Here is a 72,089-nt window from a genome sequence, read left to right as displayed (position 1 = left end):
GATCTGATTCAATCATACACTTTCGGGAATCTGGGTTTTGGTTCAGTTAGCTGGACGGTTGGTTTGCAAAGCAGTGTGATGCCAACAGTGTGGGTTCAATCCCCACATTGTCTCAGGTGACCATGAAGGACCCTCCTTCTCAACTCTCCCCTCACTGAGGTGTGGTGGCCCTCAGGTTAAACCACCACCAGTTGTCTCTCTCTCTCTCTCTCTCTCTCTCTCTCTCTCTCTCTCAAGAGAAAGCAGCCCATGGTCTGGTAATAATATAGCAACTTGATTTAGGGAATGAAATCTGCCATACACACTCAGTGTCATGTGTTGCCATATGCACAATCTTGAGCCCTCTCTCTCCATCAGCACCACCTCACACAGACTCAGGGCTGCTCATAATCCACCAACTCTGCACAGTCCACTTCTAACTCTGTATTGGGAAAACAAAACACTGACTGGGTGATTACTTTGCAGAACAGAAATGTTCTGCCCACAAAAATGATTATCAGCATCCAGTTGCCTGCCATTTCCACACACCACGTTTTGGGGACCCAGTGACCTTCTGGACTTAATATTGAGGTGAATAATTTTACGGCCTCAGCACCTTTTCCTACCTCCTTCCCCCAACCCCCACACACCAGGCCTTGTCATCACATGGGCTACTACCAAAACAATCCATTGTCAGTGACGAATGGTCTCCATCAGCAGCTGTTCATTCTCCCAGGCTGACCTTTCCCCTTTTGTTTGTCTGTCCAATTGCTTTTCTCTCTGTCTGGGGTCTGTTTCCACTGAGTGTTTACTCCTGCCCCCTCACCCCCCTCCCCATCTTCAGCCTCTATACCAACCTTTTCCCAGCTATAATCAGTTATAGAATCATACAGCACAGTAGCAGACCCTTCAGTTCAACGAGTCCATGCTGACCATAATCCCAAACTAAAGTAGTCCCACCTGCCTGCGCTTTGTACATATCCCTCCAAACATTTCTTTTTCATGAAATTATCTAAATGTCTTTTAAACGTTGTAACTGTCCCCACATCCACCATTTCCTCGGGAAGTTCATTCCACATAAACTACTCTCTGTGTAAAATAAAACTGCCCCTTAGAGGCATAGAGTCATAGAGATGTGCAGCATGGAAACAGACCCTTCGGTCCAACCCGTCCATGTCGACCAGATATCCCAACCCAATCTAGTTCCCCCTGTCAGCACCTGGCCCATATCCCTCCAAACCCTTCCTATTCATATACCCATCCAAATGCCGCTTAAATGTTGAAATTGTACCAGCCTCCACCACTTCGTCTGGCAGCCCATTCCATACACATACCACCCTCTGCGTGAAAAGGTTGCCCCTTAGGTCTGTTTTATATCTTTCCCCTCTCATCCTAAACCTATGCCCTCTAGTTCTGGACTCTCCGACCCCAGGGAAAAGATTTTGCCTATTTATCCGATCCATGCCTCTAGTAATATTGTAAACCTCTATAAGGTCACCCCTCAGCATCCTTCCTTATGTCTTTTTAAAATCTTTCTTCTGTCACCTTAAAGATATGTCTGACTCTTGAAATCTCCCACCTGAGCAAAAAGACACCTGCCGTTCACCTTATCTATATTCCTCATGCTTTTATCGATCTTGATAAGGTCACCTCTCAACCTTGTACGCTCCAGTGAGAAATGTCCTTGTCGCTCCGTACTCTTCCGATAACTCAAGGCCTGCTTTATTTGCAACATCCTGGTAAATCTCTTCTCCAGCTCAATGATATCCTTGCAATGACAGGGTGACCAGAACTGGACACAATAGAGGCCTCACCAGCATCCTGTCCAACCTGAACATAACATCCCAACTCCTGTCACACTTCAGCCCATTGACCCATTTGACTAAGATCTTTTTGTATTCTAAGATAACCTTCTTCACTGTTCAATATTCTATCAATTTTGGTATCAACCACAAACTTGCAAAACATGCTTTTTGTAGTCTCTTCGAAATTGTTCATATAAATGACTGAACAAAGTGGGCCCAGCACTGATCCCCGTGGAACACTGCTGGTCACAGGCCTCCAGAACAAAACCCTCCCTCCACTGTCACTCTCTGTCTTCTGCCTTTCAGCCAATTGTGCATCCACTTGCCAAGCTCACCCTGAATCCCATGGGATCTAACTTCACTAATTAGTCTACCATGCGGAGCCTTGTCAAAGGATTTACCAAAGTCTAAGTAAACAATGTTAACCCCTCTGCTCTCATCAATTTTCTTGTTTACTTTTTCAAAAAACTCCATCAAGTTTGTGAGACACGATATCCCTTGCACAAAACCATGCTGACTGTCCCGAATCATTCCTTGCCTCTCCAAATGCATATAAATCCAAACTTTCAGAACAACTTCCTCACCACCGAAGTCAGACTCCCAGGTCTGAAGTTCCCAGGCTTCTCCTGACATTCCTTCTTGAACATGAGCCACTCTCCAGTCATTCAGCACCTGACTGTTATTTATGGATGATACAAATGTTCCTGCAGGGGGCCCAGCAATTTCCTCTTCACTTCTGACAAAGTCCTGGGATTGAGTAGATTACGTCTCAGAGATTTATATTTATATTTTCGAACACCTCTAACAATTCCTCTTCTGTAATACAAGCTGTTTTCAAAATGTCAATATTTATTTCTCAGAGTTCTCTAGCCTCCACTTCTTTCTACACAGTAAAAACTGACACAAAATATTCATTTGATGTCTCTCCCATCTCCTGAGGGGTGGCATGATGGCTCAGTGGTTAGCAGTGGCACCAGGGACCTGAGTTCAATTCCAGCCTCAGGCAGCTGGAGTTTGCATGTTCTCCCTGTGTGGTGAGGGTTTCCTCCCACAGTCCAAAGATGTGCAGGTTCGGTGAATTGGCCATGCTACGTTGCCCATAGTGTTAGGTGCATTAGTCAGTGGAAATGGGTCTGGGTGGGTTACTCTTTCGAGGGTCGATGACGGTTTGTTGGGCTGAAGGGCCTGTTTCCACATTAGATTAGATTAGATTTGTTACAGTGTGGAAACAGGCCCTTTGACCCAACAACTCCACACTGACCCGCCGATGCGCAACCCACCCAGACCCATTCACGTACATTTACCCCTTCACCTAGCACTACGGTCAATTTTAGCTTAGCCAATTCACCAAACCTGAACATTTTGTGGACTGTGGGAGGAAACCGGAGCACCCGGAGGAGACCCACGCAGACACGGGGAGAATGTGCAAACTCCACACAAACAGTCGCCTGAGGCGTAGAATTGAACCCGAGTCTCTGGCGCTGTGAGGCAGCAGTGCTAACCACTGTGCCACCGTGCCGCCCACATTGTAGGGAATCTAAAACACAAAGGCAATCTCTTTGTTTTTTAAGGAGACTTACACTCTATCTCTTGTTGCTGTCTTGGTCTTAATGTACTTATAGAATCCCTTTGGATTATCCTTAACCTTATTTGCTGAGGCTATCCCATATCTTTTCTTTGACTTCCTGATCTCCCTCTTATGAATGTTCTGACACTCATTATACAGTGCAAGAGATACATTTGCACCCAGTTGTTTATATTTAGTATATGATTCTTTTTTATCCCTGACTGGAACCTCAATCTCTTTATTTACCTGTTGTTCTCCAAAGCATTACAGTTAAAACCATCCTTTGTGAACGGTCTTTTCTGACTCAGAAGAGATCGCAGTGATCCAAGAATCTGAATCCCTGAACATTACTCCACCTCTTCAGCCATTGATTTGTCTCCTTTATCCTTTTGTTCCCTCATCTGAGCTTGGCCCTGGGAGTAAACCAGAGATTATTACTTTTGAGGGTCTGTTTTTTAAATCTTCTCCCTAACCACTGATATTCACTTTGTAAAGCCTTTATTCTTTCCCTAACTATGTCATTCCCATCAACGTGTACAAAAACTTCCAGTATCTCACTCTTCCCTTTAACAGTATGTGTCAAACATTTTGTAATGTCCTTAATCCTAGAACCAAGAAAACAGTATAATATCCTAGATTCATGCTCACTGCTGCAGAACCTCCTGTCTGTGTCCTTGACATTAGAATCACCGACAACAATTATTCTTTTAAATTTTGTCAAACTCCTTCAAACATAAGATACATTCTTACAGCCCAAGATTTGACTGTCCCTTCTAATTTCCTCTGAGAGATTATCCTTTCAACAGGATGAGAGATTTCTGAACTACCTTCTTACCTTTCATGACAGTCATCCTTCTATCTGACTGATCCTGCTGTGTTATCACCTCTCGAAATCTACTGGCCATCTAACTCTGTGTCTCTTGTATGCCCTCAATGTCATTAAGTCTAAAAAGAAGCAACTCACACTCACATCTTAACTCTCAAATAAACTACATTTCTTTATCTGAAGAGTTAATATTAAGCACAAGTGGTCCAGCAGACAGCTATCAATGTTCTGATTAAAAGTAAAATCCCACGTGTCAGCCTGTCCAAGAGGTGTGTAAACTACAACTTGGTTTGAAACAAAACATTCCTCAGCAATTTAAAAAAAAATTGCTTCAGTGAGTTTAAAACATCTCTCTCATAATTTCATAGTAGAAAAAGACTGAACAGTCCACATGTGGGCCTGTCCAAAACTTCCATTGAGAAAACTCCATTTCATAAAAAATTGTGTCAGTTTGTTTTGCTTCTTTGGCATTTTTGACGAGAAAAGAGCTAAAAATGAATCAAATGAAAAGCTTTTCTGACTGAAATTTAATAAACGTAAGAAATCTGAAAGTAAATCTGGAAATAAATCTGAATCTCAGGAGCAGCTGCAAGATCCACACTCCTCTCGGTCCACTGTTTTTGATCATTTTATTTCTGAAGAAGTGTCACTGGACCCAAAACATTAACTCTACTTTCTCTGCAGAGATGCCACTGTACCTGCTGAGTTTTTCCTGCAATTTCTGTTTTTGTCTCTGCCATCCTTACTTGGTCAGTTCTCCAGGACAGGGGTGGACAGTACATCAGTATTGAAGAAGGGTGTTCACTGTATCAGGTCAGTGGAAGCGAGTGTGGGTCCTGGAGGTTGGGTCAGGGGCTGTGTGAGGAACAGCACTAGGTCCCATGATTTCTGTCCCTAGCCCTATCTACATGTGAATGCTGACCCACTGAATTATATTTGGCGGCTGGGTAAGGAATCATCTGTGATGCTGGGGACATCTTCTGGGTCAAGTGATTTGGGAATCCTTCAGCCCTAACATTTGCACTAATGAGCAGGGCTCCCCCTCATTGAGGATGGGGATATTTGTGGAGACTCATATTCCTGTTAGTTGCTTAATTGTCCTCAACCATTCATAACTGCATGTGACAGGTCTGCTGAGCTTATATCTGATGCACTGACAGTGGAATCACTTACCCCAGAGCATCAATTGCTGCTCATGCTGTTTGACACGGAAGTAACCCTGTTTTATAGCTGACATCTCATTTTCAGGTTTGATGGTGCTGTTCCTGGCATCCCCTCCTGCATTGTTCATTGAACCAGGATTGATGTCCTGACTTGATGTTAATGGCTGAGTGGGGGAATATTACAGTCCATGGGTTTACAGATTGTGTTACAGCCCAATTCTGCTGTACCGATGGCCCACAGTGTCTCAGGGATCCCAGAATTGATTTGCTCGATCTGTTCAAAGTCTGTCCTATTTAACACAGGGCTAGTGCCATACATGATGGGGATGGACCTCAATGTGATGATGGGACTTTGTCTCCATGGGACTGTGTGGTAGTTACTCCTCCCAATCCTATAATAGGCAGATAGACGGCTGAGGACAAGGTCAAGCTTTTCTCTCTTGTTGGTTCCCTCACCACCCGCCACAGACCCAGTCCAAGAGCTATGTCATTTCAGATTCCACCAGCTCAGGCAGTAGGAAAGCTGCTGAGTCTGTCTTGGTGTTGGACAGTGACGTCTCCCACCCAGAGTACATTCTGTGCCAGTGTTGACCAAAGTGCTTCCTCCAAATGATGATAAACATGATCGGAAGCCTGGGAGTGGGGGGATTGTGGCAGTGGGTAGTCATCCGGAGATTCCCTTGCTCATGTTTGACCTGATGCCATTGGACTTCATCATAATGTTTCGAGTTAAGAAAATTCTGCTTAGCAACTGCTGTCTGATTGGTTGAACTGTGCTGTTACAAAGCTATACGTTCCTGGAGTGTCTGAAAGTGTAAAGTATCTAGAGCCTACAGAGTGAAAGCAGCCAGCTCTGCCTCTCCCCCATCACTGTAGAGAAAAGCAGAGAAACCACAAGTAATCTGGAAAGAAAAGTCCTGAGTTCACCTGATTGGCCGTTGGATTTGAAGTATGCCCATCACTGTCCAGAACACAGCATCTCATTGCTGTGAAACAACACAAGGACTGTGAGAGAGAGCAATCCTTCCATCTTGTGGTCAGGACTTTTATTTTCAGCATTTTGTTTAGCCTGTTACCCTGTCTATGTTCTTTTTGCACTCATGGTCAAAATAGAAATGATTTATCTTTTCTCTGTCTTAATTGTGGTTGTCTGTGTGTGTGTGTGTGTGTGTGTGTGTGTGTGTGGTTTTGAAGGGGCGCAGTTCAGGAGCATTAATTAAAAATCCTTTTCTTTCACTGTTCTTATTACTGGAATTATTAATTAATGGAATTATTTTAACTGTTACTGAAGAATCCTGGTGTGGCTCACTTCTGTCCTGAGGAGCAGTCTGTCAGGCACTTTGGGTGTTAGGGTGATCCTACTGGGATTCTTGTACATTTGTGTAGCTCCTGATAATGTGTCGAGCAGTAAGACATGTTCAGACAGAGCATGACTCATTGAGTTTTATGAAGGAGTGATGAAGATGATTGATGAATGGAGAGTGGTGGACATGGCCTCAATGGGCTTCAGCAAGGTCTTTGACAAGGTTCTGCATGATAGACTGGTTAACAAGGTGAGATCACATGGAATACAGGGGGAACTAGCCATTTAGATACATAACTGGCTTGAAGATAGGACACAGAGTGTGGTGGCGCAGGATTGCTTTTTAGACTGGAGGCCTGTTCCCAGCGGTGTGCTGCAAGGATCGGTGCTGGATCCACTGCTTATTGTCATTTATATAAATGGCTTGGATGGGAATATCAGAGAAATGGTCAGTAAGTTTCCAGATGACACCAAAATTGGAGGTGGAGTTGACAGCAAAGAGGGTTATCTCAGTGTCGAATGGGACTTTGATCAGGTGGGCCAATGGGCTGAGGAGTGGCAGATGGAGTTTAACTTAGATAAATTTGAGGTGTTGCATTTTGTTAAGGCAAATCAGGGCAGGACATATACACTGACTGGTAAAGTACTGGGGAGTGTTGCCAAACAAAGAGACCTTGGAGTGCAGGTTCACAGTTCTTTGAAAGTGGAGTCAAAGGTTAGACTGGTTAATGACGGAAGCATTTGGTAAACTCACCTTTATTGTTGAATGCACCGAGTATAGGAATGAGGAGGTCTTGTCATGGCTGTACAGGATGCTGGTTAGACACTTTTGGAATACTGCATTCATCTCTGGCCTCCCTGTTGTAGGACAGATGCAGAGAAACTCAAAAGAGTTCAGAAAAGATATTCAGGATATCTGATGGGCATGGACAAGTTGGACTGAAGGGTCTGATTCTATGCTGCACATACCTATAACTTTCCTTTCACATTTTGTACTGGTTTTGTCCAACTCAGTGTCTCCCTTTGCCATTGATGTGGGAGTTTCGGAGTCTAATCTGTTGTTGTGGGACTGGAGTCACATGCAGGTCAGACTGGGTAAGGACGGTATTTCCCTTCTCTAAAGAACGTCAGTGAACCAGATGATCTTTTTCCAAAATTGATCATGGTTTCATGGTTCCCATTAGACTGGTGTTTAATTCCTGATGTAATAACTGAATTGAATTTCCAGCAGCTGCCATGGTGGGAACTGAAACTCTGTCCCCAGTGTATTGCATTGCTCATGAATTTACATTACTATTTGTTCACTACCTCTCATTATAGCTGCGAACCCTATTCTTACTATATAACATACTCAGAATAGAGTCTCCAAGTTTCAGTCCCACACACTGATATCTGTCCCAGTGCTGTGTTCATATCCTCTCTCTCCCTGTCTTTCTCCTCACAGCGGTGTCTGCTAAGGGTTAGAACTTAGAACATAGAACATTACAGCGCAGTACAGGCCCTTCGGCCCTCGATATTGCGCCGACCAGTCATACCAATCTGAAGCCCACCTAACCTACACTATTCCATGTACGTCCATATGTTTGTCCAATGACGACTTAAATGCACTTCAAGCTGGCGAATCGACTACCGTTGCAGGCAAAGCATTCCATACCCTTACTCCTCTCTGAGTGAAGAAACTACCTCTGCTATCTGTCCTATATCTATCACCCCTGAATTTAAAGCTATGCCCCCTCGTGCTCGCCATCACCATACTTGGAAAAAGGTTCTCCCTGTCCACCCTGTCTAACCCTCTGATTACCTTATGTCTCTCTATTAAGTCAGCTCTCAACCTTCTTCTCTCTAACGAAAACAGCCTCAAGTCCCTCAGCCTTTCCTCATAAGACCTTCCCTCCATACCAGGCAACATCCTAGTAAATCGCCTCTGCACCCTTTCCAAAGTCTCCACATCCGTCTTATAATGTGGTGAACAGAATTGTACACAATATTCCAAGTGCGGCCGCACCAGAGTTTTGTACATAACCTCATGGTTCCAGAACTCGACCCCTCTATTAATAAAAGCTAAAACACTGTATAACTTCTTAACAACCCTGTCAACCTGTGTGGCAACTTTCAAGGATCTGTGTACATGGACACTGAGATCTCTCTGCTCGTCTACACTACCAAGAATCTTACCATTAGCCCAGTACTTTGCATTCCGGTTACTCCGACCAAAGTGAATCACCTCACACTTGTCCGTATTAAACTCCATTTGTCACCTCTCAGCCCATCTGTGCAGCTTATCTATGTCTTTCTGTAATCTACAACATCCTTTGTCACTATCCACAACTCCACCTTAGTGTCATCTGCAAATTTACTAACGCACCCTTCTACGCCCTCATCCAGGTCATTTGTAAAAATGATGAACAGCACCGACCCTTGCAGTACACCACTAATAACTGGACTCCAGGATGAACATTTCCCGTCAATCACCACACTCTGTCTTCTTTCAGCAAGCCAATTACTGATCCAAACTGCTTTATCTCCCACAATCCCATTCCTCTGCATTTTGTGCAATAGCCTACTGTGGGGAATCTTAATGAACGCTTTGCTGAAATCCATATACACCACATCAACCGGTTTACTCTCATCTACCTGTTTGGTCACCTTCTCAAAGAACTCAATTAGGTTTGTGCGGCATGACCTACCCTTCACAAAACCGTGCTGACTATCCCTAATCTAATTATTCTCTTCTTGATGATTATAAATCCTAACTCTTATGACCTTTTCCAACACTTTACCAACAACTGAAGTAAGGCACACTGGTCTATAATTACCAGGGTTGTCTCTACTCCCCTCCTTGAACAGGGGAACCATATTTGCTATCCTCCAGTCTTCTGGCACTATTCCTGTAGACAATGACGATTTAAAGATCAATGTCAAAGGCTCGGCAATCTCCTTCCTGGCTTCTCAGAGGATCCCAGGATAAATCCCATCCGGACCAGGGGACTTATCTATTTTCACACCTCTTCCTTGTGAACCTCAATCCCACCTAGTCTCGTGGCCTGGATGTCAGTACTCTCCTCGACAACATTGTCGTTTTCTAGAGTGAATACTGTTGAAAAATATTCATTTAGTGCTTCCCCTGTCTCCTCTGACTCCACACACAACTTCCCACTACTGTCCTTGATTGGCCCTTGATTGGTCAATGACAGTTGTGGATGCAGTGAGGGCTGAGGAAGGAGGCTCTGCTGTCTTACCCTGCAGCTTCACCCACCCTGACACTCACCTCACACTCACCGGATCCATCATACGGATTAAATCTGGCACAGGAGCTATCTTTACCTGTACATATCCTGGTCCAGACCATTCCCAGGGTGAGCTGTGTGAGAATGTGAGACAGCGGGACTGTGGGAATTGATTCAGATTTGTGGGGAGTCTCACCAACAAAGTTGTCTCAGTAATGATGGAGGGACTGAGCCAGGAGGATGCTGGTCCCTATCAGTGTCGTGTGGAGCGCAATATTGATAGTTTTCAAACAAAGCCTCCAACAACGTAGGAAGTTGAAGGGAAGGAACAATGTTTGGATGGTGTCACTGTCCCGATAGCTCAATGGGAACAGTGTCCACCTGGACCGGGAGCACTCGGGTTGGCTCCTTTTCTTGGGCTCTTTCAGTTGGTCTCAGGCAGGAGTCAGTGAGAAGGAGAGAGAGAGAAATGAGGCTGGGATTTATGGACCATTCCACCACTGTGTCTTAAACTTCCCAGAGTCTCCCATCAACTCCCTAATTTGTTGTGTTCAAACTGGCTTCAGTGTTCTGAGGTCAGGACCAGAGAAAATATCACCAAGGATGCAAGCTCCAAGATCCACCTGGTTCCATGTTCCCTATGGGCAATATGGAGTCAATGACAGGGATCTCAAGGATGGATCTGGATAAAGGAAGTCGGTGGTCAGAGTGCATCGGTTTTTGAAGATGTCAGGACATATTGAGAATGTGGTTGGAAAAGCAAATGGGATTTACAGGTTTCAGAAATGGAGGTGTTGAGAACTGAGGCAGGTAGCCCATAAGACATAGGAACAGTAGAAGGCCATTCAGCCCATTGAGTCTGTTCCACATTCAATGAGATCGTGACTGAGATGACAAACGTCAATTCCCCATACTTGCTTTATCTTCACAATTCTCGATTCCATGAATGATTAAAAATTTGTCTATCTCAGCCTTGGCTATACTTAATGACCCAACATTAACTGCTGTCTGTGGTAAAGTAGCCCAGAGATTCACTACCCACTCAGAGAAAACATTCCTCTCATCTGAAATGTGTAACCCCTCATTGTGAGCTGATGCTCTCTGTTCCTGACAAGGGGGACAACCACGCTGCATCCACCTTATCAAGCACCCGAAGCATCTTTAATGTCTCAGTTTGGTCACTCTTCATTCTTCTGTGATCCATCAAGTACAGGCTCAATCTTGTCAAACGCTGCCCATAAGACAGCCCCTCCCGACCTGGCATCAACTAATTGAATCTTCTCTGGACTGCCTCCAATGCCAGTTTCACTTTCCTTTGATAAGGGACCAAAACTATCCACAATATTCCAGCTGTGAGCTAACTAGTGTCTGGTAAAACCTCCCCACTTTAAACTTCGATTCCATTTGAAATAAAGGTCAGCATTCCATTGACCTTCCCTACTCTCTGCTGAATGTTTTTGAAAAACCTCCATATTCTTCTGTTCTGTAACTTTCTGCAGGCTTTCTCTGTTTCACTATATTCAGCCTCTCTTTTCTTTGTGCCAAATGAATAACCTTACTTTTTCCACATTATATTCCAACTGCCAAGTTTTTCCCACTTATTTAACTGTCAACATTTCTTTGCAGCTTCTTTGTTTCATCATCATCACTTGCCTTCTCACCTACATTTTTGTCATCAGCAAACTTGGCTACACTGACCTCATTCACTGACCTCATCCAAATCATTAATGTATATTATAGTAAATGTGGCCCCATCTCAGATCCTGTGATACACCACTAATTACAGTTTGCAGGCTGGATATCACTCCTGCCTTATCCCAACTCTCTGTTTTCTATCAGTCAGTCAATTCTCTATCCATGTTCGTATAGTACCACCAGCACCATAGAATCTAATCGCATTAAGGAGTTTAATCTGTTACACCTTCTGAAATATCTTCTAAAAACATATGAAACATCCCCGGGTGCTCCGGTTTCCTCCCACAGTCCAAAGATGTGCAGGTTAGGTGAATTGGCCATGCTAAATTGCCCGTAGTGTTAGGTAAGGGGTAGATGTAGGGGTATGGGTGGGTTGCGCTTTGGCGGGGCGGTGTGGACTTGTTGGGCCGAAGGGCCTGTTTCCACACTGTAAGTAATCTAATCTAAAAAAAATCTAATCTAATCCACCAATTCCTTTTTATCTATCCAACTTGTAACCACCTCAAAGATTTCAAGATAATTTCCTCTTTATGAAGTCATGTTGACTCTGCTTGATCATATTATACATTTCTAAATGTTCTGCCAAGACATCTCAATTTTGATCTCACATTTTCCCAATAACAGACATTCACTAATTGGTCTACAGAATCATAGAGATGTACAGCACGAAAACAGACCCTTCGGTCCAACCCATCCATGCTGACCAGATTTCCTAAATTAATCTCGTCCCTTTTGCCAGTGCTTGGGCCATGTCTCTCTGAACCCTTCCTATTCATATACCTATCCAGATGCCTTTTTAATTTTTGTAATTGTACCTGACTCCACCACTTCCTCTGGCATCTCATTCCATACATGCACCACCTTCAGTGTGAAAAAGTTGCCCCTTATGTCCCTTTTAAATGTTTCCCCTCTCACCCTAAACTTATACCCTCTAGTTCTACACTTTCCCACACCAGGAAAAAGGCCTTGTCTATTTTCTAGTTTTGGACTCCCATACCCTGGGGAAAAGACCTTGACGAATCACCCTCTCCATGCCCCTTCTAAAAGCTCAGCCCTCAGCCTCTGATGCACCAGGGAAAATAGCCCAAACCTATTCAGCTTCTCCTTATATTCAAATACTCCAACCCTGGCAACATCCTCCCATATATTTCCCGGACCCTTTCTGATTTCACAAAACCTTTCCGATCGCAGGGAAACCAGAGGTGAATGCAATATTCCAAAAGTGGCCTTACCAGTGACCTGTTGAGTAACAACATGACCCCCCAACTGTTATACTCAATGCACTGATGAAGAAAAGCAAGCGTACCAAACACCCTCTTCAGTACCCTGTCTACCTGTGACTCGACTTTCAAAGAACAATGAATTTTCACTCCAAGACCTCTTTGTTCGTCAACACTCCCCAGGACCTGACCATTAAGTGTGTAAGCCCTGCACTAAGTTTCACCTACTAAAATGTAACATCTCACATTTATCTAAATTAAACTCCATCTGCCATTCCTCAGCCCATCATCTCATCTGATCAAAGTCCTGTTGTCCTCTGAGATAACCTTCTTCGCTGTTCACGACATCATCGATTTTGCTGTCATCTGCAAACTTACTAAACATAGCTCCTGTCTTCAAATCAAAATTCGTTCCTCTAATGATTGAGTCTCCTACCACTAGCACTTTTCTATTCTCCCCCTTCCCTTCTGAGCCACAGATCCAGGCTCAGTGCCAGAGGCCTGGCCACTATGGCTTTCCCCTGGTAGGAATGTTATGATGGTTCAACTGCTCATCCAGATACTTTTTAAATGTTGCCAGGTTTTCCACCTCTATTACCCTCCCAAGGGAGTGCATTCCAAACTCCCATCACCGTTTCTGCAAAGCCCCTCTCATCACACTCGCCTTCACATGAAAATTATGCCCCATCATTCCTGACTTTGCAGTCCAGGGGCCGAACAACTGTGGACATTGTTAACTCTCCAACTATGCCTCAATGAGGGTATTGTGTCCAGATCTGTCACCACCTATTAAGAGGAATGTGAATGTCCTTGAGAGAGTGCAGAGTGACCCAAATTATTCCAGGGATGGGCTTGGGGTGTTTCAGGGAGGGGATCAGAGACTGGTTTTCGTTGTAAGTTTTGAGAAGCAAGGGTCATTCTCCTCGGAGCTAAGGAGATTGAGGGGAGATTTGATTGAGACAGTGACAAGTGAAGAGAAAGTAAACAAGTAAAAGGTCTATCCATTTGCTGTTGGCACAAGGATGCAGGCCTTAGATTTTGGGGCAGAGGTACAGAGAGAATGTGAGAGTGAAATGTTTACACAGTGAGTACTGATGACTGACAGTCACCAGCAGCAACGAAGGGGCATGTGGAAACAGTCATTGATCTCAGAATTAAACCTGATAGGTCCTTGAAGGAAGTGAACCGGCAGAACTTGGGGGTCTCGAACAGATGGGTGGGTCTCACCTGGATTGTTCCATGTGGAGCTCACCAGGACCCAATGGGTAAAATGACCTCCTTCTTGTCGTCAATCCAATGATTGGCATTGACTGAGGACAAGATAGGGCAAGTATCTTCCAATCCCTCACTAAGTGAGCACATGGTGGAACTTCAGGTCTCATTGGCCGAGAATATGTGAAGAGCCACCTCTCTACCTCCCATTGGCTGAGAATGTCAGAGTGTTGTTACCTGCCCATCCTGATTGGTTTAGAGTCAGATGGGGGCTGCTCGTTGCTGAAGATTGAGAAGTGACTTTATTGAAACTTGCAAGATCTTGAGGGGTCTTGAGGGAGTAGATGCTGAGAGGATGTGGGTGAATCTGAAACCTATTTCAAATTAGGATGGAGATGGGGGAGATTACCTCTTTCATGGGATTTTTAATGTATAAAGGTGGTACAGGGTGGGTCTAACTCCTAACCACTGCCCCACCGCACCACCCCCCCATCCCCCCCTTCCACAGAGTGAAGGAGCACAGACTGAAGTATAGGGCTGTGGAATGAAAAACAAAAGGTTTTAGTGAAGGTGGGAGGGATGTTGGGCCCAGAATGAATGAAGTCATGTAGGTTCAGTCCATTTACTAATCTGTAACTATCCCACGAATGAGAAACTCAAAATGAGGGGGTGGAGCGTAAGTGATTTTCAACACGGTGCATCCTTCAGGAAACTATAATTGCCTGGTCCAGACACATGAGAAATATGCGTGAGGTATTTAATTACTCATTTCATTGTGAAGTTGAAAGAAATGTAAAAAATTGAATCTGGAACTTCTGGGCACTGACCTCATCCATTCTGATGTTTGTCCTTTCCTCAGCTGCTCAGGGAAATGTCTCAGTGGTGACTGGGACAGAGGGAGATTTAGTCTCTTTACCCTGTATCTTCAGGATCTGGGACTCCCACACCCTGACCACTGTTACCTGGATGAGGAAGGAGCCCTATCAACACGTCATTACATTTAGAGCCCAATCACAGGGAACTTGGACAACTGTACACGGTGGAAATCGGTACGAGCTCAGAGGAGGGAAACGCCTTGACTGGGATAAACCAGCTGAGAGGGAGGGACAATCACACTTACCTGTGTCTGGTGGAATACAGGTCAGAACCTGATTCTCAGTATCTGATCCTGAAGGAAACCCGGCTACTGGTACATGTTCGAAATCATTCTGCAATAAAGGCAACAGCTGATGGTATTATTGCTGGACTGTTAATCCAGAGTCCCAGGTAATGTTCTGGGGACCAGGGTTCAAATCCCACCTTGGCAGATGGTACAATGTGAAATCAAATAAATTGTCAAAGTAAGAATCTAAAGATGGCTGTGTGACCACTGTTGATTGTTGTAAATCCCCATCTGGATCATTGATGTCCTTTAGGGAAGGAAACTGCCATTCTAACCTGGCCTGGCCTACATGTGACTCCATACCCCACAGTAATGTGGCTGATTCTTAACTATGAGGCATGGGCAATAAAGGCTGACTGAGCCAGTCACACCCTCATAACTTAATGACCATGATGAAAGCTTTAGTCTGTAAAGGGTCGATAGTGTGGGTGGAACAGATTGTGTGAACTTTTTACAATTTGATTTTCGAGTGAAAGGTCATTGAACTAAAATGTTAACCTGTTTCTCTCCACAGGTATGAGCTGGCCTGCTAACTATTTGATTTTTATTTCAAATTCCCAGCATCTGCAATATTTTGCTTTTGTGTTTGAAATGTGATTTTTTCAATGTTTAGTGTAATTTGATGTGCTGATTCTTTTAGGTTCATTCTGATGTCAGTATTGAAAGACATTGACACACTCAGAACATTCAGTTCAATCTCCAAATGCACCAAAGTTATACTGACACTGAGATCATCTCCTCGAGCAGGAAGGTGCAACAGCCTAATGTGTCCCTCTTGGTTACAATGAAAGTGTTCACACCTTCATCAGGAATAGTTCCATCAATGCTAGTATGTTCCCCCAGTGTCCATCTGACTGTGTGAGGAAACACAACAATGTGGAACCAAACCTCGTCCTGCGTTCACACATGGGGTATAAAGGAAGGTGGTGGTTTTCTGCTACTGTCACTGGGTGACCAATCCAGAAACCCCGATCATGGGTTCAAATCCCACTACAGCACATCTCTGGCCTGGTAATGACATGAGCTGCTTTCACCTATTTCCTGGTCCCCATTATCACATTGTCTTTCTCCCTGGAGGGCCATTCAGTGTCCCTTTGTCTATGTGACTGTCTTTCTCACCTTCTGGGCTCAGTCTCCACCCAGCCTCTCACTCATTTCCCCCCCACTCCCACCCCGGTCCCACAATCCCCTGTCAACAGTTTCCATACCACCTTTCCTTAGCAGCTGTCAGTTCTGATGAAGGATCACTGGACTCAAAACTTTCATTCTGAGTTCTGTCCACAGATGGCTGCCAGACCTGCAGAGTTTCTCCAGCAATATTTGTTATTGATTCCTTCATGACAACATCTGGTGTGCCGAAATCCCGAGGACAGTCACTATTACCAATTCTTCTCTCCCTCAGTCCGGGGGTAGCTGGAGCTAAGTCTGTCCTTCCCATTATCCAGCTGAGACCGGGCAAGTCATCACCGGATCCAACAACTGCCCTGTGGAATGATGTGAAATATCCATCTAAACTTCTATTCTGTGTCACAGAATTAAGCAGCTGCCTCCTTCAAGAATTGTCCTGATCTGGAAAGCACTGCCTGACAGGGCGATGGAAACAGATTCAACGGGGGCATCTTTCAGAAACAAGGGATAAGTATTCGGAAAGGAGCAAGTTACAGGGTTATAGGGAAGGACAGGGGGAGGGGGATGAACTGGATTGCTCTGTCAAAGAATGCCCAATGTGTACATTTAATCTCACACTCTATCACCCTGCTACAGGTTTCACTGCAGCAACATTGAGATATTCCTAACCAATGTTGTTCTTGCTGTTTTCCAGTGAAGACTCAGCCTGCTCAGTATGTCTCAGTATATTCACTGGTCATTCCACTGCTCATCCTCCTCCTCCTCCTCATCGTCATTGTCATCATCTTCATCACCTTCAGGAAGAAAGGAGGTGGGTTCTGGAGAGAACGAGGTTCATAAAACAATATGGTTCTGTTTTTGAAACAGCAATAAACAATGACACTGGATTAATTTTCCCTCACCGACTCTCTCCTCTTCAGTACATTCTCTGAAAACGCTGGCTTTGTCTTTGGTGGGTGGTGGAGGGTGGGTGAAGGTGGCCTGTTCAATAGTATCACCCACTGTCTGATGTCTGACTCATGGGTGATTGAAGATTGAGGCTGTTTCACAAGCAAGGCCATTCCACTCCATTCTATTAAACTCTGATGGATTAATCCCCATTCTTCTCCCCATTACTGTCAACTCTCAATGCACCAAAATGTCTTCTCATTCACTTCCATTTGACAGAATCCCAACAGACCACACCTTTTCCATTCATTCCCACTCAGTACAGAATCTCGATGGAACATAAAGGAAGCTGCAATTTGAAACAATTCCTTTTCGTGTTTTTATTGTTAAAATTAATTTGCTGCAAAAAGACAACCTGGTGCCTCAGATAGTCTGAGTAACAGACATTTCGGGGTGGAATGGTAACAATGGCTCCTGTTCGGGCCTGTGCAGTGGGGGCTATGTTCAGGCACTGATCTGTTTTGGGGCTGACCTCGTGACCTCCCTTTGCACTGGTTGATCAAATTAAAAACATAGTCTCTTTTTGAACACAGGAGTTACATTTGCTATTGTTGAAGGCAGTGGGACCAGCCCAGAACCTTGGGAATCGTGGCAAATGTAAAGCAATTGTTCAATTTTCCCAGCAGCTCCTCTTTAAAGACCCTGGGATGAAGTCCATCAGGGACTCAGGGAACTGTCAGTCCACAGCATCAATGATTTACTCAGGACCACTTCTCTGGTGTTTGGAATTTTCTGGGTTGCTCCTTCCTTTTCATTTCTGGATTTATAATGTTTTGGAATGTTATTTTTATCCCTTATCCTGAAGACTGATGCAAAATACCCATTTAATGCAATTGCCATTTCCATGACTAATTCTACAAACTCCTGTTGTTTTTAAACCATCTTCATGTAATGTTGCCATATTCCCAGAGGACCACAGTGGTGTTCTCTGATCAGAGAGAGAGAGAGAGATAGATGACTGGTGGTGTGTTTAACCTGATAATCATCTTATCTCAAGTAAGAGTTGAAGGTTTAAAAGTGGGACCTTTTTAGTAAGATCAGCTAATGTGGTAATTGAATCCATGCTTTATATCACAATCCAGCTGTCTCACCAACATACCTGCAAAATGTCTCAAGAAACTCTAACTATCCACTCTTACATTACTGCCTAACTTTCTCTGGACATTAAGATTTCCCTCCTTTTGAATTTTGTTGCCTTTGATTGATGATTTTTATATCCTGTCCAATCTTCTCACCTGTTCCTTTATTTTGTGTAAATATTTGTGTTTTCTTTCAGTTTGACAATGTCATTAATTTTTTTACAGTTAACTATTACTCCTCGTCAGATATCTGTAACTGTATCTCTTGACCATTCCCTTCACATAATTTATAAGTGAACTTTAGCTCATTGACTGCTTATGATCAAAATTAAATCTCCCAGTGTGTTCGAAACAGGGACCCTGGGGTTAGTCTTGCCCAAGTAGTCTTTCTGGGTATAAAACAAGATGTATTTTTGAGTACTGTACTGGGGATGAGTGCTGGGGTTGACACAGAGCTTTTATTATTTTTAATTTATAAAGAAGTATTTTGGCATTAATACGATAAAGTTTAACTCTATTTTTAAACTTTTTTGAACTTATGTCTTCAGTAGACACATGTTTTATCTTCATTTCTTTTGGGAATGAGCTTCTGCTATAGTATGACAGCAAACTCTGCAGCATCGTGCGCTTATCTTTCAGAGAGAGACCATTTCATCAGAAACAAAAACAACTCAAAATATGCTCGAGCAAACCTGTTTCAGTCTGGGACCTGACTTGTCCAGGAATAACATCAACTGGGATCAGAACAATATTAATACCTTTCTCTCCGTAGCTGTGTGGGTTTCCTCCGGGTGCTCCGGTTTCCTCCCACAATCCAAAAATATGCAGATCAGGTGAATTGGCCATGCTAAATTGCCCGTATTGTGAGGTGAAGGGGTAATTGTAGGAGAATGGGTCTGGGTGGGTTGCGGGTCGGTGTGGACTTGTTGGGCCGAAGTGCCTGTTTCCACACTGTAGGTAATTTAATTAACTCTGATTTCTCCTCAGAGATGCTGCCAGACCTGCTGAGCTTTTCCAGCAACATCTGTTTTTGTTGTTGGTCCATTATTGATATTGGACTGGGCTAAGGAGGACACTCCTGAGTAAAGCTTTAGCAATCAGATAAGATTCGAGAGATCACTGTATCTAACCGTGCAAAATATATATATTGTTGGTCAGGGATGGTTTTGCTTGAGACTCATCCAACTGTGGAGACAATGTGGCAAATTTGTTCATAATTTAACAAAATATTTACGAATTATTTTTATCTCTTTAGGGGGTTCACAGCAAATGGATCCGACCACAGCTTTGAAAAGGTAAGGTCATCAGTGACTGATATAAACGTGGTTGTAGAAATGCGCTGGGCCATAGAGTCATACAGATGTACAGTATGGAAACAGACCCTTCGGTCTAACCCATCCATGCCGACCAGATATCCCAACCCAATCTAGTCCCACCTGCCAGCACCTGGCCCATATCCCTCCAAACCCTTCCTATTCATATACCCATCCAAATGCCTCTTAAATGTTGCAATTGTACCAGCCTCCACCACATCCTCTGGCAGCTCATTCCATACATGTAACACCTCTGTGTGAAAACGTTGTCTCTTTTATACCTTTCCCCTCTCACCCTAAACCTATGTCCTCTAGTTCTGGACTACCCGACCCCAGGGAAAATACTTTGTCTATTTATCCTATCTATGCCCCTCATAATTTTGTAAACCTGTATAATTCTCCGACGCTCCAGGGAAAACAGTCCCAGCCTGTTCAGCCTCTCCCTATAGCTCAAATCCTCCAACCCTGGCAACGCCCTTGTATATCTTTTCTGAATCCTTTCAAGTTTCACAACATCTTTCCGATAGGAAGGAGACCAGAGTTGCACGCAATATTCCAACAGTGCCTAGCCAATGTCCTGTACAGCCGCAACATGACCTCCCAACTCCTGTACTCAATACTCTGACCAATAAAGGAAAGCATACCAAACGCCTTCTTCACTATCCTATCTACCTGTGACTCCACTTTCAAGGAGCAATGAACCTGCAATCCAAGGTCTCTTTGTTCAGCAACACTCCTTAGGACCTTACCATTTAGTGTATAAGTCCTGCTAAGATTTGCTTTCTCAAAATACAGCACCTTGCATTTATCTGAATTAAATTCCATCTGCCACTTCTCAGCTCATTGGCCCATCTGGTCCAGATCCTGTTGTAATCTGAGGTAACCCTCTTCGCTGTCCACTACACCTCCAATTTTGATCTCATCTGCAAACTCACTAACTGTACCTCTTGTGCTCGCATCCAAATCATTTATGTAAATGACAAAAACTAGAGGACCCAGCAAATATTCCTTTGGCACTCCACTGGTCACAGGCCTCCAGTCTGAAAAACAACCCTCCTCCAGCACCCTCTGTCTTCTACCTTTGAGCCAGTTTTGTATCCAAATGGCAAGTTCTCCCTGTATTCCATGAGATCTAACCTTGCTAATCAGTCTCACATTGGGAACCTTGTCGATTGCCATACTGAAGTCCATATAGATCACATCTACTACTCTGCCCTCATCAATCTTCTTTGTTACTTCTTCAAAAAACTCAGTCAAGTTTGTGAGACATTATTTCCCACGCATAAAGCCATGTCGACTATCCCTAATCAGTCTTGCCTTTCCAAATACATGTACATCCTGTCCCTCAGGATTCCCTCCAACAACTTGCCCACCACCGACGTCAGGCTCACCGGTCTATCGTTCTCTGGCTTGTCCTTACTGCCTTTCTTAAACAGTGGCACCACGTTTGCCAACCTCCAGTCTTCCGGTACCTCACCTGTGACTATCGATGATACAAATATCTCAGCAAGAGGCCCAGCAATCACTTCTCTAGCTTCCCACAGAGTTCTCGCGTACACCTGATCAGGTCCTGGGGATTTATCATTTCAAGACATCCAGCACTTCCTCCTCTGTAATCTGGACATTTTGCAAGATGTCACCATTTATTTCCCTACAGTCTATAACTTCCTTATCCTTTTCCCCAGTAAATATTCATTTAGTATCTCCCCTATTTTCTGTGACTCCACACAAAGGCCACCTTGCTGATCTTTGAGGTGCCTGATTCTCTCCCTAGTTACCCTTTTTTCCTTAATATATTTGTAAAAGCCCTTTGGATTCTCCTTAATTCTATTTGCCAAAGCTATCTCATGTCCCCTTTTTGCCCTCCTGATTTCATCTGAAGTATACTCCTACTTCCTTTATAGTCTTCTAAGGATTCACTCGATCTAGCCTGTCTATCCCTGACATATGCTTCCTTCTTTTTCTTAACCAAACCCTCAATTCCTTGAGTCATCCAGCATTCTCTATACCTACCAGCCTTCCCTTTCACCCTGACAGAAATATACATTCCCTGGATTCTTGTTATCTCATTTCTGAAGGCTTCCCATTTTCCAGCCGTCCCTTTACTTGCGAACATCTGTCCACCCAATCAGCTTTCGAAAGTTCTTGCCTGATACTGTCAAAATTGGCCTTCCTCCAATTTAGAACTTCAACTTTTAGATCTGGTCTAACCTTTTCCATCACGATTTTAAAATAAATAGAATTATGGTCGCTGGCCACAAAGTGCTCCCTCACTGACACCTCACACACCTGCCCTTCCGAAAAAGAACCTTTTATCTCAACTCTCTGCCTTCTGTCAGATAGCCAATCCTCAATCCATACCAGTAGCTCACCTCGAACACCATGGGCCCTCACCTTGCTCAGCAGCCTCCCGTGTGGCACCTTATCAAAGGCCTTTTGGAAGTCTAGATTGACCACATCCACTGGGTTTCCCTGGTCTAACCTACTTGTCACGTCTTCAAAGAATTCCAACAGGTTTGTCAGGCACGACCTCCCCTTACTAAATCCATGTTGACTTGTTTGAATCTGACCCTGCTCTTCCAAGAATTTAGAAACCTCATCCTTAATGATGGATTCTAGAATTTTACCAGCAACCGAGGTTAGGCTAATTGGCCTATAATTTTCCATCTTTTGTCTTGATCCTTTCTTGAACAGTGGGGTTACAACAGCGATCTTCCAATCATCCGGGACGTTCCCTGACTCCAGTGACTTTTGAAAGATCTCAACCAACGCCTCCGCTATTTCCGCAGCCACCTTCCGGAGAACTCTAGGATGTAGCCCATCGGGGCCAGGAGATTTATCAATTTTAAGACCTTTTAGCTTTTCTAGCACTTTCTCTTTTGTAACGGCAACCATACTCATCTCAGCCCCCTGACTCCCTTTAATTGTTGGGATATTCCTCATGTCTTCCACTGTGAAGACTGACGCAAAGTACTTATTAAGTTCTCCAGCTGTTTCCTTCTCTCCCATCACTCGGCTTCCAGCATCAGTTTGAAGTGGCCCAATGTCTACTTTTGCCTGTCGTTTGTTTCTTATGTATTGAAAGAAACTTTTACTATCATTTATAATTTTGAGAAGCTGCTAGAGCACTCAGAGTTGGAAAGTAATCAATAGACTGAGGTAAATGACAGGTTAATGATTTCTGAGCAGGATTTGTCACTTTCCAGCTGTTTGTAAATCTCAAGCTCCAGATTCACCGTCTCCAAATTAACCTGCAATTTATCCTTATGCAAAACTGAAATGTTGCTTATTTTTATCACAGTGGATACTTTGAGTTGTAATGAATGTTTTATGGAGGGAAAGGTTAAACTGTTATCACTTGCAGTGAGTGCTGAGGATAAAAAGGATGTTTTTGTGAATCCTACTATTTTCTCCCTTGCTCTCCGAGCAGCTGAATTTCCATTGGGTGGGAATGTGATTTCCTAATCATTCCCCACTTTCCAAGATTTCCATGCCCTGTAACACCCTCCAAAGTTACAGCAGATGGGAAGCCCCTGCAAGCACTTTCCCCTCATCTCCAACACCCTCCCTCCCTGCCCTGTGACTAGTTGCTCCAAGCTGAGCCCGAGCTGCCTGGAATGATCTGTCACTGTGATTCCTGACAGTGTCTGCACAGCCCTCCCTGTGTTACAGCTGCTGACTACACCTTGGGTTCCCTGGGTGCCAGCCATATTCTGATGCCAAGGCAAAACTGTTTCTCATGACAATTTATTCAACGGTGGCTTTTCTGATTGTGTCTACATCTGAGTATCTGTGAATTCTAGCAAAGTTCATTCTATTAACTGTGTTTATCAATCTTTGGAATCTGTTCTCTGTGTAACCAAAGAAAGAGATTGATGTACAGTTAGAATGTTCCTTTCTGTGACCTGACAGAATGCATTTAGATTCCTTGGAATATTCATCTTCCTTGTGTATTTTTCAGGAATGATCCAGGTTCATCCAGCATTCCCAGGACTGATCAAGCCCCGCAGCTCACTGCTCCAGGTACTGTCTGTACTCTAACTGACCGATCATTGTCCATTTCAGAGACTCTAATGGAGAGAGTGTGAATCCTGGAGAGATATTCAGGGACAGACTGTTACATTGAGTTAAACCGTTCTCCAGCACAGAATAAAGCCCTTCGGCCCATTGAGTCTGCATCAGTTGAAAACTATCCCCACCCCCATCCTTAACCCTTCACACTTATTGCATAGATTGACGTCTTTGATAGATGAACCTTTTAACTTTCAGACCATTCAATGTAAATGAATGAAAAGCTATGGGTTTCCATTAAGGGAGCTGACCAGACTCTGGATTATTGTCCGGGCAATGAAGATGGAAATCTTCTCCTCCGTCACTGACCCTGGATGGATTATTGGACAATAACCATTTCCGATTCCCTGAATCATCTGGCTGAGTAACTGGCTCGGCCCGGTCCTTGCTGCCTCGAGCTGTTCACGGCCAGTCTATCTGCTGCTTCGGTATGGGTCAAGGAAAACAGTCCAGTTGGGTGTCACACGTCTCAAATGACTCCCAGTCGCTGGGCTGCTGTGGGGAACCTGAGGATCAGGTTCATGGTCTGGGGAGAGGGGTTCAATTTTCACCATGGCAACTTGTAAAATTTACATTTAATTATTAAATCTGGAAGCATAAACTCAACTCTGTGATGGGAGCCATCTGAATTAACATTAGTTTGTTATCTTCAAAAAAGTTTCTGTTTGGCAGTCTCCTTCAGGGAAGCAAACTTACCATCTTTACCCAATCTGCCTGACAGGTGACTTCAGATCCCCATTTCAAACCTCAGTGTGTCTATTTAGGACCGATTGAATGCAATGTGTCTGACTCTGACCTGCTCCCCTCTGAAATGGCCAAGCAAGCCTCCTAGTTCAAGGGTGTTCAGGGATGGGCAACAAACGCTGGCCTTGCCTGTGAGTCCAACGTGCCTTGCAAGGATATGAAAACTACTGAATTTGTTCTCATTCTCTTCTCAATCCCTGCATCCTCCAATGTTCCCCCCCACCTCACCTCAACTCTCCACCAGCGTCCAACATTGAACAAAGAACATTACAGTGCAGCACAGCCCTTTGGCCCTCGATGTTGTGCCGACCTGTGAAACCAATCTGAAGCCCATCAAACACTATTACATTTTCATCCATATGTTTATCCAATGACCATTAAATGCTCTTCAAGTTGGCGAGTCTACTGCTGCTGCAGGCAGCGTGTACCACTCTTATACGACTCTCTAAGTAAATAAGCTGCCTCTGACATCTGTCCGATATCGTTCCCCCCTCAATTTAAAGCTATGCCCCTTCGTGCTAGCCATCACCATCTGAGGAATAAGGCTCTCACTGTCCACTCTATCTAACCCTCTGATTATTTTATGTTTCAATTCAGTCAACTCTCAGCCTTCTTCTCTCTTATGGAAACAGCCTCAAGTCCCTCAGCCTTTCCTTGTAAGACCTTCCCTCCATACCAGGCAACATCCTCAAAATGTCCTCTGCACTCTTTCCAAAGCTTCCACATCCTTCCTGTAATACGGTGACCAGATCTGCATTCAATACTCCAAGTGCAGCCACACCAGAGTTTTGTATAGCTGCAGCATGACCTCATGGTTCCAAAACTCAATCCCTTTACTAATGAAAGCTAGCACATCATATGCCTTCTTCGCAACTCTATCAACCTGGGGAGCAACTTTCAGAGAGCTATGTGCATGGACACGGAGAACTCTCTGCTCAGCTACACTACCAAGAATCTTACAATTAGCCCAGTACTCTGTACTCCTGTTACTCCTTCCAAAGTGAATCGCCTCACACTTTTCCACATTAAACTCCATTTGCCACCTCTCAGCCCAGCTCTGCAGTTTATCTATGTCTCTCTTTAACCTACAACATCCTTCAACATGATCCACAACTCCACCAACCTGAGTGTCATCTGCAAATTTACTAACCCATGCATCAAAGCCCTCACCCGGGTCATCCACAAACATGACCCAAAACAGATCCTTGCGTACGCAACTAGTAATTGAACTCCCGGACAAACATCTCCCAGCAACTACCACTCTCTGTCTCCTTTCAGATCGCCAATTTCTGATCCAAACAACGAAATCACCCTCAATCCCATGCCTTTGTATTTTGTGCAGTAGCATACCATGGCAACCTTATCAAATGCCTTATTGAAATCCATATACACCAAATATGTATATTTGGTGGGGCTTTCCCCCCCATCCACCTGTTTGTTCACCTTCTCAAAGAACTCAATAAGGTTTGTGAGGCACGACCCTCACAAAACCATGTTGACAATCCCTAATTAACTTATTCCTTTCCAGATGATTATAAATCTTATCTCTTATAACCTTTTGCAACACGTTACCCTCGTTACTCACTGGTCTATGATTAGCAGGGTTGTCTCTACACCCCTTATTGAACAAAGGAAAAACATTTTCCCTCCTCCAGTCTTCTTGTACCATTCCTGTCGACAATGACAACATAAAGATCAAAGCGAAAGGCTCATCAATCTCGTCCCTGGCTTTCCAGAGAACCCATGGTAAATCTCATCTGACTTATCTATTTTCACACTTTCCCGAATTGCTAACACCTCCTCCTTGTGACCATCAATCCCATCTCGTCTAGTGGCCTGTATCTCAGTATTTTCCTCGACAACATTATCTTTATCTTGTGTGAATACTGAGGAAAAATATTCATTTACCGCTTCCCCTATCGCCTCTGACTCGATGTACAACTTCCCACTACTATCCTTGATTGGCCCTAGTCTTACTCTTGTCATTCTTTTATTCCTGATATCCCTATGGAAAGCCTGAGGGTTTTCCTTGATCCTATCTGACAATGGTGTCTTATGTCCCCTCCTGGCTCCTCTTAAGTCTCTTTTTAGGTTTTTCCTGGCTAACTTGTCACCCTCAAGCACCCTAACTGAGCCTTCACATCTCATCCTAACATAAGCCTTCTTCTTCCTCTTGACAAGAGATTCAACTTCCTGAGTAAACCATGGCTCCCGCGCTCAGCAACTTCCTCCCTGCCTGACAGATACATATGTATCAAGGACCCACAGTAACTGTTCCTTGTATAAACTGCACATTTCAATTGTGCCCATCCCCTCCAGTTTCCTTGCCCATCCCATGCATCCTAAATCTTGCCTAATCACATCGTAGTTGCCTTTCCTCCAGCGCACAACTCTTGTCCTGCAATATATACCCATCCCTTTCCATTGCTAAAATAAACTTAACCAATTTGTGGTCACTATCACGAAAGTGCTCACCTACCTCCAAATTGAACACCTGGCCAAGTTCACTACCCAGTACCAAATCTGACGTGGCCTCGTCCCTTGTTGGCCTGTCTGTGTACTGTGTCAGGAAATCCTCCTGCACACATTGGACAACAACTGACCCATCTAAAGTACTTGAACTATAGTATTCCTAGTCAATATTTGGAAAGTTAAAGACCCCCATAACAACTACTGTGTCACTCTTGCTCCTGTCCAGAATCATCTTTGCTATCCTTTCCTCTACATCTCTGGAACTATTTGGAGGCCTATAGAAAACTCCTGACAGGGTGACCTCACCTTTCCTGTTTTTAACCTCAGCCCATACTACCTCAGTAGAGAGTCCTCAAATGTCCTTTCAGCAACCATAATACTGTCCTTGACTAACAATGCCACTGCACACCCCCTCCCCCCAACTTACCGTCTTCCCTGTTCTTACTGAAACATCTAAATCCTGGAACTGCAACAACCATTCCTGTCCCTACTCTACCTATATCTCCAAAATGGCCACAACATCGAAGTGGGAGAAAGTGAGGACTGCAGATGCTGGAGATCAGAGCTTAAAAATGTGTTGCTGGAAAAGCACAGCAGGTCAGGCAGTATCAAAGGAGCAGGAGAATCGACGTGTCGGGCATAAGCCCGTCTTCAGGATGTTTGATTCCTGAAGAAGGGCTTATGCCCGAAACATCGATTCTCCTGTTCCTTTGATGCTGCCTGACCTGCTGCGCTTTTCCAGCAACACATTTTTAAGCACAACATCGAAGTCCCAGGTACCAACCTATGCTGCAAGTCCAATATTTCACCTGCTCCGATCACATCTCTAACTCAGAGAATGATGTGGTGTCCACTGAGCCATTGCTGATATTTAAGGACAAGCCTGTCGATGCATGGTCCCTTATCATTCCTGTTTGTGTTACAGATCAGGACAGTTCCATCCTCTATGCTGAGATTGACAGCAACAGAACAGGTAAATGGCTGCACCTTAAAGGTTTTGAGCAATTGTCTAATTGATAATCAGATTCTATAATCAAACTAAGAGAACATTTTGTCTTTGTTAAAGGTGGCAAGAGATTCACAAACAGTCTGTCAGAAGGCCGTGAGTCAACATTTGTTTCTATATTGAGAAAGTGTATCATTTGAGATCACTCCCACTCCCCCATATCTTTAAGAGCTGATTTCACTGGGGGTCTGGTTTCCTGAGGAGGAGTTGCAGTGTTGATGTTTGAAGCTGCAGTGGGAAACTGGTCAACTCATAGAATTCGTGCCTGGCCACCGTCAGAGAATCATCCCAAATGAGAACTCCCAGTTCAGTTTTAACTGACCTTGAATTCTCCCCTGATGAGGTCTTCATGATGCGAGTCTGACCCAGTACCATTCCCTCAGAAGACGATTGTTGAAGGGTGGTCGGGTCTGATAAACGTGATCGAATTTTTAAGGAGTATTGAAGGATGGTTGGTTGGGTGTTTGATATTGACCATCAATGCGGATGTTAGCAAGGTGTTTGGTGAAGTTCCACAAGGCAGACTGGGCACAAAATCAAAGGGTCATGGGATCCAGGGGAAAGTGGCGAGATTGATCCAAATCAGGAGACATTGAGTTATTGTGAGCGGGTAGTTTTGTGACTGCGATGCTGTTCCGAGTGCCACTCAGAACCAGTTCCCTCAGTGTTCAGGTTCTATCAAAGTTTGCGCATGTCTGTAGGAGTCATGATTGAGAAACAAACAGACAAACTCAGCAGGTCTGGAGAAAAGAAATGGAAGAAAGCTACAACATGAAGGGACTTAGGGGTACTTGTGTACAAAACAAAGGTGCAGCAGAGATTGAGCAGGATGTTCCCTGATTTGGTGTGTGTTAACTATCAGGAGAACTTGGTCAAACCTGGATTTATTTTTGCGAGAGTATTGGAGGGTGAAGGGAGACTTAATAGAAATACATAAATTTATGAGAGGCAGGGATAGGGGGGACAGTCAGGTTTTTTTCAAAGAGTGGAGATGTCATATACAAGCGGCATAAATTTAAGGTGAATGAGGAAAAATTTGAGGGTGATTTGTGAGGATAGCTTTCAACAAAGAGAATGATAGACGTCTGGAACAGGCTACCAGGGGAGGTGATAGAAGCAGATACGTTAGCAACATTTAAGAGCCATTTAGACAGGCCCATGAACAACAGGAACAGAGAGGGATGGACCATGTGCTGGGAAATGGGATTAGTTTAGAATGGCATCATGGTTTGCACTGACATGGTGGACCAAAGACCATGTTCCTGCACTGTACTGTCCCATGTTCTGTATTCTATGTTTAGAGAGACAGGAACCATCAACACATCTAAAACCCAGGAGAAAATGTGTGCTGCAGATGCTGGAAATCAGAGTCAAAATGTGTGGTGCTGGAAAAGCACAGCTAGTTCGGCAGCATCCGAGAGGCAGGAGAGTTGATGTTTCAAGTATAAACTCTTCATCAGGAATGAGTCTTCTGCTCCTCGGATGCTGCCTGACCGGCTGTGCTTTTCCAGCACCAACCTTTTTGACCCTGACATTTAAAACTCACTTGGATAAGGATTTGAAGAACATGAGTCTCCAGGGCTATGGACCAGGAGCTGGGCAGTGGGGTGTTCTAGAGAGCTCTTTATCAATCAACACAGTTACAATGGGCTGAATAGCCTCCTCCTCTTGTTCGGGAAACCTTCCAATATAAATCAATAGAAATTGCTGGAGAAACTCAGCAGGTCTGGCAGCATCTGTGGAGAGAAATCAGAGTTAAAATTTCAAATCCTTCTTCAGAACTGCCTGTAGCTGGGGAAAAGTGGTATCTATGGTAAAGACAGGTGGTGTGGGAGGGGAAAAGGAGTGAGCAGATAGGTGGAGATGGAGCCCAGAGAGAGTGAATGGAAGTCAGATCATCAAAAGGATGGGAGGGAGAATGAAAAGCTGATAGTGGGGACAATAAGTTGGTGAAAATGGTTTGGCTGTGCTGAAAACAACTCATGTCACGGCAGGGCCTGAGGTGTGAGGATGGATAAAACACCTCATTCTGGCTGTAAAATTATTTAGAACTCAATACTGAGGCCAGGAAGCTGCAGGGTGCCCATGTGGAGAATGAGATGCTGTTCTTCCAACTTGCACTGAGCACCGCTGGAGTGCTGTGGAAATGGTGGTTAATGATCCTCTGGATGTGGAAGCTGGTGCGATGATAGATGAGGGCAAGGGATTTGAGCAATTCATCAACTTCTCCAACACATTCCATCCTGACCTTAAATTTACCTGGACCATCTCTGACACCTCACTCCCCTTCCTGGACCTCTCCATCTCCATTAGTGACGACCGACTTGACACTGACATTTTTTTACAAACCCACCAACTCCCACAGCTACCTGGATTACACCTCTTCCCACCCTATCTCTTGCAAAAATGCCATCCCATATTCCCAATTTCTCCGCCTCCGCCGTATCTGCTCCCAGGAGGACCAGTTCCACCATAGAACACACCAGATGGTCTCCTTCTTTAGAGACCGCAATTTCCCTTCCCACGTGGTTAAAGATGCCCTCCAACGCATCTCGTCCACATCCCGCACCTCTGCCCTCAAACCCCACCCCTCCAACCGTAACAAGGACAGAACGCCCCTGGTGCTCACCTTCTTCCCTCCAAACCTTCTCATAAACCAAATCATCCGCCGACATTTCCGTCACCTCCAAAAAGACCCCACCACCAGGGATTTATTTCCCTCCCCACCCCTTTCCGCCTTCCGCAAAGACCGTTCCCTCCGCGACTACCTGGTCAGGTCCACACCCCCCTACGACCCACCCTCCCATTCTGGCACTTTCCCCTGCCACCGCAGGAACTGTAAAACCTGTGCCCACACCTCCTCCCTCACCTCTATCCAAGGCCCTAAAGGAGCCTTCCACATCCATCAAAGTTTTACCTGCACATCCACTAATATCATTTATTGTATCCGTTGCTCCCGATGTGGTCTCCTCTACATCGGGGAGACTGGGCGCCTCCTAGCAGAGCGCTTCAGGGAACATCTCCAAGACACCCGCACCAATCAACCAAACCGCTCCGTGGCCCAACATTTCAACTCCCCCTCCCACTCTGCCGAGGACATGAAGGTCCTGGGCCTCCTTCACCGCCGCTCCCTCACCACCAGACGCCTGGAGGAAGAACGCCTCATCTTCCGCCTCGGAACACTTCAACCCCAGGGCTTCAATGTGGACTTCAACAGTTTCCTCATTTCCCCTTCCCCCACCTCAACCTAGTTTCAAACTTCCAGCTCAGCACTGTCTCCTTGACTTGTCCGGACATGTCCTACCTGCCTATCTTCTTTTCCACCTATCCACTCCACCCTCTCCTCCTTGACCTATCACCTTCATCTCCTCCCCCACTCACCCATTGTACTCTATGCTACTCTTTCCCCACCCCCCACCCTCCTCTAGCTTATCTCTCCATGCTTCAGGCTCACTGCCTTTATTCCTGATGAAGGGCTTTTGCCCAAAATGTCGATTTCGCTGCTCGTTGGATGCTGCCTGAACTGCTGTGCTCTTCCAGCACCACTAATCCAGTATTTGCTTTCCAGCATCTGCAGTCATTGTTTTTACCTCAAGGGAAGGGAAGTGATGAGGGCAGAAATGCAGGAGATGGATTGGACACGGCTGAGGGCCTTGTCAACCATGGTGATGGAGAATCCTTGGTTGAGGATAAAGCTTGACATTTCGGAGGTCCCTGTGCAGAATGTGGCCCCATCAGACAGATGTGGTGGGCTTGGAGAAACTGGGAGAATACAACAGAGTCTTTACAGGAAGCAGGGTGTGAGGATGGGGAGTCAAGGTAACTGTGTGAGACTGAGATTGTCATGAATATTGGTGGCCAGCCTATCACCAGAAATAGAAACAGAGATGTCAAGGAAGGGAAGGGAGGAGTCAGTGATCAGGTGAAGGTGAGAACAGGGTGGATATTGGAAGTGAAATTGATCAAATTTTCCAATTCTGGATGAGAAACTGAAACAGCACTGATGATGTCATCGACATACAGGAGAAAGAGTTGTGGGAGTGGCCTGAGGAGGCCTGGAATGAGGAATGTTCCACTTGCCCCACAATGAGAGAGGCATAACTGGGGCCCAGGTGGGTATCGGTGGCCACACCAGTGAAGAGAAGGTGGCTGGAGCTCACTAACCAGTAATTCTGACACTGACATAAATGGCAAAAGTATCATGGATGCAGTTGGGAAGGGATGGACAAGGGGAGGAAAAACTCGGTCAAGGTCAACAGAGATAAGTTCCCTCAGGCAGGAAGAAGCAAGAACACTGGATCTGCCTGGGCAGTCCAGATATAGATTTTGGGAAGAAGGTAGAAGTGGGCAGGTCAGGACTGGGGGAATGTGAGCTTGGAGTCTGTGAGGGCAGTGGAGAGATCCTGGATAAGATTAACTTTGTGACTGTTGTGCACACTACAGCCTGAGACCAGTCAGTTTAGGGGACATAGGGGTGAATGGAGGAGGGCAGAGAAATTAAAATGACCCATGTAATGTTAGCAGTTCTCGATGGACAGGAAAAATCTCCGGTGTGAGATTATTAATGATCATTTCAATTCGTTCAACCACAACATAGATTACTCTTCTTGAGTCATTAAGTCTGTAGCTTGCCTTCTTATCAGGAGTAGCTCCCTTGTTCCTTGTTACATTCAGTGTTAACTCTCTCCTGTCTCCCAGGAACAGATCCTTGATGTTGCGTTGACTCCTTCTTCTCAGGGATGGCTAATTAACATGTTGCTTTTAATTCCTTGATTACAGTTTCTCCTTGTCCCTTTCATCTCAGTACCACTGCATTTCAGAAAAAATCATTGTTGATTCATTCAAACTCTGAATCATTATCAAAGTTCTGAAGTTTACATTCTCACAGTCCCTCATTATTCTAAACTCCAGGGGAAACAAACCCAGCCTGTCCTCCCTCTCCTCATGAGACAACCTGCTTCTCAATCTCAGAAACCTCCTTTGAGCCAGCACCAATATCCTTCATTATGTACAGCATTTGAGATGTGATCTCAGAACTGCCTTGTATATCTAAAATAACATGTTTACGTTTATATCCAATTCCTCTTTTATTCAAGGATAGCATTTTATTAACCTTCCTGATTCCATGGTGTAAGAGTGTTCCTACCTTTGTGACCTGATTCCCACCACATGGTAGAATACTGCAGTGGTTCTCCACTCACATAATTCTCTCCTTTTTCCCTGTGTTTAGTGTGTCTGCCCTGCCCAATGTCTGTACTCTGTGATCAATACAAGCTAATCCAACTCTCCTGTTCAGTGCTTTAACCAGATGATGACATCATGATCACATTGTGGTTTGTGGCAGCTTGCAGTAAGAAATTAGTTGACTGCAAATATAAAAATAGAGCTCCATCTGCTGTAAGGGGTTATTCAGTCCCCTGAGATCATGAAAAGTTAGGCATAAATGCATTTATTTTCATTCTGGTAATGAGAAATGCAACAACCAGTTTGTGAAGAGTAATGTCCCCCAAACAGCCCTGTGCTCAATCAGTTAGCCTGTGTATTTTCATGATGTAGACTGAGGGATGAGTGATGTTGAGGACACAATGATCTGGGTTGAGGGATGAGTGACAAGGACACAGTAGAGAGCTCCTCTGTTCGTCATTGAAGTAACACATTTGGAATTGTTCACAACCACCTGAGAGAGCAGACCAGTGCAACCTTTAACATTTCAGCCACAAGATAACACTTTAGACATTGCAGCGCTCCATTCGAACTGCTCCGAAGTCTCAGCATTGATCTTACGTTGTAGCCACTGGAATGGGGAATTGAACCCACAACCTTCTAACTCCAAGGGGTATGTGTTGTCCACTGAGCTGTTGCACTGAGTGTGGGTCTCAGGATGGGGTGAGAGCAGCTGTCTGAGGAGTGATGGACATCATGGAGAGAGCTGTGATCCTGGGTGGATTCAAAACATAAAGGATGAAACTCATTCACTGTTTGTGTCAACGAATGACCCCATCCCGTCCCATACCTAACAACAAACCGACCAATAAATATCCCCTTATCATTCCTGTTTGTGTTACAGATCAGGACAATTCCAGACTCAGTGCCAAGATTGACAGCAACAGAACGGGGAAATGGCTTCACCTTGGTTTTTTTGAGCTTTTGTCTCGATCTGAGATGAGATGAGTGACTGTTGTGGACAGAACAGCCTGAGAGTATTCAGTTCAGTGGGAGATAGGAGTGAATGGAGGAGGACAGAGAAATACAAAGACCAGTGTCAGTTCTCAATAAACAAGTCAAGTGCGGCTTAAAGGCCAGAGGGAGGGGTCCAGGTGGAGGAAGAGAGTTGGAGGTGGGTGAAGGGGTCTGTGGGATGGACAGAGGACTCCTGTCCAAAGAAATGGGCACAGAGGCAAAGGCAACGGAAGAAGAGATCAACATCATGTCGTGACTGAACTTCGGTGAGGTCGGAGTGCAAAGTGATTAAAACTGAGACCTTTACTGAATGTTCTGTATTCAGTATCGGAGAAGGGAGAGTGAATATCCAACAAGAGGTGGAGGTGGGAGAATGGGGACAAGTGGGACAGTGGGTGGAGGAAGTTTCCAGAGGGGTGGGGGTACATGGTATCGGGTGAATGAGCCGGAGAATTAAGTCGAACTGGGGCTGAGGACAGCTTTGAGACAGTGTGAAGGGATGCTGATGGAGAGAGAGGTCAAGAGTATGTATATGATGGTATATAGCACTGAGTGTGGGTCTCAGGATGTGGTGAGAGCAGCTGTCTGAGGAGTGATGGACATCATGGAGAGAGCTGTGATCCTGGGTGGGTTCAAAACATAAAGGATGAAACTCATTCACTGTTTGTGTCAACGAATGACCCCATCCCGTCCCATCAATCCCTCTCATCCCTATAGCCTCGGTGCTAACACATGCTGTCTGACTACCAGCCTTTGGCCTTATCGAGAGTAGTGGGGACAAGGTAGGAGAGCAGAACTGAGCCAGAACCAGATCAGTTATGGTCTGAATGAATTGTGGAGAGAACTCGATGGGCCATAGGGCTTGCTCCTGCTGTGAAGTACAATGTACATATCTTCTTTAAATTGAAGCTGATGAGATTCAAAGTTAGTGGCTGTGTGGTTTGGAAATTGGCTTTGGGCCAGGAAGCAGAGCGCTGTGGTCTGTGGTTTTATTTCAGACTGGAGGGAAGTGTGCAGCGCTAGTGATATAATTGAAATGTGGGTCCAGCGGATCTCATTGATTAGATTAGATTCCCTACAGTGCGGAAACAGGCCCTTCGGCCCAACAATTCCACACCGACCCTCCAAAGAGCAACTCACCCAGACCCATTCCCCTACATTTACCAATTCACCAAACACGACAGGCAATTTAGCATGGCCAATTCACCGAACCTGCACATCTTTGGACTGTGAGAGGACTTTGGAGCACCTGGAGGAAACCCACGCAGACACAGGGAGAATGTGCAAACTCCACACAGACAGTTGCCTGAGGTGGGAATTGAACCCGGGTCCCTGGCGCTGTGAGGCAGCAGTGCTAACCACTGTGTCACTGTGCCAACCCTTAATGAGCTCTGAGTCTCAGAACCATTTGTATTTTACAAAGTGATTGTGAATTGAAACATTATAAAACATCCTGCAAGATGACCAAATGTTCACAAGCTGCAGTAGTTGGTTAATGAATTGAAGAAGTCCCAAACACACACACAATCAATGAAATGATTCAAAAATACAGAGGCAAAAGCTTTTGAAGTTTTTATCTTTGGAAGAACAGGGAATGTGTCCAAACACTCTTCAGTTTCCTGACCGTGAGGATGCAGTCACTACATTCCTGTTCCTTCCTGCAGTTACATGGGATCATCACCACCTCCAAGTTCCCTTCCAAGCCACCCACTCTGTACTGACATGGAAATATATTGTCGTTCACTCACTGTCACTGGGTCACAATCCTGGAATTCCCTCCCCAGTGGCATTGTGGGTCTCCCAACATTTACACGGACTGATCATGAAAGCAAGGACTTTTTGCTGCCTTGTGGAGAACTTTGTTGTCAAACAGTCACTGCCATAGTTTCTGGAAGGTTGAGCTGTCTCAGCTGATCCAGGGTTGGATCTCTTCCCCAATGGGCATTGAGAAGCAGAGTGCCCTCGTGGTCACCTATGGGCTGGACTGAGACTGGCATTGATGGGCAGAGCCAGTGATGTCAGCCCTGGGCACCGTTTTGAGGGAGGTGCCTCCAAGGCTATTGAGAGTGCTAAATGTATCCCGGAGTCTTAGCATATCCAAGAGGTAGAATATTGAACTGACCAGTGATTTGTGGTTTGGTTTGGCAACACTCAAGCATTGGCCAAGTCCCTTGTTTGCAGCATTGACGAGACCAAGGGTGGCTTGCTAGTCGGGTGCAGAATGTGAAAACAACAGTGATGTTATCAGTGCATACTGCATCTTATGTGGGTCTGTTGTGGTCATTTTATTATTGGCATGGATGAGACTGAGGTTGAAGAGATTTCTATCTGGGCCGTGTTTAATCCTGACACCAGAGGTCAAAGCTGCTGTTTGGTAGATTATAGATAATATGGAGCTATCACACAGCGTTGCTTTACTCTGGTTCTGTTCCTTGAAGACATCCGTTCCTGAAGATGTCAAGTCATCCCAAAGCAGTTGCAGAATTTGGAAGAAGTTTCTGGACATTCCAAATTTTAAGAGTATGATTCATCAAGTGATTTACTGAGCCATCTGCTGTGATCAGGTTGAGAAATGTAATACAGAGTTCCTGGTGTTGTGTTTGACATTTTACTTGGATTTGTCTGATAACAAAGGCCATGTTGGAGATTCCATTGGAAGGTTTAAAGCTGTCGTGTGTCTTTGGGAGGATTCCCACAGCCACAGGAAGTAGGAGAGTCAGGAGAATGTGTATCAGGATGTTGTCCTCTAAGGACAAGATGCTCCACCACTTTCCTGCACTATCCCCTTACCCCTCAATGTTTTTAATGCCGGGAAATCTATCAATCTCATTCATGAATATACTCAATGGCTAAGCTTCCACAGCTCTCTGATGAGAGAATTCCCAAGATTAACTGCTTCAAAACACTAAATTCCCCCTCATCTCAGTTCCAACCACCTATCCCTCATTCTGAGACTGTATTCCCTGGTTCAAGCCAGTGTATGACACTCACTCTGTAACAAGTGAATCCTTTTGTTGATATGGAAATCCGATCTGTTCACCACATTCCAGATGGGATCTCACCAAAGATCGATATAATTGCCATGAGATGTCAGGAATTAAGGGAGGTCCACACAAGGAGTGAAGGAAGGCCTGCAGCAGGAGTGAGGGAAGGCCTGAACCAGGAGTGAGGGAAGGACTGAACCAGGAGTGAGGGAAGGCCTGAACCAGGAGTGAGGGAAGGCCTGAACCAGGAGTGAGGGAAGGCCTGAACCAGGAGTGAGGGAAGGACTGAACCAGGAGTGAGTAAACTACCCTCGATCTCTTCAATGCTTCCAAGGGTTGTCCCATTTACTGTATACTTCCCTCTTGCATTAGACCTTATGCATCACCACATGTCTCTCCAAATTAAATTTCAGCAGCCATTTCTGTGCCCAAGTCTACAACCTTTATATGTCCTGCTGTATCCTCTGGCAATCTTCTTCACTATCCAAAGCTCCCTCAATCTTTGTGTCATCTGCAAACTAACTAATCGTACCACTTACAATATTCTCCAAAATATTTATAAATGTTGTGAACTAACAGGGGTCCCCACACTGACTCCTGTGGATCACCAATGGTCACAGATTTCCAGTCAGAAAAACACCCTTCCACCACTCCTCTCTGTCTTCTGTGACTAAGCCAATTCTGCATCCATCTTACCACCCCTCCGCAGATCCATGTGACTTCAATTTCACTATCAGCCTGCCATGAAAAACTTTGTCAAAGGCCTTATGAAAGTCCATGTGGACAATATCTATCACCCTGTTGTTGTCAATCATGAAACTTGCTCAAAAGGCTGAATCAAGTTTCTGTGACATGACCTTCCTGCACAAAACCATGTTGCCTCGTGTTAATAAGAAGATATTTTTTCAAATTGAGTAAAGCCAGTCATTAAGAATCTACTCCAATATTTTCCCTACCACGGACGTAAAGCTCACCAGCCTGTAAGTTCCTGTATTATCCCTGTTGCCCTCAGACAAAGGGACAATGTTGGCTCTTCTCCAGTGCTCTGGGACCTGTCTTGTGACTAAACAGAATCCGAAGATTCTGTACAAGCTCTCAACAATGTGCTTCCTCACCTCGATGAGTCAGGGGAGGCAAACCTCTGTTTCTTTCTATTAAAATATCTGTTTCTGTACCCTCCATTTACCAAAATAAAAGGAAAATCATCCTGTACAATGTTTCTAAATGCAGACTTGCTGCAGTGCAATCTCTGAGACTGGCTGCTGCTTTCCATCACTTCCTGATGACATTGGCTTCCTCTTTGAGCATGTGGCACCTTGTAGCCCTGTATAAATCTGCTCACTGACAGCCCCTCTCATTCTTCAACAATTACTGTACCTTACACCAGTGTCCTTTTGTGGGACTGGAGTCACATGTAGGCCAGACCAGGTATGCAATGGGATGCATTGAAGAAGGAAATAAGGAGAGTCCAGGGCTAAAGGGTAGGACCAACAAATCCAGTGAACCTTGAATACTGAGGAATACACAGCATTGGATGAAGGGAAAAGGGAGGCTTATGGCAGATACTGAGAATTCAAAACAGTAGCAATTTCTTCAGGATTATAAAATGTGCAAGTGGGAAATTAAAGTGGAGATTCGGAGTGCGAAAAGGAAATATGAATGTATACTGATAGGTAATATAAAGAAGCATCCAAAATATTGAAAGGAATATTCATGGTAAAAAGACAACAAAGACCATGGTTGTAATTGAAACTTGAACCCAGAGGATGTACGTCAGGCTGTAATTGACAACTTTATGTTGTTGTTCAGGCGTGAGAGGGATGATTTTGGTGCAGAAATCGGGGAGATAGTCTGTGACAAGATGAAAGAAATTAACATAGAGAGGAACTGCTGAGTGGTATGGGCAGCAAAAAGTAGATAAATCTCCAGGGCAGGATGAAATGTATCTCAGGTTGTTGAGTGAGGCAGGGGAGATAATAGCAGGGACTTTGGAAATAATTTTCCATTCCTCTCCGGCTGCAGGAGAGGTGCTGGAGGACAGGAGGACAACCAGTGTGGTACCTCAAGAAGGGAACAAGGGATAAACCAGGAAACTTCTGGCTAGTCAGTCTCAACTCGGTGTCAAAACGTGTGGCAGATCAGGCTGATGAACGGCTCGTGCCCAAAACATCGACCCTCCTGCTCCTCAAATGTTGCCTGAGCTGCTGTGCTTTTCCAATGCCACACTGTTTAACTCTGACTCTCCAGCATGTGCAGTCCTCACTTTCTCTCAGTCTATACTCAGTGGGGTGGAAACTGTTCGAGGTAATTCTGAGGGACGGAATGGATCTGCATTTGGAGAGACAGGGATCAATCATGAACATGGATTTGTTTAGGAAGTTATTAGATTTTTTTTAGATTAGTTTAGATTACTTACAGTGTGGAAACATGCCCTTCGGCCCAACAAGTCCACACCGCCCCGCCGAAGCGTAACCCACCCATACCCCTACATCTACATCTACATCGACCCCTTACCTACCACTACGGGCAATTTAGCATGGCCAATTCACCTAACCTGCACATCTTTGGACTGTGGGAGGAAACAACTATCTTAACAACTTCCCTGAATTTTTTTTGAAGAGGTTTCCAGATGTGTAGACACGGGGAATGAATTTGATGCATCTTTTTAATGCAAAGGGAGATAAATTTTAAAAGAGATCTTATTGAATGATGGAGCAGGGTTGAAGGACCAGATAGGTAGCATCTGTGGGGCAGGTGAATTGACGTTTTGAGTATAAGCCCTTCATCAGGAAGGATCTTTCTTCCTGATGGAAGTCTTCTTCCCGAAATGACGACTCTCCTGCATCTCAGATGCTGCCTGACCAGCTGTGCTTTTCCAGCTCCACAGTCTTCGACTCTAATCTCCAGCATTCACAGTCCTCACATTCTCCTTGAGGGGTCAGATAACCCTCTCCTGCTCCTATTTCTTATGTTCTTGTGTCTTCTTGGACTTCGGCAAAACCTTTGACCAGGTTCCACATGGGAAAATGATAGCAAAGGTGAGAGCCCAAGGAAATTTGGGGTAAATTGGATGCACAACTTGCTGACTGGAAGGAAACAGAGGGTGATGGTCGAGGGGCATTTTTGTGACTGGAAGTGTGTGTCCTGTGGGATCCCACAGGGGTCACTGTTGGGGCCCTTGCTATTTGCGGTTTGTCGTAAATGATTTAGACTTGAATGAAGAGGGGTTGATTAATATGGTCCCAGATGATAAACAAATAGTTGGGGTAGTAAATATTGAGGAGGATAGCCTTAGCCAACAAGAGGATCTATACGGGCTGGTCAGATAGACTGATCAGGAGCAAACAGTATCCAACATGGATCAGTGTGAGGTGATACACTTGGGCAGGACAGAAAAGGTAAGGGAAGGCTTAATGAACAATAGGACCCTGGGAAACACCAAGGATCAGAGCGACCTTGGTGTGCATGTACACCAGTCCCCTTAATGTATCGGGACAGGTGGATAACGTGGATAAAAACCCCTATGGGATACTTCCCTTTATTAGTTGAAGCATAGAGCTTAATTCAGAGCAGTGAGGTTATGTTGGAACTGTATGAAAAATTGGTTAGGTCACAGCTAAAGAATTGTGTGAAGTTCAGGAATCCATATTATGGGACAGAGCAGATTTGCCAGGATGTTACCTGGGCTGGAGAGTTTCAATTCTGAAGAGAATTCGGATCGATTGTTTTCTCCAGGGAGGAGGAGATTGAGAGGAGACATGATTGAGATGCGTAAAATTATGAGGGACATAAATACGGTTGAATTGAAAATTGTTTCCCCATGATAGAGTGGTCAGTGACCATGGGACATTAATTTAAGGTATGGGGCAGGGCGATTGTGTTTATTCATTCATGAAACATGCATATCACTGGCTGGCCAGCATTCATTGCCCATTCCTTGTTGAGCTCTTGAGAAGATGGCGATGGGCTGCCTTCTTAAACCCTTACAGTCCACGTGCTGGATGTAGACCCATAATGCCTTGAGGGAGTGAATTCCAGGATTTTGACCGAACAAGAGTGAAGGAGTGATGATATATTTCCAAGCCAGGATGGTGAGTGCCTTGGAGGGGAATTTACAGGTGATGGTGTTCCCCTTTATCTGCTGCCACTGAACGTTTAGCTGGAGATGGTCGTGGGTTGGGAAGGTGATGTCTGAGGATCTTTGATGAATGTTAGAGGTTTATCGGAGATGTGAGGGAAACCTTTTCACTCGGAGGATGGCGGGAATCTGGAAATCATTGCTTTTAAGGGTGACACAGACATAAAACCCTCATAATGTTTCAGACCTGTTTAGGTGTGCACTTGCAATGTCGATGTATAAGGCATTGGGGCAACTGCTGGATAATAGAATTGGAATGGGTAGATGGTTAGTTTTGACCAGCATGGACTCAATGGGCCAAAGGACCTTTTACTGTGCTCTAGATCTCTATGACTCTATGATTAAGACCATTAGGGGTCTTGTGGTACAGTGGTAATGTCCCTCCTTCAAAGCCAGGAGACCTCCATGAAATCCCACTTGATCCATGGGTGTGTAATAATATCTCTAATCATTGTGTTTGGAAAATATCTCCAGGAAAGATTTACTCACTTGAAATACCTGGCAATGGGCATCAAAGTGCCACATCTTAGCTTGGTGAGGGGATGGTAAGTGGGTTCTGGAAGAGGAAGCATAAAAGGTATGCCTTAGTAAGTGGCACACTTTGAATTTAACTCCCAATAAGTTCCCTCATGTAAACTGTGATCCACAATATCTCTGAGACACTGTGAACTGTGATTCTTTAAAATCATGGACCGATTGGGTGTACATTGTGGAGGAGCAGGATGTGTTTCCCTCTGCAATGGAGGGGATTGGCTCAGAGTGCTGGGTGCAGGGTTTTATAACCTGAACCATGGGACTGTGGGAAAATTGGAAACCCTGGGATAGTGTTGGGAATCATGGAATGAGGAAACCCATGGGAAGGCATCTGAGACTTCCCGACTTGGAGAATGTGGAAAGATTGTTTATGCTCTTCTTTTGTTGAGAACTTCAATCAAATCATCCCAAACCTTCCAGTGTAACAGGATACAAACATAATTTGTGATCCCACACCTTGTAATTTAACTCTGTGAGACCTGATGTCATCATTCTGCACCACACTCTTTCTCAGGTCAGAATATCCTTCCCAAGGTGTGGCGCCCAGAACGGCTCCTGAATTGAAAAAGAAATAAAATTAAAGATTATCCTTCTCAGGTTCAAATTCTTCCACGGCATTGAGTCTGTCATCCTCATATACTCACAATATTTCCAAATCTGGCTCCTCCATATCCCTTCCTGTAAATGTAAACTCACCATAGTCCCAGAGGGCATCGGGCTGTTCTCTCATTAGAGAGGAAAAGCTAGGCAAACGTGAGGACTGCAGGTTCTGAAGATCAGAGTCTAGATTAGAGTGATGAAGGGCTTTTGCCCAAAATGTCGATTTTCCTGCACCTCGAATGCTGCCTGACCTGCTGTGCTTTTCCAGCACCACTCTGATCTACACTCATTAGAGAGAGATGTGTGGTGGTGGATTCACCGGACTGTAATAGTAACATCACTGGGGTATAATTTTCAATCTCCAAGACTGTGAGAATCCCTGTCCAAACCTCTCCAACGCTCTTTCCTCCTTTTAAGTCGCGCCTTAAGACATGCGTGTTGGAACACCACCTGTCCAAATAACTCCGAATATGGTTTGATGTCTGATTCTCATGCAGTTCATTGAACATTTTCCAATTGTCAAGCTGTGATGTGAATCCAGGATTCTGTACGATTCTTTGATTCTAGAGTCAGAAAGCTGATGCAGTAAGGCAGTTTCAGAGTGAATACTGTTTGTATTACAGCTCAGCCTGATTCCTGTACCTATGCCAGCATCATGTTTGACAGCAACAGAAAAGGTAACCAGCTACATACATTTTTTCCAACTTAGTGGTATTTCTAAACATTTAAAATACATCCTCCTCACTAACAGACTATTCTCTTTCATTTCAAGGTGGCAAGACTCTCCGGGTTGCTGATTCAGAAGAGAGTGAGTCAGTTTTGTCCTTTCAGAATCCTAATCCTAATTCTTTCTCATTTCCCAATCCCTGAAGCCCATTCTCCAATGTGTGGGACAGTGCTAGTTGGACCTGGGTGATCCATTTCCTTGTTATTTGAGACCCCAACGTTGGGTGGCGCCATTATGGAGATTTGATCACATGACCTTAAAGCCCCAATCCTTCACCACGATGCTGTTGTCATTGGCCCGACAGTCTGATCATCTTTATTAGGGTGTTCCTTTACTCCACCAATCAGAAAGCAACCATTCTCTCCACTATCCCATTGGATGATACTTGACTGTCTCTCAAAAAGCTTGTCTCTCCCAATGTATTTGTGAGCGTCATAAAGTGAATGAGGGGGAACATGAACAACTGATGGAGTAAATATTTCCCTTTCCTGTAACTACTCTGATAGTGATGGGACTGATATTTGGGTAAATATGCTCCTTTCCTGTATTTCCCTTCAAACTGAATTGATAATGATCATCAGCTCTGATTTCTGTCTCTTTCTAGCGGATGTAACCTATGCAGCTGTGGTGAAGACTCATTAGGAGCGAATAAGAACTGAACCTGTGCAACTGAGGTTGGATTGTTTCTCAGATCAAATTCAAGGAACATCATGGAACTTACCAGCTCAGAAACTTGGCATTATTATTCTTCAAAAGTGTTTTTTAAACTTTTTTTAAAAATTTGTGCCTTTTTATCTTCGTGTATTTTTAATTGTGGACTGAAACGCATCAGAATTGTTGAAAACCAAGGATTGTTTAAGGGATACTGCACACTTTTGAAAGCAAGTAACCTGACGCTCATTGTAAGTATTGTTTACACAGCTGCTGGGTCAGACAGCAGCAGAAAAAGGTGCAGATGAACTGGAGACATGCCCATGTACCAATGGTGATTCAGGCAGAAACAAGTATCTGATTGGTCTTTGTACTAAAGACCAGTAATCAATGTCAAAGACTGTCTTGCTGCCAATGACTATGTGATTGGTTCCCAGGTAATTGAACAGTTTGTGGATATGAACATGACAGGGAGAAGCCATCCGACCTCCACCATCTGAGGACCTGTTCATCATCAGCTCTGTTCCTGGCAGGAAAAGCGACTTTAAATCTGAGGATAACCAGCTGATTGTCTTTTCCTTCAGCAGCTGCAGAAAGTTCTGACCTTTAATGAGTAAGTCAGACCTTTTATAAACCACAGACTGTATCTCTAATAAACCAGTGACAGCATCTGGAGAAGCAGCATTCTGATCAGCACAAGAATCATCTCAGTGAATCCCACGAACAGGGATCGACAAAACTGTTTTCTGTGTGTTCCTTCCACTCAAAGATTGATGTTTAGATTCTCTGTGTGTGTGTCTGTGTGTGCACGCGCACGACTGTGTGTGTCTGTATGTGCGTGTGTGTGTCTGTGTGTGTCTGTGTGTGTGTGTGTGAGTGTGTGTGTCTGTGTGTGAGTGTGTGTGTCTGTGTGTGTGTGTGAGTGTGTGTGTGTGTGTGAGTGTGTGAGTGTGTGTGTGTGTGTGTGTGTGTGTGTGTGTGTGTGTCTGTGTGTGTGTGTCTGTGTGTGTGTATGTGTGTGTGTGTATACAATATGTGCTTGCTTTTAAGGGGACTTGGTTCATGAGCATCATAGAGTTTTAACTAATGGCATTATAGCTCAATGGTCCATCATTTTTCTGTGGAATTAGGTCTATTTATGTGTGATAAATAGTAATCCTTGTGAAGTCCAGAAACCTAGTGTGTGCTTTCTGTAATCTTTAGTCTAAAACTCAGGAGAAACTAACTTTTGTGACTACACAAGGAATAAGGCAACTTGATTTCCAACATGCTACCTCAGTGAGGCATAACAGTATCCATCCAAATGTAATAGACCACACTTGGAATATTGTGTCCAGTTCTGGTCGCCCTACTATAATAAAGATACAGAGGGTTTGGAAAGGGTGCAAAGAAGGTTTACCAGGATGCTGCCTGGACTGGAGTGCTTGCCTTATGAAGAAAGGTTGAAAAAGCTCAGACTTTTCTCTCTGGAGAGAAGGAGGAAGAGAGGAGACCTGATTGGTGAACAAAATAATGAGAGGAATAGACAGAGGCAATAGCCAGAGTCTTTTCCTCAGGGCAGGATTGACTGGTACGAGAAGTCATAGTTTGAAGATATAAAGGAGGAAGGTATAAAGGAGACATCAGAGGCCGGTCCTTTACGCAGAGAGTTGTGAATGTATGGAATGCATTGCCAGCTGTGGTGGTGGAAGCAGAGTCATTGGGGACTTGCCTTAAAGGGTCAGTTTCAAGTACCCTACCACACAGAGTGCACAGCAGGGGGGTAACCACAGGATGTCTACACTGGTCTAATCTACTTAACTGAACAAAGAATTCTCAAGTGCTTGCCTTAATGGGTCAGTTTAAGTACTTTACGATAAAAACAAACAAACTATCCCAACCACTGAAAGCGGCAATGAATTGATAAGTGCATCCTGGATTGTTTGATGTGATGAAATAGCTCTTGCTTGCGGTCTGTGGTTACCCTGGGGAGAGATCTGTTGTTATCCTTGTTTAATAGCTGAACTGTTTTGACACAATACAATGGATATGCTCAGGATGTATATGATCTAACCCTCCCCCACTTTTTTTAAAACAAAAACAAAACATGGTAATGTGAATCCCAGGTGGAATGTTAGATTGGGTTTTGAGGCCTATTAGGCTCCAACCTTGGTTTCTAGCGGTAGAGGTTAGGACTGTTTAAATGACCTGACCATGATGTGGTTAGGAGAAAAACAAGGTGGTCATGAAGACCAATGTTTCAAAGACGAGTGAATGTGTCGGGGATTGCAAGAGATCAATCATTGAAATATCAACCAAAATGAAGCTGGCCTGACTGACAGAGACCACTTTAAATGTGGGTCATAGAAATGAAGATGAAAGTGAAGGTACCATGAAGAATCTGACTTGGAGATTCATCCAATGAGCAGAAAATTGAAGAATTATAACTTGGTTAAATTCCTCAGCGTGCAGAGGAATAAAGCTGGAAGAGGTGTGAGCTGCATGAGAGTTTTGATCACCAGAAACAGTTGCACCTTCCCTTGAGTGGCTGTCAGGAGCTGTTTCATCACTTGGATCACTGAATCAGTGCATTTGTCAAAGAGACACCAAACAGAGAGTCTGAATCCTCTGTCTCTGGGGTGTCTGTATCAAATCCTCTCTGTTCTCCTATTGGTGTGCTCTCTGTCCCCCTATTGGAGAAATGTGGAATTGCCACCTGGGAGTTTGCGTCAGTTTTGTTTCGTCTGGAATTCTCTCGGTTCCCAGACATGGGCCGTGCCATCCCCCCTATTGGAGACATCTGGAATTACTGTCTGGGAGTCTGAGCTCGTCTGGTCTGGGTTTCCCTGTTGATTTTACTGTCACTCCCCCTTTTGGAGTCATCAGGAACTGCTGCCTGACAGTCTGAGTGAGTCTGTTCTGAGTGAGTCTCATGTCCATGGTGTGGGGATACCGTTAAGTGTCTGAGTTATACTGAGTCAGGAATGTTCAGTTTGCCGATCTGTCGGGGTGGTCTCAGGAATCTGTGACATGTCCGTGTTGTCACTGAGTAGTGTGTGATGCCAATCTGATGGACACTCTCCTATTGGGTCATTTAAACTGGTCGGGGGTCCCTTGGATGTGGAATCTGCTGCCGGTGACAGTGATGGAAGTGTATCATTTCCATCAGGGGTGGGTGCCCTGAGGATGTGTTATGGGGTGTCCTTGGTCTTGTTATTTGGTCTGAAACTGTGTCATCTGCCTTCCATATACTAAGGTGGTGAGAGTGGCTGTGTTGTGTGCCAAAGGCTTTTAACTGGTTTCTGTGGTACCAGCCAGTTTTACCGATGGCTAGTAGAATCTTATAGACTGAGGGGCTAGCTTAATCCCCCACCATAAGTGGACTGGAATATTTAGGGGAAAGGAAGGAACTTGGCTCATAGACCTGGAGCATTACTTGCTATCCTGGGGGTACTCGACACGGTTAGCTTTGCGATTGAAGTAAGCCTTACTTAGTTTCTTTCTCGTCCAAAACTGGACAGCTACTGCCAGCTAAGTGCCTTTGACTTTGTGGGGGAGGTGCTGTCCGGCTTTTTGTGGGGGAGGGCAGTGAGGGCAGGCTCTGATAGGTCAAGTCCGAACAGGTAGACAACCCCTTTCATGGGTCGGCCTGTCATTCATTGTTGGGGGGGGTGGTGGTATCTCCTCACCATGAGGACAAATGGAAGCACTGTCTCCCAGGTTTTGTTATTCTGTTGCACTGTTTTCCTCATCATCCCTTTCAGTCTGTGGTTCATTCTGTCTGTGATCCCATTGGATTGGGGCTGGTAAGTGATGTGGAATTCCTGTTTGATACCAAACATGGTCATCACATTTTGCATTACTCAGCTGGTGAAATGGGGTTCCCTGATCTGACTCGATACTGCAGGGTAAACCCCATCTCGTGAACCCCTGTTGTGTGAGGATCTGGGCTGTTGTTCTCACTGTGTTTGTCCCAATGGGAAATGCATCGATCCATTTTGTAAAAGTGTCTATGATGTCATGGATGGAGGTGTATCTGTTTTCACATGGAGGCAGGGCACCTATAGAGTCAACTTGGAGGTTTGTCCAGGGCCCTTCCACTGGACGTGTGTGCCAACACAGTTCTTCAAGTGTTCTGTCACAGCCTCTATTCCCTGGTGCCCATGCCCTTCATGGAATTGGTAAATAATGTGGTTCCTGTCCTGAGTCAGGACTACATAGAATCCTGCCTTTTGGACGAACCCATCACGTACTTGCAGGGAATCTTTCCACCAAGCTTAGGCATCTGGATAAATCCCTGCCACAATCTGTTTTAACGGGTCATCACGATGCTGCTCTTGTCTAAGGTCTTCTACGTTAGTCTGATTTACAGTGACTGCATTGGCCTGCTCACCAATGGGTAACTACCACAATGTTCCAACATGAGCAACATTTTTTGGAGAATTCACCTGCTCTGTAGTTACCTTCTGGGGATGTCTTGTGGTGGTGTTTAACTTTAATTATACTGTATTGCCTTCCACGGGCAGACTGCAGTCCGTACTGAAATAAAGGGGGCTGGTGGTAGTCATTTCCCATTGGCAGAAATTAACCCTTTGCTTCCCAGAGTGGTAAGAATTCAGTGAGGCTGTTGCATACACAGTCCAAACAGTAAACCAATCAAACCCATTCCCCTTCCCAATATACACCCAACCTACACATCCCTGACCACTATGGGCAATGTTGCATGGCTAATTCAGCTAACCTGCACATCTTTGGATTGCAGGAGGAAGCCGGAGCAAACCCAGGCAAACACGGGGAAAATGTGTCAACTCCACACAGACAAAGTTTGGGAGAAGATTTGTAGCTCGGGTGCTCGTTGTTGTGATTCTGTTCGCCGAGCTGGGAATTTGTCTTGCAAACGTTTCGTCCCTTGTCTCGGTGACATCCTCAGTGCTTGGGGGCCTCCTGTGAAGCGCTTCTGTGCTGTTTTCTCCGGCATTTATAGTGGCCTGTCTCTGCCGCTTCTGGTTGTCAGTTTGAGCTGTCCGCTGTAGTGGCTGGTATATTGGGTCCAGATCGATGTGTTTGTTGATAGAGTCTGTGGATGAGTGCCATGCCTCTAGGAATTCCCTGGCTGTTCTCTGTTTGGCTTGCCCTATAACGGTAGTGTTGTCCCAGTCGAATTCATGTTGCTTGTCGTCTGTGTGTGTGGCTACTAAGGATAGCTGGTCGTGTCGTTTCGTGCCTAGTTGGTGTTCATGTATACGGATCGTTAACTGTCTTCCTGTTTGTCCGATGTAGTGTTTTGTGCAGTCCTTGCATGGGATTTTGTGCACTACATTAGTTTTGCTCATGTTGGGTATCGGGTCCTTCGTTCTGGTGAGTTGTTGTCTGAGAGTGGCTGTTGGTTTGTGTGTTGTTATGAGTCCTAGTGGTCGCAGTAGTCTGGCTGTCAGTTCAGAAATGCTCCTGATGTATGGTAGTGTGGCTAGTCCTTTGGGTTGCGGCATGTCCTCGTTCCGTTGTCTCTCCCTTAGGCATCTGTTGATGAAATTGCGAGGGTATCCATTTTTGGCGAATACCTTGTATAGGTGTTCCTCTTCCTCTTTTTGCAGTTCTGGTGTGCTGCAGTGTGTTGTGGCCCTTTTGAATAGTGTCCTGATGCAACTTTGTTTGTGTGTGTTGGGGTGGACACTTGATATGATCTGCAGCTGCCTGCTTCTTCACTTGGAGTTGGGGGCCACGTGTCGTGTGTTCAAGTTTTCAGATGAGACAAAGATGTGTGGCAGAGCAAAGTGTGCAGAGGACTGTGAAACTTTGCAGAGATACTTAAGTGAGTGGGCAAAGGTCTGGCAGGTGGAATACAATGTTAATAAATGTGAATTCATCCTGTTTTGGGAAGAGTTATGGTAAAAAGGAATATTATTTGAATGTTGAGAAGTTGCAGCATACTGCTATGCAGAGGGACCTGGGAGTCCTTGTACATGAATCACAGAAGGTTAGTCTGCAGGTAAAACAGGTAATTAGCAAGGCAAATGGAATTTTGTCCTTCATTGCTAAAGGGATTGAGATTAAAAGCAAGGAGGTAATGTTACAGCTGTACAAGGTGCTGGTGAGGCCATACTTGGAGTACTGCGTGCAGTTTTGGTCTCCTTACTTGAGGAAGGATGCACTGGCACTAGAGGGGGTACAGAGGAGGTTCACTGAGTTGATTCTGGAGTTGAGGGTGTTGGTTTATGAGGAGAGACTGAGTAGACTGGGATTATATTCATTAGAATTTAGACGAACAAGGAGGGATTTTATACAAACATATAAAAAATTATGAAGGAAATAGATCTGATAGAAATAGAGAGGATGTTTCCACTGGTGGGTGAAACTAGGACAAGAGGGCAGAGCCTCAAGATTAGGGGGAGCAGATTTAGGACCGAATTGAGAAGGAACATCTTCACCCAGAGGGCTGTGAATCTGTGGGAACCCCCTGCCCAGTGAAGTGGTTGGCATGACTTCATCAATACTTTGAAAGTGAAGAGATTTTTTTGGAACAATAAAGGAATTAAGGGTCACAGTGAGAGGGTGGGTAAGTGGAGCTGAGGCCATGAATAGATCAGCCATGATCTTATTGAAAGGTGGAGCAGGCCCGAGGGGCCAGATAGCCTACTCCTGCTCCGAGTTCTTACGTTCTTGTGTCTGCCTGGTCTCATACTTTAACTGCAGCTTGTAAATCCAGACATTTGATCTTCCATTGGTTTACTTCTTTCTCCAACACTGCGTGCTGAGTATCCTATATCCTCGCTCACACTGGGGCTGAAATTGCTCCACGTGCAGCGTCCTCTAGCTCCTCACAGACAATTTTTAACTCCTGCTCTGTCCCTAATAACTGCCCTAAGCAGCACATGATCACTGTGATCTACTAAGTCTGGAAACCTGATTCCCTTGAGCTTTTCTAAGACCATCCCAGTACTTCTGCCCGAGGAATCCTGGTTCCATCTTAACATTACATCATTCTGCCCAAATCGGCTGCTTTTTGTCATTGACGTACTGTCTCAGTTTTGTTTCCCATACGGGACAGTCCTCTGCTCTGACCCCTTTCTTTGCCATTTCAATTAAACAGAAAGAGTATCGGGGGTGGAATGGACTGAGGGTACCGCTGTTGTAACTTTCTTGGTCCTAATACCACTGGGTCTCTCCCGACTTTTCGGTGTTTTACCTGACCTACCCCAAACACACACAGAAACAGTTGTTTGCTGGACTAGAAGTAAAAACCTGTTGTCTTTAACTTTTCAAGAACAGTTCAGTTTTGACCTTTTGATTCGGATTGATTCACTTGGGACTCCTGACCTTTGTGTGGGACAGCTGTCCTCTTAACAACTGGCTCAGGCAAAATCGCACAGAGTGTCAGGTTGGACAGGATTCGATTTCAGAGCAACAAAGGCACAACATATCAAAGTCCCGCCTGGGGTGCCAATTTGTTATACCTGCCACACAGTGTGTTTAAAATCTTATATTCAGCAAAAGAACTGGAAGTTAACCCTACGAGACAAAAATATTTGATTGTTGAACTCAATCAATATTAGAACAATAAAGTTTACCATAAACTAACAAAAAATCCACAACAAACTATCTTATGTTGGAGCTTAACCTGGTGTGACCTTATCCCATCCCACTGGAACGGTGCTCCACACGGTGATGTCTTCTTCTTCTTCCGATGGCCTTGGAGGTGTCTTCTCTTTCAGTGGTTATTCTCGGGTTACCGCTCTGAGTGGGGTTTTGCGATGATTCTAATCCTTCAGAGCCATCCCGCCCTTTTGGGAGGGTCTTGACGATCTGCCAATGGATTGACCAGGTTTGATTGCCCTGATCAATCAGACCCAACCAGGTGTTGGCACATTGATGCCAGGGTGGCCCTTAGGTGTCCATTATGATCGGTGCTGGGTGCATGTAGCCTCCTCCAAATAAGGGTACTAGGCACCTCCATGTCTATTGAATTGTCTATCTCCCAATTGTCCCGAGGGTGGACATTCCATTGTCCCATTTAAGTCCAACTTCAGGTGTGTATTGCAGGGTCTGTAGCTGTCAGGTTTGTTTGTAAACCGTCTGTGAGTAGCTGTAGCCTGTCTGGATCCTGCAGCATGTGGATTAGCACAGTCACTTTAGTCAAGGCTGGGTTCGATTTCCCAGCTTGCTTTAATCATTGTCCATCTTTTGTAACTCCATGGTAAGTTTGTTATTCTCCATCATAAGTTCATTATTTTGGCTGACCCATCTGACCACAAGATGTTGTGGGCACAAGGGATATCAGACTTTCAGTGGTTTTCCGGTGAGGGGTGAATTAGTTCAGGAATAGCCCTTGGTAAAACTGGGATAGAATTGGATGTGGGGGATGCCACAAGGAGCAGGTCGGTAATTAATGATGTGGAAATGACTGCCGACAGACCGGGATCCCGTTACTGAGTCACCCTTCAGTTCCCTGTGCACAGTACACAGGCTGTGGCCAACCAGCTCAGAGCTTCTGATCTCCGAGGTCAGCCAGGGTTCTCCTGATTGGCCTGGGTTAACAATCCCAATCAAGGACCTGGTGGGCAGTGAGATCAACCTGGTTCCAATCACTACAGATGTGGGGACTGGAGGTCAGCAAGTTGATACTGAAACATTTCTTTGGAGTTGTGGTTCTGAAACAACTAACAAAAATAAAGAACCAAACCATAACTTGGGGATTGTCACAAAGTTCAGAGCAAATTTAAACTTAAATTAAAAATGCCATTGTGGGCCAAGATGGTGCCCTCCAGCCCATCTCATACTCACTAATCACATTCAGCATTTAGCACAGACACAGGAAGCTTCTTACAGTTGTCAGCCATCCACAGTTGAGTCAGGGTGACAGCCTTTCTCAGGGGCCCCTGGTGCACTCAGCCGAGTGCAGCCTCCGATCTGTCCTGGCCCTGCTCGGGGCAGTCAGAGTCAGGATGGTCTCCATATAAGGGATGAGGAACCGAATAATCAGCAGCACACTCTCCGTCTTGACCCTTTCTGCTCTATCCCAGGCTGTTTTCCTCCTGGGATGACAGAGGTATGTGAAAATACTCCAAAAAACTTGGTGCAGCTTGGACCGAGCCAAAGAAACACAAGAGACAGCCCCCAAGCTTTGGAGCATTGAGAAGGCAATTGTGGGAACTGTAGAAATAACATGCAAACCACACCCTGGCTTCAGCAGCCACAACAAATATTGCAAATCTCCCTCATTCTGTTCAGTTCTATATTTGGTTCTAAATGGATCAGAAATAAATATCCTAATGACACAGGCAGGGAGTGTTTCATTCTGTTAATTGATTCTGTTCATGGTGGATGACATAGTTTAGCCAAGCATCAGGTCTTTGCGACCTTGTTCGGATAATCTGAAATGCGGAGAATTGAATGCCGGATTATTGAGGTTCCTCTGTGTGTGTATGTCAGCAGTGTCAGTACAACCCAGACTCTCTGTGCATCTTTTTACACCTGGGAGTGGTGATGAACTCACCAGAGATCTCTGGTCCTGTGTCAGTCCTTAGCTCCACGAGGTGTGTTCAGTTCAGAAGGTCCAGGACAGCAGCCAGCATCTGTGTCTCCAGTCCGTCTCTCTTCAGCAATAAAGAGGGATCCATATTATCCTTTGTCTGATCCAGGGGTGCTGCTGTCCTGGGAGTGTTTGACAGGGACAATGTCTCATGGAATCATAGTATCCCTATAGTGTGGAAGCACAGCATTCGGCCTATCAAGTCGACACTGACCTTCTGAAAGACATCACACCTGTATCCAACCCCCTCCCTTATCCCTGCATTTCCCATGGTGAATACACCTCACCTGCACACCTTTGGACTGTAGGAGAAAATGAAAGCACCCAGAGGAAACCCACGCTGACACAGGGAGAATGTCTCTGCAGGGTTTGTACAGTTGCCAAAGAGTGGAATTGAATCAGGTCCCTGGTGCTGTGAAGCAGCAGTGCTAACCTCCGAGCCACCGTGCTGGCAGTAATGTGCAGAGGAGCTTTACTGTGTATTTAACCCAGTGCTTCCCCAGTTCTCAGAGCATTTGATGTTGGGACTGAGGATTTTGAGAAATTTATTGGAAACTGGTACAATATTTCCTTTTCTGGAGTGGCTATGGTTGGTGCCTCACTTTCAAAACAGTCTTTTCACTCTCTCAGCTGCTACTGACTGTACACAGACTTCCCTTTCTGGTTCCTTTCATGTAAGATTGATCAACATTCCTTTGGCAGTGCACAGGAAGTCAAGTACCTTCTGTAGTTTTTTGTGAAAGGACAAGAGGAAGCGAGTGAGAAGGGTGAAATGCTGCAGTATTGATGATGAGGTGTCTCTATGTGTGTCTTTCTGCAGTCCTCCTGTCAGTCTCGGTCCAGGGAAACATTAAGTATTTTCTAACACTGACCTTTCTAATCTATTTTGTTAATCATGGATTTGCTTCCTCCTTGATGACCCGTCTGCTGCCTGGTATTTATTTCCCAAAGCTGTTGCTGTTCACCACAATGAGCCTTTTCCTTCCCCTTGGTTTCTTCATCAGGGAGAAATAACTTCCTTTTTAAAAAAAATGAAGGCAGGATAACGTCGCTTACCTGAAGCTGCCAAAACATTCCCATCAGAGCTCCGTGTGGGACAGAGCCCACAGAAACTCATGTGACTTTCCAGAGAGTGAGGGGAGATACAGAACACTGCAGGCACACCCAGGTTTCAGAGGGATACTGGGACAGAACTGACTGAGAAGTGACAATAATAAAGACAAACCTTCCATCTGCCTTTTGAACCACTTTATCCCCCTGTGCTGCTAACTTAAGTGACCAGTACATATGGACCAATGTCCCTTTCATCCTCTGTGCTTTTCAAGGTGCTGTTGTTCACCATGTCGTCCCTTGCCTTGTTTGTCCTGCCCAAGTGCATCATCTCATATATATCCACATTGAATTCCATTTGTAACTGCTCAATCTCTCAGACCAGCTCATCTATATCCTCTTACCATCTCAGACTCTTATATTCAGCTCTATCAAGATGAATGCTGCTGTTGCATTTGCCTTCCTAACTGCCAAGTGAACCTGCATGCTGCCCTTAAGTGAATCCTGAACTCGGACTCCAAAATCTACAACTCTTTTCTTCCAAACAAAGTACAAAACCCTTCACATTTCCCCATTATCATCCATCTGCCACTTCTTTGCCCACTCTTGTATCCTGTCCAAGTCCTTCTGCAACCTCCCAAATAGACCATATCCACTGGCTGTCCTTAGTCTAACTTACTTGTTACCATCTCGAAGAATTCTAACAGATTTGCCAGATATGACCTCACCTTAACAAAGTCATGTTGACCCAGGTGAATTTCATTCTGTATTTCCAAGTGCTCTGTAATCTTATTCTTGATAATATAGAAACTAAAATCTCACAAATGACTGAGGTCAGGTGAACCAGCCGACACTTTCTTGTCTTCTGCCTCCCTCTCCTTAACAAAACCGTGCTGTCTGTTTAACTATACCTCTCCAGTAGCCAGAGAAGAAGTGAAATGTTTTGCAAACATCCTGACTATTTCCTCTTTCGCCTCACACATAAACCTGGGACATATTTAATCCAGCCTTGGATATTTAGTTTTTAGCCTGCCAGACCACTCTGAACATTCAGGATAAAGCATCAACAATTAGTTTTGCTTTCCCAACAATATGTACAACGTTTAGACAGCTGCAGATCTAAGCTCCACCTGCACAACCTTGGAGTCTTAGTTTTAATTTTTTTTGTTCAAAAGTAAGCAGATTATGATTAGGAAAAAACACACAGTCTCAGTGTTTCCATGTCAAACATAATCTTCAACGTGTTGAAGAACTGATCACAATGCTTCCTTTTCTGTCGTCAAGCAGCATTTCTGATGTTGGTTCCACGTTTTGAAAGATAGGCCACAGGCCTCTCCATTCCAGCCTCATCGTCCTGTAAGAGAGCTGCTCTAATCCCCAAATCACTAACATCTCCTGCGAATTGAAATGGTCCATTACACTTCAACGCACTTAATACAGATTCAGTTGTTAAAATTACTTTTTGTTTTTCAAAGGCTGCCTGGCATCATTCCGTTGACCATTCCATCTTTATTCATTTTTGTAACAAATTATTCAAGTGAAATAACTCCCCAGAGGCTGGTATCCATCATGAAGTCCCCCGTTATTTACATGTGGACAATCCATGATACTGATCCAGCTCCCTCAGAGCCAGCTCTCAGAGTGAACAGAACCTCTGACATTCCTGTTTTTTCAGTCAGCCAGGTCTCCTTGATTGGCCCAGATTAACAGCCCCAGTCGGGGAACGGATATTCTATAAGGTGCACCTGGCTGATCTCGTTACAATCACTCCATCCTTCCCCGCCTGAATCCGAGGACAGAAGCCAGTTCTTTTCTTCGTAGATCCTTCTGGAATGTTTGAGCACTGGGTCAGGTCCCTCCAACTCTGCCCCCGATATGGGCAGTGTGGAACACCCAGCCGCTCACCTCTTGTGCCTGGATTGTCTTGGAAGAAATTCCTTCTCCTCTCCAGGCATCAAAGGCACTGAGGCAGCAACATCCGCTGTGTCCAATTCAGATTCCGAAGGATCTTCAAAGCAAGATTCCCTACAGTGTGGAAACAGGCCCTTCGGCCCAACCAATCCACACCGACCTTCCGAAGAGTAACCCACCCAGACACATTTCCCTCTGACTAATGCACCTAACACTATGGACAATTTAGCATGGCCAATTCATCTGACTTGCACATCTTTGGGCTGTGGGAGGAAACAGGAGCACCCGGACGAAACCCACGCAGACAGGGGGAGAATGTGCAAACTCCACACAGACAGTCACCCGAGGCTGGAATCGAACCTGGGACTCTGGTGCTGTGAGGCAGTAGTGCTAACCACTGAGCCACCGTGCCGCCCCATGCTTGATGGACAGGCAGAATGCACGGGTTCCTGAACAATTAGAAACACTGCCAAGGAGCCGGGCATGGATTGTTTCTGCACTGTTTGTGAGTTTGCAGCTTTCATATGGTCCATGTCCTTGTTCAGGACCATTGGACTGACCAGAACTTTATACATCACAGGACCTGACCTCGTGTTGACCATGTAGCTTACCCATGCAGAGCCATTCCTGTGGTTCCTCGACCAAACTTCATCCCCTGAAGAAGGTCAGAAGTCAGATGACACCAGGGCACAATTGCTTGATCTCACTTTATCTTCCAATGGGTGTGACCTGGTCTTGTTGACTCTGGAGCCCAAGTAGGTCCCTTGGGGTTCCTGGAATTCATATTTTTCCCTTCTAAGTTGCATGGTCACCTGGGCGAAACATCTAAGGACTGTGTCCAAGTTCTTTAAGTGCTCCTTGTTCATCTTCCCTGGTATTTGCATGTCATCGAGATAAATGCCACAATGTGGTGAGAACTTGTAACATGTTCTCCATTGTCCATTGAGAAACTACCCAGACTAATGTTACTCCAAATGGCAGTATCGTGTACTGGTACTAACCTTTATGTGTATTAATTGTAGAATATTTCTGGGAATCCTCATCTAACTGCAATTACAAATACACACGGGTCATGTTCAGCTTCATGAAGGACAGTGCCCCCTTCCAGCTTTGTGAATATATCTCACTGTGAGGGATTGGGTATTTATCCAGCTGTGAAAAGCTGTTTACCATTTGTTTAAAATACCCACAAATGGCAAACTGACCAAAGGGGTTCACAATTGGTATGACCGGGGCTGCCTATTCTGTAAACTGCACTGGTCTGATGCTTCCTTGCTTTCCAGCCATCTGATTTCTGCCTCCAATTTGAGGCAAATGGCACAGGCTGGGCCTTGCAGCCTTCTGGAATTACTTCCAGGTCAACATGCACAGTGGCCTTGTCTCCCCTGATAGTCCCGAGAGCTTCCTGAAAAATGTCAGGTGTTTCATTCGGACTCAGGCAGCCATTTTCCAATTGGAGAATATTGAGCCAATCTCGGTGAATCTTTCTCAACCAATTTTAGCCCCATTAAGCTTGCTGCATACTATAGTCAGTGGCAAATGAACCAACTGGTTCTCATAAGAGGCCCTTAATCTGTAAAGGTTACCCAGTGTAGCTTGTTAGTCTAGCTGAGGTCTTGCACAAACCTATGGGTTGGAGTCCAGAGTGAATAATGTTAAACAGTGGTTCTGTCATCACTGAAACACCCACACCAGTATCGGGCTCCTTTAGAAGCGGGTGACCATTTAACCAGATGTTTATTTTGATTGGTTCTGATTTGGATGTTGCCAATAAACGTAACTGTTCCAAACCAGATGTAGGTGGATTTTCCCAAGGTGTTCACTCTCCTGGACTATGAGCTCTCTTACCCAGTTTAGGTCCAGTGGGACTCTTTTTCTGTTTCGAGTCGAATACTGGCAGCAACTATAGTGGCCTGTTGGCCCGGATCCTGAAGACAATTTTAATTGTTTGGCTGAGGCCTGGCTTTGTTCTGGGGTTTTACTGTGGGCTGATCTCGAGTCCCTCTGTTCAGGATATGCCCTGAGTGAGGCTATGCAATTGCCTTCACTCAAGTAGTGTTCCCTAAGCTCAATCGGCCTGGTGCGGGGGATCATTTCCATCAGGACGCCTTGCAACACGCTTGCCCAACTTGACACATTTTCCATGATAAAGCCAGTTGTTGTGCACTTTGAACTCCAGTCGGGCTTTTGCATGGTTACATCATTAATCCCAAATACCAAATGGTCTCTTAACACCTCCTTAAGGGTTAAACCAAAGTTACATGCCACTTTCAGTTGTCTTAGCCCAGTAAAAAATCCTGATATGGATTCCCCGGGTTCTTGAATTGCCAAACCAGGAGCATTTCAGAATTAGAAGAGATTTGGGATCATAATTTCTCTTAACTAAATCCACAAACTCTTGAAAGGTTTTTGTATCTGATGCCTCAGGGAAAGTTACTCTCCTCAGAACAAAACAAACTGTGGCTCCACAAGCTGTCAGGAGAACTATTGATTGCTTTTCAACCACCCCGAAAGAATTTGGCCAGAATCAATAACACATTTTTTCCACATCCTGGGGCCTACTCTTTGACAGTAGGATAAAATGAGTCAATCTTCAGAAATAACAGGATGATGTCAGAAATGTTTACCCCAACTCAAAGATGACTGTGACAAGCGATGTTTTTTTTCAGGAGCATACTTCTCTCTCAACACCACTGAAATAACTCCACAGAGACTGGAATCCCTCACCAAGTCACCCTTTGTGGAAAGTCCTTCACACTGATCCTCTCTCAGAGCCAACTTTCAGAATGAACAGGATATTTGACTCTCCTGTTTATATCTGTCAACCAGGGCTCCTTGATTAGACCAGATTAACAGCCCCAATCAGGGAACTCATATTTTATGAGGTCCACCTGGCTGACCTCCTTCCAATCAATACATCAAGGGTGCGTCTATTGTCCTAAACTTAAATCGAAATTTTGATAAAATCCACACGTGCCCAAAAGCCTCATTTTCTCTCATTTTGTGTGAAAGTCAATGAAAGCTTTTGTTTTTCCTGTTCTGTGTGACACCTGTCCTTGTCCCACACACATCCCACAACATCATCTTGGCTTTCGCAAATTCACTTGTTCCCGGATTTAACACCAACCCCGCTGACTGGAGCTGTGGAATATTTGTAAAATGGTGTAATTTTCCACGTTGTACTATGTATTACAACATCATCCAAGTAAACAACAATTGATGCTTTTCCTACAATCAGGATGTGGGTCAGCTTTTATTGCTTATTCCTTGAGAAGATTGTGCTGGATATCCAGCTGTGTGGAGGGTGTTTTTAATAATGGTTTTCTGGATCACTCAGGGAACATGAAGAAATGGAAACATTCACATTTATATCATGTTAATGAGGTTGATCCTCAATCCCTCTGACCTAGAAAGGCAATAATTAAAATCACTGAGTCTTAGTTTGCAGATTTTAAATTGTTCCAGACAATTTGTAAACTTCCAATTTAAGTTTAAAAAAACATTTATTCCTTTCAGTCTCTTTCTTCTGTTTTCATTTCTCAACAAACAGCAATATGCAAACAACCAGTTATTAGTTTTATTGACAAAAGGGTAACGAGGGAGAGAACAGGGCCCCTCAAAGATCAGCAAGGCGGCCTTTGTGTGGAGCCGCAGAAAAAAGGGGAGATACTAATTGAGTATTTTGCAGCAGTATTTACTGTGAAAAAGGACATGGAAGATATAGAATGTAGGGAAATAGATGGTGACACCTTGCAAAATGTCCAGATTACAGAGGAGGAAGTGCTGGATGTCTTGAAAATGCATAAAGGTGGATAACTCCCCAGGACATTATCAGGTGTACTCAAGAACTCTGTGGGAAGCTAGAGAAGTGATTGCTGGGCCTCTTGCTGAGATATTTGCATCATTGATAGTCACAGGTGAGGGGCCGGAAGACTGGAGATTGGCAAACATGGTGCCACTGTTTCCGAAGGGCGGTAAAGACAAGCCAGGGAACTATAGACCAGTGAGGTTGACCTCAGTGGTGGGCACGTTCTTGGAAGGAATCCTGAGGGACAGGATGTACATGTATTTGGAAAGGCAAAGACTGATTCGGGATAGTCAACATGGTTTTGTGCGTGGGAAATCATGTCTCACAAACTTGATTGAGCTTTTTGAATAAGTAACAAAGAGGATTGATGAGGGCAGAGCAGTAGATGTGATCTATATGGACTTCAGTAAGGCGTTCGACAAGGTTCCCCATGGGAGACTGGTGAGCAAGGTTAGATCTCAAGGAAGACAGGGAGAGATACTCAATTGGATATAGAACTGGCTCAAAGGTAGAAGACAGAGGGTGGTGATGGAAGGTTGTTTTTCAGACTGGAGGCCTGTGACAGGTGGAGTGTCATAAGGATCGGTGCTGGGTCCTCTACTTTTTGTCATTTACATAAATGATTTGGATGTGAGCATAAGAGGTACAGTTAGTAAGTTTGCAGATGACTCCAAAATTGGGGGTGTAGTGGACAGCGAAGAAGGTGACCTCAGATTACAACAGGATCTGGACCAAATGGGCCAATGGGCTGAGAAGTGGCAGATGGAGTTTAATTCAAATAAATGCGAGGTGCTGCATTTTGGAAAAGCAGGAGTTATACACTGAATGGTAAGGTCCTGGGGAGTGTTGCTGAACAAAAAGACCTTAGAGTCCAGGTTCACAGCTCCTTGAAAGTGGAGTCAGAGGTAGATAGGATAGTGAAGAAGGTGTTTGGTATGCTTTCATTTACTGGGCAGATCATTGAGTATTGGAGTTGGGAGGTCATGTTGCTGCTGTATAGGACATTGGTGAGGCCACTGTTGGAATATAGCGTGCAATTCTGGTTACCTTCCTATCAGAATGATGTTGTGAAACTTGAAAGGGTTCAGAAAAGATTGACAAGGATGTTGCCACGATTGGAAGATTTGAGCTACAGGGACAGACTGAACAGGCTGGGGCTGTTTTCCCTGGAATGTCGGAGGCTGAGGGGTGACCTTACAGAGGTTTACAAAATTATAAGGAGCTTGGATAGGATAAATAGACAAAGTCTTTTCCCTGGGGTCGGGGAGTCCAGAACGAGAGGGCATAGTTTCAGGGTGAGAGGGGAAAGATATAAAAGAGACCTAATGGGAAACTTTTTCACACAGAGGGTGGTACGTGTCTGGAATGAGCTGCCAGAGGAAGTGGTGAAGGCTGGTACAACTGCAACATTTAAGAGGCATTAGGATGGGTATATGAATAGGAAGTGTTTGGAGGGATATGGTTCGGGTGCTGGCAGGTGGGATTAGAGTGGGTTGGGATATCTAGTCAGCATGGACGGGTTGGACCAAAGGGTCTGTTTCCATGCTGTACATCTCTGTGACTCTATGACATTGATTCATGGATAGACATTGAGCAGGTCACCAGGGAGAACTTTGAATAGTCACCACTGGTTCATGTGGGCCTACCCCTGTTGTCACAGCTAATGCTGCTGAGATTATGAGTGGAATCTTACAGGGGCCTGAATGATGAGCCAAGATCAAATTTGTGGTGGAATCAGATGAGAAGTGCGCTGAGGTCTATCTCAGTATCGGGAGCATCTCGCTGCATCTTTTATGGATTTGCTGAGCAGTGAGGCAGGTCTCTCACTGGGCAGCAGCAAATTAGGAATTAAGGGGCATTATAACTTTTTAAATGTCTTATTACTGCCCGAACCGTACTGACTAACATTCAGCTTCCTGTCTTACCAAACATGCCGAACAAGCTAGAAGGGCTTATTGCTGAAACATCGATTCTCCTGCTCCTTTGATGCTGCCTGACCTGCTGCGCTTTTCCAGCAACACATTATTCAGCTCTGATCTCCAGCATCTGCAGCCCTCACTTTCTCCATGGTGAATCCTCAGGTAAAAACAGGCTCTCTGCCTGTATTCCTGATGAAGGGCTTTTGCCCGAAACCTCAATTTTACTGCTCCTCGGATGCTGCCTGAACTGCTGTGCTTTTCCAGCACCACTCTAATCTAGACCCTGAATCCTCTACATGGAGGAGGACAGAGCAGGTACCTGGAGACTTCAGCTCACCGCTGGCTGTGAGGAGTCTCCACGCTGCTCAGCACCAAACAGCGTCTCAGGGAATGATCCACAGGAATCATCCACACACACACCCATCATCCACAGACATTGGCATCCCAACATTTACCAACCCCTCTCCATCTTCACAGCAGCTCTCCGATACATTGACGGGTCACTTTGGAAGCACAGATCCATATTGAGGGCAATTAACATTGAAAGGTTACTGCAGGCAGAGGGACAGGCACGCAGCTCCTTGATTGGACCAGGCTCCATCTCGGGCTTTAATCACCAAGCCTTGTTTGCAGATAGACTACGTCCACAAATAATCCATGGTCAGTCACTAGTGGTCCCCATTAGCAGCTGTTTATTCTTCCAGGCTGACCTTTACCATTCCCTTTGTCTGTCCAGCTTTCTCTCTCTCTCTCTCTCTCTCTCTCTCTCTCTCTCGCTCTCTCTCTCTCTCTCTGGGTTCTATCTTCAGCTATCATTTACTCCTTCTCCTTCCCTCCAGCCCTTCTTTGACAGACATACCAACCTTTTCCCAGCTGTAATCAGTTCTGAACAATGATCACTGGCCCTGAAACATTAACTCTGCTTTCTCTCCACAGATGCTGCACCCTTCAGTCTAACACCTGCAGCATGTGCCAGCTGCCCACACAAGCAAACACACTGCATGTCTATTCAACTCGATGGCCTTGTCAGAAACTGGGTGGGGGCTGGACCTCAGGCCAGTTAAATGAAGGAGTCACCTGCTCAGGCCAGGCACCATCAGCAAATCTGTCTGCCTGCAGTTCAGGGAGAGGGCGACAGTCAGTGCTGTGGGGCCAGCAGCTTCAGTCAGGAGAACCTCGTGTTGTTAGTCTGGGAGTGGTCAGGGGTCTGACCAGTCATGTTCCAGGGGCTGTCAGTCAATGTCACTCAGAGATTTGGGGTGAATACGGTCCTGGGGACTGGTCCATTGATTGTTCAGGAGGCACAGTGGTGGAATCGTTCCTGAAAGGGATGGGGGAGTTGAGGCCTGGTGGGGAAAGGCAGAGGGACTTGTGGAGGTTGGGACAAGAATGATGATCGGCGAGGGCATCTCAAGGAGTATGGGGGGCGGGGTGGGAGGGGGGAGCTAGACATATCGATGTGGGTATTGCAATGTCTCTTTATACTCGTTGTTTTAAAATTATCAATATAATGTCATTGTGGTGGAGATAGTACCCTCCCACCTGTCACATTTAGCATTTTGCACAGACACAGGAAGCTTCTTACAGTTGTCAGCCATCCACAGTTGAGTCAGGGAGACAGCCTTTCTCAGGGGTCCCTGGTACACCCAGCCGAGTGCAGCCTCCGATCTGTCCTGGCCCTGCTCGGGGCAGTCAGAGTCAGGATGGTCTCCATATAAGGGATGAGGAACCGAATAATCAGCAGCACACTCTCCGTCCAGACTCTTTCTGCCCCTTTGCAGGCTGTTTTTCTCCTGGAATGAGAGAGAGCCAGGTAACAATGCTCAAAAAAACTTAGTGCTGCTTGGACTTACCAAAAAGACACAAGATACAGCCCAAAGCGTCTGGGGTCTGAGAAGGAAAGTATAGAAATTAAAGAAATAACATGCAAACCACACACAGGCTTCAGCATCCACAACTGATTTCTTTGTTCTATTAAGACCTGTGCTTGGTTTTAAAGTCAAACCAGACTCACTGAATTTGTATCTTTCTCCACCCGGATTAGTGATTAACTCAGCAGGGATCTGTGACCCTGGCTCACCCCTTATCCCCACAATGTGTGCTCAGGACGGACAGTCCAGGATAGCAGCCTCCATCTGTGTCCCCAGTCACTGTCCCTTCAGCAATACAGGGGGATCTGGGTTACCAGAGAGAAGGAGGGAAACTCTTTATCTGATCTTGTGCTCTTCCTGTCCTGGGATTGTTAGATGGGGACATTTATAAGGGATCTTTATTTTCCATTTCCTTTCAGTTTTGAAAGAGTAGGGATTGCCTCATTCTGTATCAGACCTTGTGATGTACCTGCCCTGGGAGTGTTTGATGGAGATAATGTCAAGAGTCCTTTCCTTCAGGTTATTTTCAGGTTTAAAAAGTAGAAGGAACATGACTCTGTATCCAACCCTGTGCTGGGTGTGTTTAAACAGAATTATAAAACTTTATAATAAAGACACTGAGAGAAAACATTGAGGAAATGCTTGGCATATCTTGTCTCATTCGCGAAAGAGTGTTACCAGGAGGAGGAAGGACAACGTTTGAATATTGCAAATTTTATAACAGAATCAACTGTATTTTATTGAAAAAGAAGAATAAAATTTGATAGAGATCGCAAATACAATGAACAATAGAATTCAAGGAGTTCTCAGAGCTAAACAAACCTGGGACATGACCAAAAGAGAACAGCTATTAACTTTGGAATACAACATTGAAAAATCCCAAGCCTAGAGAAAACAATGATTGTTAAAAGACAAAAGAAACCCAGGATTATCTATAGGAATGCCCATCATTGATCATGTGTTTTACACGAATGGTCCGATGGAGGGGAAAAGGAGGGCACAGCAACTATTTTGGGTATGATCATTGTAGAAACACATTGTATGAAAAGACTGTTTTTGACTGCAAAAATCAGAGTGTGTCATTGATCTCTCTTCCAGCCTGAGCTGCAGGTTCAGGGATCGATTGTGTTCTCATGTTGAAGACAGTTTCGGGGATGATCCTTTGGCCCTCTCCATGCATTCACCAGTTTCTGATTGAATAAAAGTCAGCCACGTCCCTGATTCCTGTCTGTCTCCTGACTCTTTGTCTCCAGTCTGGGTTCTCGCTCCTACAGATTGACGATACAATGAGGAATCTCAGCTTGAAGCCGAGATGTGGGTGAGCAAAATTTTATGTACCACCCCTCTTAGAATATAAGGCACTTGGTGCGTGAAAAGCCAGGGCAAAAAAAACGTTTAATTGGAGTGAGCAGGTGGAGACAGAATTACAGGTCGGGGTGGACTGGGGGTGCCCGGCACGCGACAGCGTGAGACAAAGAGACACCAAGAGACTTGGGTGAGAGAATGCAAGATAAAGAGAGACCAAGAGTCTTCAGCAAGGGACAATGTGAAAACAAAGAGAGCAAGGGAGACCCTAAAGCATGAAGAAGTAACAAAGAAGATTGATGAGGGCAGAGCAGTAGATGTAATCTATATGGACTTCAGTTATGTGTTCGACAAAGTTCCCCATGGGAGACTGATTAGCAAGGTTAGATCTCATGGAATACAGGGAGAACTCGCCATTTGGATACAGAACTGACTCAAAGGTAGAAGTCAGAGGGTGGTGGTGGAGGGTTGTTTTTCAGACTGGAGGCCTGTGACCAGTGGAGTACCACAAGGATCGGTGCTGGGTCCACTACTTTTTGTCATTAACATCAATGATTTGGATGCGAACATAAGAGGTACAGTTAGTAAGTTTGCAGATGACACCAATACTGGAGGTGTAGTGGACAGTGAAGAAGGTTACCTCAGATTATAACAGGATCTTGACCAGATGGGCCAATGGGCTGAGAAGTGGCAGATGGAGTTTAATTCAGATAAATGTGAGGTGCTGCATTTTGCGACAGAAAATTTTTGCAGGACTTCTACACTTAATGATAAGGTCCTAGGGAGTGCTGCTGAACAAAGAGACCTTGGAGTCTCCTTGTCATTGCTCCTTGAAAGTGGAGTCGCAGGTAGATAGGATAGTGAATGAGCGTTTGGTATGCTTTCCTTTATTGGTCAGAGTATTGAGTGCAGGGGTTGGGAGGTCATGTTGCGGCTGTACAGGACATTGGTTCAGCCACTGTTGGAATATTGCATGCAATTCTGGTCTCCTTCGTATTTGAAGGATGTTGTGAAACTTGAAAGGGTTCAGAAAAGATTTATAAGGATGTTGCCAGGATTGAAGGTTTTGAGCTATAGAGAGAGGCTGAACAGGCTGGGGCTGTTTTCCCTGGAGCATCAGAGGTTGAGGGTGACCTTATCGAAGTTTACAAAATTATGAGGGACATGGATAGGATAAATAGACAAAGTCTTTTCCCTGGGGTCGGGGAGTCCAGAACCAGAGAGCGTAGGTTTAGGGTGAGAGGGGAATGATATGAAAGAGATCTAAGGGGCAACTTTTTCATACAGAGGGTGGTACATGTATGGAATGAGCTGCCAGAGGAAACGGTGGAGGCTGGTAAAATTGCAACATTTAAGAGGCATTTGGATGAGTGTATGAATAGGAAGGGTTTGGAGGGATATGGGCCAGGTGCTGGCAGGTGGGACTAGATTGGGTTGGGATATCTGGTCAGCATGGACAGGTTGGACCGAAGGGTCTGTTTCTCTGCTGTACATCTCTATGACTCTATGACTCCAAATGGAATCAGACACAGCCCGACATAGAGTCGAGGACAATGGCAGAACAGAACTGAAAAGAAAAACCCACTGGGTTCCAGACCAGTCTGTGTTTGAGAAAAATAAAACCTTAATTAAAGATATGATAGAGGATAGTTGGAATAGGGAGGGAACTGAATCAGAACAGGAAGCTTGGTGGCTGGGTCAAAGAAAGAGAAATCGACCAATGAGTTAATCAGCTTTGTGGGTCTGTTCAAGCAGAATACAAAAGAGGAACAGAATTAAGCTGAAATAGCTGCAGTGTTCATAACTGAAAAAGTGACAGAGGAAGACTGAATTTCTGCACCGGGCTGGTTCACTGAACCTTGGAGAAGGGTTAACTCTTTGTGGTTTGGTTTGAATGCACGAGTGTTGTTTACGAAATGTTGTCTTGTGCAATTTATGTGTTTTTGTTTCTTGGAACTTTAGATCTGGGGATATGTTGAAGTTAGTTTGTATTTTGGAAATGTTGGGTGATTTAGAAGTGTGATATGTGCCATATGTGAGCCAGTCTGGTTAATATAATGTCCATTTAAGAAACTATCAGTGGTTGTGCATGGCAGAAGTCTGCGACAAAATGTTGATTTAAGAAGTTGGTTCATCAGGCTTGGTAAAAGCTTTTGGAATTGGCTCCGTGCTGTGTTTGGACTTGGGTAAAATTTTCATTCCAGAAATTACCAATATTTGGGATTGCAGTTTCTTGCCAGAATGAACTTCCAAACACTGTTCTAACACATGAGTGAATCTTTAATTCCAGATGATAAGATTTGCTCATTGTAAAGGTACTTTGGTGTGAGACAATCCAAAAAAATTTGAAATGTGGAATCTTGGAAATGCAATTCTCTTTGATCAAAATTCTGATGGTCTGTTCTAAAATCTGATAAAGCTGATAAAATAATTAGGAAAGGCAAATTTAACAAAGGAGGTGGGTTTTTTCCTAAAGTATAACATTTATTTTGGAGGAGGAGGAATGATGGATGATTTAATTACCTGCAAGAGATTGTGCCCCCCTCCCCTTTTTCCATCGTTGAAAACTAATTAACCCATTCTACTTCTCATGGAATGGATGGATACTTCCTTTAGGAATTTTGAATCCATGGATGATGTTATTTTATTGCTCCTGGGTGAAGGGACCTGTAAATAGAGACTGGAGGATAAAAATATTAAGAAATTAACACAAGTTAAGAGAGTACTCAATCGGGCTAGGAAGGAGCTAGTACACAGTGGCTGAGTGGTATTATCGCTGGGCAAAATGGGCTTTGGGGAGGGAATCTGCTCAACACTAACACTGTCATTACAGTCTCAATCAATGGGTGGGAATCAGATAGCTTCCCAGTCAGATCTGGAGTCAGGCAGGGCTGCCCTCTCTCTCCTGCCTTGTTTGTGCGCTGCATAGAGCCATTTGCCGAGTCCATCAGGAAGGATGCGAGCCTGAGATGGGGAACTATTCCTGGCAGCGGGGGCCTGCAGGTTAAGGCCTCCCTGTACATGGATGATGTCACCGTTTTCTGCTCGGATCCGCTGTCCGTGCACAGACTCATGTGCATATGTGACCAGTTTGAACGGGCCTCGGGGGCCAAGGAAAACCGAGGCAAGAGTGAGGCCATGCTCTTCGGGAACTGGGCCGACCAATCCTCAATCCCCTTCACCATCAGGACCGACCACCTGAAGGTGCTGGGTATTTGGTTCGGGGGGAGTGGGTCGTGCACCAAGTCTTGGCAGGAGCGTGTCAGCAAAGTGAGGCAGAAACTGGGCAGATGGAAGCTACGGTCACTCTCCATTGCAGGAAAAAACCTGGTCATCAGGTGTGAGACACTGTCATTGCTGTTGTATGTGGCACAGGTCTGGCCTATTCCCAGAACCTGTGCCGCTGCAGTCACCCGGGCCATCTTCCAGTTTATATGGAGTTCAAAGATGGACCGTGTCCGAAGGGACTCGCTGTACAAAGATCTGGGCAACGGGGGAAATAATACACCCAATGCCACCCTCACCCTGATGGCCACCTTTGTGTGTGGCTGCATCAAGCTGTGCGTGGATCCCCGGTACGCAAACACCAAGTGTCACTACGTACTGAGATTCTACCTGTCCCCGGTCTTGTGAAGGATGGGCCTGGCCTCGCTGCCGCGGAACGCTCCGAGTAGTTGGACCGTTCCGTATCACCTGTCCTTCGTGGAGAAGTTTATGAAGAAAAACACCTTTGACCACAAGTCCATTAGGAAGTGGTCAGCACGTAGTGTCCTTGAGACCCTTCGGGAAAAGGAGAGGGCGGATCCTATCGAGCGATTCCCTGAGCAGACTGTCAAAGCCATTTGGCAGAATGCATCATCGCCAGAACTTTCCAACAAGCACCAGGACATGGCTTGGCTGGTGGTGAGAAGGGCTCAGCCTGTGAGATCCTTTATGCACGCCCGGACTCTCAGCAACACCGCACGCTGCCCTCGAAGCGGCTGCGGGGGGGAACGAGACTGTTACACACCTCCTTCTGGGATTTGCCTACGCAGAAGAAGTCTGGAGAGGAATGCAGTGGTGTTTGTCGAGGTTCGTCCCGAGCAGCGTTGTGACGCGGGACTCCGTGCTCTACGGTCTGTTCCCTGGGACGCACACCGAGACGAACATCAACTGTGCCTGGAGGATCATCAACTCGGTGAAGGATGCTCTCTGGGCAGTCCAAAACCTGTTGATCTTCCAGCTGAAGGAGTTGACCCCGATTGAGTGTTGCAGAGTGGCACATTCCAAGGTCCAGGACTACGTATTGAGGGATGCACCACAAACTCCCAAAATTGGCCAGTGAAGAAACCCGAAGGATCATACAGAATAATGACTGACTATAGCAGTCTAAAGAAATATGCAGATAAACTGGGGCCTGGTGATGCAGATCCCAACACGATAATAAACAATATAGGGTCAGAAACCAAGCCCTTTATAATCCTAGACATAGCAAACGGGTTCTGGACTCTGCCTCTCGACCCCAAACACCAATATACATTTCCCTTTCCCACAGGTGACTGACAGTACACCTGGACAAGAGGACCACAAGGGCTCTTCATTAGCTCTGCAATGGCTGATGTAATCGCAAAAGGTCCCAAAACAGAGTGTGTAAGATTATAACAGGTTGACGAGATGCTGATTGCTTCGACTACTGAGGGAAACCACTACAAGACAGAACTGAAAACGTTAAAAACCATTGTAGCTTCTGGATTAAAAATAAAACCAAAGAAAGCACAGCTCAGCAAACGGGAAGTGTCTTACATGGGACAAAGTTAAAAATCACACAACACCAGGTTAGAGTCCAACAGGTTTATTTGGAAGTACGAGCTTCCGGAGCGCTGCTCCTTCATCAGGGAGCTGTGGAGCAGGATCAGAAGGCATAGAATTTATAGCAAAAGATCACAGTGTCATGCAACTGAAACGATAGATTGATCAAACCGAGATTGGTGTTAAGTCTTTCACCTTTTAGAATGGGTTACGGTTTTAGGCTCATTATGATGTAAATCCCAGAACTTCTCTCAAAGGAAAGGAGTGAGTATAAGTACTTACCCTTCGACACCAGTGACCTTTTAGAGTGAGAGCAGCAGCGGAGGTAAGGCAAACCAGGAAGGCTCCAGCGAAGGTAAAGGAGATTTTTAACATTACTTACCGGGAGTCACCAGCGGTGTTTATCCTCCACAGTCGGTGTGGGAGCAGCGGGGGAAGTGACCCAGACTAGAGGGGCTGTCGGGAAGGAAAGTAAGTGACCATATATATTAGCAAGGCGGCTTGCTCCTCCTGCAGAACGTGGCAGGTGAGAGACATGACACATGTCTCCGCTGGCTCCATCTGTGGGAAGTGCACCCAACTCCAGCTCATTGAAAATTGTGTTCGGGAATTGGAGCTGGAGCTGGATGAACTGCGGATCATTCGGGAGGCTGAGGGGGGGAATTGAGAGGAGTTACCGGCAGTTGGTCACTCCTGAGTCTCAGGATAAGGATAGATGGGTTACAGTCAGGGGGAGGAAAGGGGACAGACAGACAGTGCAGAGATCCCCTGTGGACATTCCCCTCAGCAATAAGTATATCGTTTTGGATACTGCTGGGGGGGTGACCGACCAGAGGAAAGCCATAGTGGTCAGTTCTCTGGCACTGAGCCTGACACTGTGGCCCAGAAGGGAAGGGGGGCAGAATAGGAAAGTGCTCGTGGTAGGAGACTTGATTGTTAGGAGAATTGACAGGAGATTGTGTGGTCAGGATCGGGATTCCTGGAAGGTATGTTGCCTCTTTGGTGCCAGGGTCCGGGATGTCTCCGATCGGGTGTATAAAATTCTGAAAGGGGAGGGCGAACAACCAGAAATCGTGTTATATATTGGCACCAATGATATAGCCAGGAAAAGGATTGAGGATATAAAAAGTGATTTCAGGGAGTTAGGGTGGAAGCTGCAGAGCAGGACGAACAGAGTAGTGTTCTCAGGTTTACTACCGGTGCCACAAGTTGGAGAGGTGAGGAACAGGAAGCTGGCACAGCTTAACCCATGGCTTCGCAGCTGGTTTAGGAGGGAGGGCTTCAGATATGTAGATAATTGGGATGGCTTCAGGGGAAGGTGGGACCTGTGAATGTAGGACGGGTTGCACCTGAGCTGGAAGGGGACCAATGTCCTGGGTGGAAGGTTTGCTCGAGTGGTTCAGGAGGGTTTAAACTAGTATGGCAGGGGGGGTGGGAACCTGAGCTATATACGGGTGGTGAGAGTTGATGGAGATGAGGCAATAGCAAGAGGTAGCGCAGCCAGTGGAAAGGGATTTCCTGGGAAAGAAACAAGGGATTGATTAAAGTATGTTTGCTTTAATGCAAGGAGTATCAGGAACAAAAGTGATGAGCTTAGAGCATGGATCAGTACCTGGTGCTATGATGTTGTGGCCATAACAGAGATGTGGGTTTCTCAGGGGCAGGAATGGTTGCTGGAAGTTCCAGGGTTTAGAACATTTAAAAAGAATAGGGAGGGGGGAAAAAGAGGAGGGGGTGTAGCACTGCTAACCAGAGAGGGTATCACAGCTACAGAAGTTACCATTGTCGAGGAGGGTCTGCCTACTGAGTCAGTATGGGTGGAAGTTAGGAACAGTAAGGGAGCAGTCACCTCATTCGGGTTTTACTACAGGCCCCCCAATAGCACCAGGGAGATTGAAGAAAGCATAGGTCAGCAGGTTTTGGAAAAGTGTGAATGTAGTAGGGTTGTTGTAATGGTGACTTTAACTTTCCCAATATTGATTGGAACCCCCTTTGAGCAGATGGTTTGGAAGTTGTTGTTTTTGTAAGGTGTGTTCAGGAGGGTTTCCTAACTCGGTACATTGACAGGCCCGACAAGGGGGAGGCCATTTTGGATTTGGTGCACGGCAATGAGCTGGGGCAGGTGTCAGATCTTGCGGTGGGAGAGCATTTTGGTGATAGTGACCACAACTGCCTCACATTCTACATAGCTGTGG

The 72,089-nt window shown here is 45.1% G+C and overlaps 1 long non-coding RNA gene across 1 annotated transcript; it reads left to right on the top strand.

The window, feature by feature from the left end:
* Nucleotides 1-23,628: 23,628 nt before the first annotated feature.
* Nucleotides 23,629-43,011, top strand: LOC140492636 (uncharacterized). The gene is made up of 4 exons (XR_011963593.1): nucleotides 23,629-23,650; nucleotides 27,840-27,887; nucleotides 27,981-28,016; nucleotides 42,980-43,011. It is a non-coding gene; the product is annotated as an uncharacterized lncRNA (long non-coding RNA).
* Nucleotides 43,012-72,089: the final 29,078 nt, after the last annotated feature.

Source organism: Chiloscyllium punctatum, chromosome 2 (assembly GCF_047496795.1).
Source record: "Chiloscyllium punctatum isolate Juve2018m chromosome 2, sChiPun1.3, whole genome shotgun sequence".
NCBI lineage: Eukaryota > Metazoa > Chordata > Chondrichthyes > Orectolobiformes > Hemiscylliidae > Chiloscyllium > Chiloscyllium punctatum.
The sequence above is the reverse complement of the archived record's forward strand: the minus strand, read 5'-3'. Positions and strand labels throughout refer to the sequence as shown.